At 40.9% G+C, this 72,089-nt stretch overlaps 4 protein-coding genes across 4 annotated transcripts; 1 reads left to right on the top strand and 3 right to left on the bottom strand.

Annotated features, from left to right (window-relative positions):
- Positions 1 to 27,239: 27,239 nt before the first annotated feature.
- ubl3b (ubiquitin-like 3b) lies at positions 27,240 to 39,667 on the bottom strand. Its single transcript, XM_080774752.1, has 6 exons — positions 39,533 to 39,667; positions 38,034 to 38,137; positions 34,269 to 34,377; positions 33,141 to 33,227; positions 31,291 to 31,368; positions 27,240 to 28,996 (listed from the first exon to the last, which is right to left on the bottom strand). Exons 2-6 carry the CDS (start codon positions 38,064 to 38,066, stop codon positions 28,944 to 28,946), a joined length of 360 nt encoding a protein of 119 aa, XP_080630878.1. The 5' UTR covers positions 38,067 to 38,137; positions 39,533 to 39,667; the 3' UTR covers positions 27,240 to 28,943.
- Positions 39,668 to 42,210: 2,543 nt separating this feature from the next.
- On the bottom strand, positions 42,211 to 50,574 carry slc7a3b (solute carrier family 7 member 3b; the record flags this gene model as incomplete). Its single annotated transcript, XM_080773333.1, has 10 exons — positions 42,211 to 42,324; positions 42,665 to 42,831; positions 44,669 to 44,919; positions 45,394 to 45,496; positions 46,281 to 46,420; positions 46,775 to 46,997; positions 47,639 to 47,757; positions 48,759 to 48,930; positions 49,824 to 49,985; positions 50,202 to 50,574. The coding sequence occupies 10 exons, from the start codon at positions 50,572 to 50,574 to the stop codon at positions 42,211 to 42,213; spliced, it is 1,824 nt and encodes a 607-aa protein (XP_080629459.1).
- Positions 50,575 to 55,285: 4,711 nt separating this feature from the next.
- LOC308322740 (sorting nexin-12-like) lies at positions 55,286 to 59,429 on the bottom strand. Its single transcript, XM_080774146.1, has 4 exons — positions 59,226 to 59,429; positions 57,930 to 58,025; positions 57,437 to 57,561; positions 55,286 to 57,169 (listed from the first exon to the last, which is right to left on the bottom strand). The coding sequence occupies exons 1-4, from the start codon at positions 59,388 to 59,390 to the stop codon at positions 57,067 to 57,069; spliced, it is 489 nt and encodes a 162-aa protein (XP_080630272.1). The 5' UTR covers positions 59,391 to 59,429; the 3' UTR covers positions 55,286 to 57,066.
- A 2,906-nt stretch (positions 59,430 to 62,335) lies between these two features.
- foxo4 (forkhead box O4) lies at positions 62,336 to 70,932 on the top strand. The gene is made up of 3 exons (XM_080774177.1): positions 62,336 to 64,535; positions 65,170 to 66,640; positions 67,469 to 70,932. The coding sequence occupies exons 1-2, from the start codon at positions 64,119 to 64,121 to the stop codon at positions 66,616 to 66,618; spliced, it is 1,866 nt and encodes a 621-aa protein (XP_080630303.1). The 5' UTR covers positions 62,336 to 64,118; the 3' UTR covers positions 66,619 to 66,640; positions 67,469 to 70,932.
- The last annotated feature ends 1,157 nt before the right edge of the window (positions 70,933 to 72,089 follow it).

Raw genomic sequence — 72,089 nt, 5'->3', positions numbered from 1 at the left:
TTTGAAAAAAATGTTATCCTCATTTTTCATCATTTTTGAACATGGGCTATAGCCCCTACCGTACGGCATACTATAGCACGCCGTTTTTCATCATTTTTGAGGATTTGAAGAAAATTCAAAAATTCAAAAAACATGGGTTATAGCCCATCGTTTTTTGAATTTTTGAAAAAAATGTTATCCTCATTTTTCATCATTTTTGAACATGGGCTATAGCCCCTACCGTACGGCATACTATAGCACGCCGTTTTTCATCATTTTTGAGGATTTGAAGAAAATTCAAAATTTCAAAAAACATGGGTTATAGCCCATTGTTTTTTGATTTTTTGAAAAAAATGTTATCCTCATTTTTCATCATTTTTGAACATGGGCTATAGCTCCTACCGTACGGCATACTATAGCACGCCGTTTTTCATCATTTTTGAGGATTTGAAGAAAATTCAAAATTTCAAAAAACATGTGTTATAGCCCATCGTTTTTTGAATTTTTGAAAAAAAAATTATCCTCATTTTTCATCATTTTTGCCGTACGGCATACTACGGCATATGCCGTACGGCATACTATAGCACGCAGTTTTTCATCATTTTTGAGGATTTGAAGAAAATTCAAAATTTCAAAAAACATGGGTTATAGCCCATCGTTTTGTGAATTTTTGAAAAAAATGTTATCCTCATTTTTCATCATTTTTGAACATGGGCTATAGCCCCTACCGTACGGCATACTATAGCACGCCGTTTTTCATCATTTTTGAGGATTTGAAGAAAATTCAAAATTTCAAAAAACATGGGTTATAGCCCATCGTTTTTTGAATTTAAAAAAAAAATGTTATCCTCATTTTTCATCATTTTTGAACATGGGCTATAGCCCCTACCGTACGGCATACTATAGAACGCCGTTTTTCATCATTTTTGAGGATTTGAAGAAATTTCAAAATTTCAAAAAACATGGGTTATAGCCCATCGTTTTTTGAATTTTTGAAAAAAATGTTATCCTCATTTTTCATCATTTTTGAACATGGGCTATAGCTCCTACCGTACGGCATACTATAGCACGCCGTTTTTCATCATTTTTGAGGATTTGAAGAAAATTCAAAATTTCAAAAAACATGGGTTATAGCCCATCGTTTTTTTAATTTTTGAAAAAAATGTTATCCTCATTTTTCATCATTTTTGAACATGGGCTATAGCCCCTACCGTACGGCATACTATAGCACGCCGTTTTTCATCATTTTTGAGGATTTGAAGAAAATTCAAAATTTCAAAAAACATGGGTTATAGCCCATCGTTTTTAGAATTTTTGAAAGAAATGTTATCCTCATTTTTCATCATTTTTGAACATGGGCTATAGCCCCTACCGTACGGCATACTATAGCACGCCGTTTTTCATCATTTTTGAGGATTTGAAGAAAATTCAAAATTTCAAAAAACATGGGTTATAGCCCATCGTTTTTTGAATTTTTGAAAAAAATGTTATCCTCATTTTTCATCATTTTTGAACATGGGCTATAGCCCCTACCGTACGGCATACTATAGCACGCCGTTTTTCATCATTTTTGAGGATTTGAAGAAAATTCAAAATTTCAAAAAACATGGGTTATAGCCCATTGTTTTTTGAATTTTTGAAAAAAATGTTATCCTCATTTTTCATCATTTTTGAACATGGGCTATAGCCCCTACCGTACGGCATACTATAGCACGCCGTTTTTCATCATTTTTGAGGATTTGAAGAAAATTCAAAATTTCAAAAAACATGGGTTATAGCCCATTGTTTTTTGAATTTTTGAAAAAAATGTTATCCTCATTTTTCATCATTTTTGAACATGGGCTATAGCCCCTACCGTACGGCATACTATAGCACGCCGTTTTTCATCATTTTTGAGGATTTGAAGAAAATTCAAAAATTCAAAAAACATGGGTTATAGCCCATCGTTTTTTGAATTTTTGAAAAAAATGTTATCCTCATTTTTCATCATTTTTGAACATGGGCTATAGCCCCTACCGTACGGCATACTATAGCACGCCGTTTTTCATCATTTTTGAGGATTTGAAGAAAATTCAAAATTTCAAAAAACATGGGTTATAGCCCATTGTTTTTTGATTTTTTGAAAAAAATGTTATCCTCATTTTTCATCATTTTTGAACATGGGCTATAGCTCCTACCGTACGGCATACTATAGCACGCCGTTTTTCATCATTTTTGAGGATTTGAAGAAAATTCAAAATTTCAAAAAACATGTGTTATAGCCCATCGTTTTTTGAATTTTTGAAAAAAAAATTATCCTCATTTTTCATCATTTTTGCCGTACGGCATACTACGGCATATGCCGTACGGCATACTATAGCACGCAGTTTTTCATCATTTTTGAGGATTTGAAGAAAATTCAAAATTTCAAAAAACATGGGTTATAGCCCATCGTTTTGTGAATTTTTGAAAAAAATGTTATCCTCATTTTTCATCATTTTTGAACATGGGCTATAGCCCCTACCGTACGGCATACTATAGCACGCCGTTTTTCATCATTTTTGAGGATTTGAAGAAAATTCAAAATTTCAAAAAACATGGGTTATAGCCCATCGTTTTTTGAATTTAAAAAAAAAATGTTATCCTCATTTTTCATCATTTTTGAACATGGGCTATAGCCCCTACCGTACGGCATACTATAGAACGCCGTTTTTCATCATTTTTGAGGATTTGAAGAAATTTCAAAATTTCAAAAAACATGGGTTATAGCCCATCGTTTTTTGAATTTTTGAAAAAAATGTTATCCTCATTTTTCATCATTTTTGAACATGGGCTATAGCTCCTACCGTACGGCATACTATAGCACGCCGTTTTTCATCATTTTTGAGGATTTGAAGAAAATTCAAAATTTCAAAAAACATGGGTTATAGCCCATCGTTTTTTTAATTTTTGAAAAAAATGTTATCCTCATTTTTCATCATTTTTGAACATGGGCTATAGCCCCTACCGTACGGCATACTATAGCACGCCGTTTTTCATCATTTTTGAGGATTTGAAGAAAATTCAAAATTTCAAAAAACATGGGTTATAGCCCATCGTTTTTTGAATAAAAAAAAAAATGTTATCCTCATTTTTCATCATTTTTGAACATGGGCTATAGCTCCTACCGTACGGCATACTATAGCACGCCGTTTTTCATCATTTTTGAGGATTTGAAGAAAATTCAAAATTTCAAAAAACATGGGTTATAGCCCATCGTTTTTTGAATTTTTGAAAAAAAAAATATCCTCATTTTGAACATGGGCTATAGCCCCTACCGTACGGCATACTATAGCACGCCGTTTTTCATCATTTTTGAGGATTTGAAGAAAATTCAAAATTTCAAAAACATGGGTTATAGCCCGTCGTTTTTTGAATTTTTGAAAAAAATGTTATCCTCATTTTTCATCATTTTTGAACATGGGCTATAGCCCCTACCGTACGGCATACTATAGCACGCCGTTTTTCATCATTTTGAGGATTTGAAGAAAATTCAAAATTTCAAAAAACATGGGTTATAGCCCATCGTTTTTTGAATTTTTGAAAAAAATGTTATCCTCATTTTTCATCATTTTTGAACATGGGCTATAGCCCCTACCGTACGGCATACTATAGCACGCCGTTTTTCATCATTTTTGAGGATTTGAAGAAAATTCAAAATTTCAAAAAACATGGGTTATAGCCCATCGTTTTTTGAATTTTTGAAAAAAATGTTATCCTCATTTTTCATCATTTTTGAACATGGGCTATAGCCCCTACCGTACGGCATACTATAGCACGCCGTTTTTCATCATTTTTGAGGATTTGAAGAAAATTCAAAATTTCAAAAACATGGGTTATAGCCCGTCGTTTTTTGAATTTTTGAAAAAAATGTTATCCTCATTTTTCATCATTTTTGAACATGGGCTATAGCCCCTACCGTACGGCATACTATAGCACGCCGTTTTTCATCATTTTTGAGGATTTGAAGAAAATTCAAAAATTCAAAAAACATGGGTTATAGCCCATCGTTTTTTGAATTTTTGAAAAAAATGTTATCCTCATTTTTCATCATTTTTGAACATGGGCTATAGCCCCTACCGTACGGCATACTATAGCACGCCGTTTTTCATCATTTTTGAGGATTTGAAGAAAATTCAAAATTTCAAAAAACATGGGTTATAGCCCATTGTTTTTTGATTTTTTGAAAAAAATGTTATCCTCATTTTTCATCATTTTTGAACATGGGCTATAGCTCCTACCGTACGGCATACTATAGCACGCCGTTTTTCATCATTTTTGAGGATTTGAAGAAAATTCAAAATTTCAAAAAACATGTGTTATAGCCCATCGTTTTTTGAATTTTTGAAAAAAAAATTATCCTCATTTTTCATCATTTTTGCCGTACGGCATACTACGGCATATGCCGTACGGCATACTATAGCACGCAGTTTTTCATCATTTTTGAGGATTTGAAGAAAATTCAAAATTTCAAAAAACATGGGTTATAGCCCATCGTTTTGTGAATTTTTGAAAAAAATGTTATCCTCATTTTTCATCATTTTTGAACATGGGCTATAGCCCCTACCGTACGGCATACTATAGCACGCCGTTTTTCATCATTTTTGAGGATTTGAAGAAAATTCAAAATTTCAAAAAACATGGGTTATAGCCCATCGTTTTTTGAATTTAAAAAAAAAATGTTATCCTCATTTTTCATCATTTTTGAACATGGGCTATAGCCCCTACCGTACGGCATACTATAGAACGCCGTTTTTCATCATTTTTGAGGATTTGAAGAAATTTCAAAATTTCAAAAAACATGGGTTATAGCCCATCGTTTTTTGAATTTTTGAAAAAAATGTTATCCTCATTTTTCATCATTTTTGAACATGGGCTATAGCTCCTACCGTACGGCATACTATAGCACGCCGTTTTTCATCATTTTTGAGGATTTGAAGAAAATTCAAAATTTCAAAAAACATGGGTTATAGCCCATCGTTTTTTTAATTTTTGAAAAAAATGTTATCCTCATTTTTCATCATTTTTGAACATGGGCTATAGCCCCTACCGTACGGCATACTATAGCACGCCGTTTTTCATCATTTTTGAGGATTTGAAGAAAATTCAAAATTTCAAAAAACATGGGTTATAGCCCATCGTTTTTTGAATTTAAAAAAAAAATGTTATCCTCATTTTTCATCATTTTTTAACATGGGCTATAGCCCCTACCGTACGGCATACTATAGCACGCCGTTTTTCATCATTTTTGAGGATTTGAAGAAAATTCAAAATTTCAAAAAACATGGGTTATAGCCCATCGTTTTTTGAATTTTTGAAAAAAATGTTATCCTCATTTTTCATCATTTTTGAACATGGGCTATAGCCCCTACCGTACGGCATACTATAGCACGCCGTTTTTCATCATTTTTGAGGATTTGAAGAAAATTCTAAATTTCAAAAAACATGGGTTATAGCCCATCGTTTTTTGAATTTTTGAAAAAAATGTTATCCTCATTTTTCATCATTTTTGAACATGGGCTATAGCCCCTACCGTACGGCATACTATAGCACGCCGTTTTTCATCATTTTTGAGGATTTGAAGAAAATTCAAAATTTCAAAAAACATGGGTTATAGCCCATCGTTTTTTGAATTTTTGAAAAAAATGTTATCCTCATTTTTCATCATTTTTGAACATGGGCTATAGCCCCTACCGTACGGCATACTATAGCACGCCGTTTTTCATCATTTTTGAGGATTTGAAGAAAATTCAAAATTTCAAAAAACATGGGTTATAGCCCATCGTTTTTTGAATTTTTGAAAAAAATGTTATCCTCATTTTTCATCATTTTTGAACATGGGCTATAGCCCCTACCGTACGGCATACTATAGCACGCCGTTTTTCATCATTTTTGAGGATTTGAAGAAAATTCAAAATTTCAAAAAACATGGGTTATAGCCCATCGTTTTTTGAATTTTTGAAAAAAATGTTATCCTCATTTTTCATCATTTTTGAACATGGGCTATAGCCCCTACCGTACGGCATACTATAGCACGCCGTTTTTCATCATTTTTGAGGATTTGAAGAAAATTCAAAATTTCAAAAAACATGGGTTTTCATATTACATAATTTTCACATTTTGTGCCCATATATGGAGCTGAGTGGACCTGGCCCCTTTTGTGGCCATATATGGAGCTGAGTGATTGCTGATGCAACACACTCCATATTTGGATAGCGGGACAGACACACACACAGACAGACAGACAGACATGATCTGCTAGGTCTCATAGTAAGTGCTCACTGGGTTCGCAATCACTGCGTTCGCAATAATGAGAAGAACCCATTGCAGCTAATGCTAACATATGCTGCAATGTCCATGTCTATGCCAAAATGAACCAAAAATGTTCCAAATTAAAGTCGATTCCTTGGTGAGACCTGGTTGACGCCACGGTGCCTTTCACTAATTTCCAAACGCCTTGTACGATTTAATAAAAAAATATGAAATATTCACACATAATAAGAAGAACCCATCATCATCATCATCATCCAGCAGCTAGCTAACATGCTAACAGATACTACATGTCCATAACTAAGCCAAAAATGGACAGAAATGTTCCAAATTAAAATCGTTCCCTTATTGGCCCCTGGAGAAAGCCCTGCCGCCTTTAAATATTTTCCAAACGCCTTGTACGATTTAATAAAAACATATGAAATATTCACACATAATATTAAGAACCCATCATCATCATCATCATCCAGCAGCTAGCTAACATGCTAACAGATACTACATGTCCATAACTAAGCCAAAAATGGACAGAAATGTTCCAAATTAAAATCGTTCCCTTATTGGAGAAAGCCCTGCTGCCTTTAAATATTTTCCAAACACCTTGTACGATTTATTAAAATTATGAATACCTCCATCCACCGCACACTGTAACAAGATGGCCGCCGCCGTGCTGTTTTGGAATTACTGAGAGGTAGGGGCGGGACCATGCCTGCACGATCCGGGCACTGGCCAATCGGTGGCCCGGAAGTTGCAACATTGTTGAAACACTTGGAACAAAAAAAGGACGAAGATGGAACTCCCAGCAGCGCGCTGTCATGACATGGGACTTGAACCGGCCAACTGTCTGTAGCAGAGGCAACGGGTCAAGCGCTCCACACCATTGATCCAAGGCACCTTGGGGCATTCAGCAGATGTCTCCTGGTGCTTTTGAGTTTTAATTTTTTATTCTAGCCTTGAAAAGTTCAAATTACTGGAGCATTGGTTGAGTATTAGTTTTGAACCAGTAACCTTTGGATTATGAACCTCAGATTTATCTTTTGAGCCACACAGGCATGTAAGGTACAATCGGGAACTTATATTTAACCATCCGTTTAGAATTTAGATGGATAGTGAAAATGTTCTTCAGGAGACTAGAACCCTGAATGTTCTGTTTATGAACCCCAGGTTTATCTCCTGTGCCACACTGTTATGTAAGGTTACAATCGGGAACTTATATTTAACCATCCTTTTATAATTTAGATGGACAGTGAAAATGTTCTTCAGGAGACTTGAACCCTGAATGTTCTGTTTATAAATCCCAGGTTTATCTCCTGTGCCACACTGGCATGTAAGGTATGATCGGGAACTTATATTTAACCATCATACACCAGCGGTGTATGAGAATGGGTGTTGCGGAGGATGAGAAACTTAAACGCCCAATGCATTCTCTATCTATGGCAATAGCACAAACTTTGGCATGCTACTAGTCCTACATACTTAAACCTACCAACCCCATTCTAGCCTACTTAGGTTCATCTTACGGTGGACATGTTTGCCTGAAAAGGAATCTTTTAAAGGTGTCATAGTTTTAGAAATATAGTGCTTTCAAATTTGAGACTTTTAACATGGGGCTCAATGGCAGACATTGGCACGTCAAAAAAGCACTTTCACCTAGAAACTCCATTCACACTTTTTATTATTCAGCTTACTGTGGAGACACATGCTGGAACTTTTTACTTTGAAATGTTTTGTAGTTTCTGAGTTATTTAACTTAAACGCCCAATGCATTCTCTATAGTCTTCTCTATGGTCTCGGACCACATGCATACTAGTATAGTGTGACATTTTTCATGATTTTGGAGGATTTGAAAAAAAGTCACGGAAAAGCGACAGGCTATATAGTATATACTGTATAGTCCACGGTCTCGGACAGCATACTATGGTGTGCCATTTTTCATGATTTTTGAGGATTTGAAAAAAAGATGAAAATCACGGAAAGCGACAGGCTATAATCCATGGTCTCGGACCGCATACTACTGTGTGCCATTTTTCATGATTTCGGAGGATTAAAAAAACAGAAAAGCGACAGATTTCGAAGCACATTTTTGTGATTTTCATCTTTTCTCATGTAAATACAACAATTGAACAGGGCACTGCAGGGAGTTGAACCCTGTTCCGGTAAACCAGGAGTACCACACCAGTGCCGTAGTTTTTGTTTTGTTGTAGTTTACAGGTCCAAAAACAAAATCAGAGGATTTCAAAAAATTGCCTCCCCAGTGTCCCCCCAATCAGTGTGTCCCCCATTGCCTCCCCAGTGTCCCCCCCAGTGCCTCCCCAGTGCCTCTACAGTTCCTCCCCAGTGCCTCCCCAGTGTCCCCCCAGTGCCTTCCCAGTGTCCCCCCAGTCAGGCAACAGGACAACATCAACATGTGTTTCTTTTACTTGTTTTCCATATGGGTGAGCCAAAGGCCTGGAATCATAGTCAAGAGGAGACATTGCAAGACTCTTTTACACCAGTGGTTCCTAAACATTTCAGTTTAGGACCCAAAGATAAATTGGGTGTGTCCCTGGGACCCAAACATACAAAGAATACATTGTGACTCACCCCTATTTTGTTGCGTATCTCCATATTCTAACATTGTGTTCTTTTGTGTTTGTGTGTGTGTGTGTGTGTGTGTGTGTGTGTGTGTGTGTGTGTGTGTGTGCGTGTGTGTGTGTGTGTGTGTGTGTGTGTATCAATGCCCTCCTTGATCATACTACACACAAAAGTAACACTTTTGGACATATATGAGGTTTCCACCTAACATACGTAGACGGTATGTGTGATTGTTGTCCGTGACAAAAATGGCCGATCTATACAGCACAAGTTCACAATGGTGTATGCATTGTGATCATGATCGCAATACCACGCTTGTGAGCTTGTAGGTCACCCGACAGAGACGATTGAATGATGAAAATAGCTCACAATGGCATTGTGAAATTTGAACAGTCTGAAAGTGACACTAAACCCAGGCAATGCTAAGACAGAGCAATTGTTATTCAGGGTTTGATTGAAAAAACTTGTATATTTTCAACCCCTTATATACACTACAGGACCTGTGCACTAACCAGCACTAACACAGAGGGGTAAACATTTTGGCTGCCTGCTCCATGAAAAGCACAGTGCTTGTATGATTATTGATCAATCTACTCTTAGAAAATCTGAATTTGGTCATTTAGAAAACAGAAAAGGGACAATAGTATGGAAACATACCTATTTTCCCATGCTTTCCATACTCTCCCTTTCCATAAGCTACTTGTGTAGGAACCATGAACAACCCTAACCTCTACCATAGACCAACACAAACACAAATGTTCACATAATAAAAAAAACGCATGTGTGTGTGTGCGTGCGTGTGTGTGTCAGCCACTGAGGTGGCTCAGAGGATCACTCAGCTGACATGTAGACAGTTCTCCAAGCAAACAGGGATTATTAACAGGATCACAGGGGTTTCCCCTGTACTGTTTAATCCTGTAATTGGCTCCAGATTCAAGCCAGTGATCTGGGCCTCACAACACATAGAACAAATCTTTCATAACAAAAGCAGGGCTCTTGACCCCCTTGCATGTTGTCACTCAGTAACCCCTGGATCCCCTGCAGAATCTGAAGACTCTGAAGTCATTCTTTACAGCGAGGAGCCGAGAACACAAAGAATGTCCCCGTTCCTTCTACTCTCCTGCAAGCACAACACTACTTTATGTCTCCTTTTTTTTATCGGCTAGTTATTTATTACTCCTCTCCATGCCCTCCCTTAATCTGTCTGCTTCTTTCACTCCCTCACTCTCTGTCTCCTCAGATTCTCTCTTCAGGAAGTTCTTCTACGCCGTTTTTAAGTTGTTGAATCCGTATGTTGTGACTTTAGGGTGGATAAATATCAAAGTTTACTACTATACCTCACCTGCTGTGCCTATACACTGTATTGAAAATGTCCAAGCTGTTTCTCTGCAAAGAGAACAAGGAGAGGTGCTCATTGCGAACAGAACAAGGAGAGGTGCTCATTGCGAGGTGAGGTTCGGGTCCAAGAGAAAAAGTCCAAAACACTCAATCTCCAGCGAGTTTTAAAAAGCCAATTGTTTTGGCTGTACCTGATCTTAGGAAAGTTGGCCAAGATAGGTACAGCTAAAAGAATAGAGGCTTTTCAAAACTTGGAACCACTCTTTGTGTTCACCCTGCCATTGAGGGACATCCCCCCCCCCCCCACCCTGCCAACCCTCACCCTTCCTGCCATGGGTCCCTGGATCTCCTGCAAGGCCGTGGGTATACGCACACAGGGCCTACCGCCGCTCTGTATGATGTCATCTCTCTTTGGCAGTGTGAACTGCAGGAAGAAAGGAGGGAGGGGAAAAAAGTGAAAACATAGTTAGCAGAGACGGCAACGAAGAATGCAAACTCGCTGCCTCCGATCTGAGCCATGAAGACATGTAGGAGGGAATGGTTGTCCTGATAAACCCAGCCAGGACCGGCAGCGTTAGGGTGTGTGTGAGGGATTACGCTAGGATGACAGGAACCTGTCCAAAGCTGTCTAAGGATCTGTATAGTCTTCCATGACATATTTGAAATATCCTGCCTTGGGGGCAGTAGCACCAGTAGATGCATGACCTGATATAGTGCATCAACAGAGTAAACAGAGACCTGTGTGTTACGCACGCACGCACGCACACGCACACGCACACACACGCGCACACACACACACACACACACACACACACACACACACACACACACACACACACACACACACACACACACACACACACACACACACACACACACACACACATGTCTCTCTCTTATACACAAATGAGAGCAGAGAATACATTGGAGGTGTGGTCAGTAGTGGTCAAACATGGGTCTCATGTAAGAATATAGGTCCTCTGACAGACAACCAACAGGTGGATATTATTTTCATCTTAAAACTCCTATTACATCTCACAAACTGATGTTTGTGAGATGGAACCTTTCATGCATAGTATCAAGGAATAATACACTCCCTGCATATTCGATGCAAGCATCAGCGCTGCCCAGTGCCCACCGCCGCCACTCACGCCTCCCTATGTACCCACTTGAGGCATCCTGGTGCTGATAACACCAAACCACATGAATTCCTCCCTGTTTTCGCCTTCCTGTCTCCCTTCACTGTGTTTTCTACCCAGCCGGAAGGCTTCAAAATAATCTTTATAAAACAGAAATGAAAAGAAAACTTCCCGTTTGGCCCGGTGGAAACATGAAGATGATTATTGGTCAGCCAAGTCAAGTGGTGGAAGTTTACACATGATGGCAGCATCACTGCAAACACCCTGCAGTCCAGTTTTCCATATTAAGTCACAGAGTTATTATGATGACATTCATGAGCTTATAAATCACGCCGGTACAATGTTACTAACATTTCTATTAGTTCTTCTTTAATGTAACATTTAGTCATTTACAGATATTTTATATTGGTTTTAAATACCATACCCATGCGAAATCAGGAAATAGAAAGGGTCTTTTTCAAGGAAAGTGAAGAGAAATTTGAAGAGGTCAGATGTCATGTCTGCACATATCAAACAATATCTATCTATGGGAGAACTAAATTAAACTAAATTGATCCAGAGTGGTCTTTAAAAAAAAAAAAACAAGTTACGAAATGCCTCACACGGCATAAAGGATTTAAAAGAGTTAACATTGTGCAAGAAACATAATAAAATAGCATAAAAGGATAAATGTGCAGAAACGTAATGAAAGAGCATAAAAAGATAAGAACACAAAAACAGACTATAATGAGGTAGTAAAAGCAAGTCTGTAAAAGTCTGTTTTGAGAAGTGATTTAAAAGAGACCAGCAGCTCTCAGCAGCCAAGAGGACACAGATCGGTTTTCATCTCCCTGCCAGCCAACGTGCGCCATCCCCCTGAGGGACAGAAGGACAAAAGCAATACTGCCTCATCAAAGTTGGTGTTGTGACTTATTGTCAATTACTTCCATGAGGTGGGGAGAGGTGGTGGAGTTAGCTGCTGTAGCAGACAGTTTGAGGGTCCAATGGAGTTAAGAGGTTTTGTCGCAAGCGCTTTTTACCACTTTTCATTGGTTCAATATTTTTTGACGTAAAGGGTGTTCATTTCTCAATTTTTTAGGTTTTAGAAATGGAGTTAGGTGGTTTCCTCCCAACAGCAACGATATTGTACTTGTTACTCAGAGACAAATGTGGTACTTTTTACTCCACTACAATTATTTGACAATTTGAGTTACTGTTGGAAAGAATATACATTCACTAACCAATTAAGCTCAATTATACTTTGGTTCTACAAGCTCACAACGTGTTGCAATGTGAGCTTGTAGATCTGTTGTACATGGTCTGCATTCAGAATTTTACATTTGTGTAGGCCTATTTTGATGCTGATACTTTTGTACTTGACTTTTAAACACTTTAGTAAAATGTTGAGTAGCCTACACTTGCTACTTTTACTTGAGTGAAAAGTCGGAGTACATTTTCCACCACTGTCTATACGGCGTCCATACGGAGAAGTCATCACATGAACTCTGATTGGAATTCAAGGAACAAGCTGTTTTCCATAGGAGAGAGAGAAACATGTCTAATGTTATAGTGCATCACAGTGTAGCGCACCGAAAACAGCAGATCTACAAAAGTGTGTGGCATCGCGACACCAATCACACCGTCTCGGTCAGGTGGAAACCTCATTTTATCCAAAACTATTACTTTTTCATTTTCAAGATTCAAATAAAAGAAATAGCAAAAGTAGAAGATCTACAAGCTCAAAACGTCGAGCTTGTGGATCTGCTATACCTTTGCCGCTTGTGTGACGCTGTAGTGTGATCGTATGGCATTAATCTACGAGAAAACAACACAACAAGTATGGAGACAAGACTACAGGTTTTTCTCCCCGACAGCAACGATATATACGACAAAGGAAAAGTCGAGCTTCAGCGGGGCAGAGGAAGTGCTCTGCTGTAAAAGACCTCAGTAAACAGTCCCCTGATATTTACAGCAGACATTCCTGCGTGGCTCTGACCTCAGCGGAGAGATTTAATAGCGACAGGTGAGTCGTGTTCAGCAGAGTGCTGCTGATGAGAGGTTATATTTAAACTCCCTCCTGTTTGAGAGTATGTGGTGATAACTATGTGAGTCTGAGTCCCGGGCCTGAGTCACGAGGTGTCCAGACTGCACTATATACTGTAGTCTCGCGTAGCCAGACAACTATGCCACAATCTCAGAATGCTATAGAGTCTGTAAAAACTGTTTGAGTCAACAGTCTGAACTGGATGGATGGGTGTGGTTGTTTGATTACTTCTCCTCCCTCAATGACCTTCAGACAGAATTCACCTGTTCTCTAACACACACACACACACACACACACACACACACACACACACACACACACACACACACACGCGCGCGCGCGCGCGAGCGCTTCAAGTCTCTCTGAGAGGCTGAGGGGACACCTGAGTCCAGACTGGAATGCTCTGGAATTTTATCGCCCGCGGTTTCCCAAAGGCACTCCCACGGGAACAATGACGTTGCTAGGCAACCAAGCACCTTGATAACAGTGACGCTAGTCGGGTCAAGTGACCCAACACTGAAATTGAAACAAGTTCCAGTGTGCGTGCATGCGTGCGTGGCTGCGTGTGTGTCCCTTATCGGTTCAAAACACAAATTAAATCAGACATAATTTTGCAGAAAAGGTTACACATCGTCCATACCAAAAACCAATTGACTTGATGAACCTGAAAAACACCATGCAAACGGTATAACTCATGAGTTTTGTACCAGTACCACATATCTGGAACAAACTTCCAGAAAACTGTGGATCTGCTGACTACAACATTAATTTTATTTATTTATTTATAAATATTTATATATTATTATATATTTATTATTATTCCATTTATTGAGGTTTTTGATTCATTCCGTGTGCTGCACTGTATTCTCTAGTTAGCGTATTTATTTTTATTTTACATAATCTCTAATAACTTTTTAATCGTATTCAAGAGTCCTTTTATACTTTGTCTAAATGCTCTTAATGTTTCGTGTGAAGCACGACTTGCCCTATTGTTCAAATGTGCTAAACAAATGAACTTGCCTTGCGAGCTCATTAAGAAGCTCATTGAGAATTTTAGCTTATTTATTTTTAATTTAAATAACTCTAATAACTTTTTAATCGTATTCAAGAGTCCTTTTATAATGTCTCTTTCATACTTTGTCTTAATGCTCTTAATGTTTCGTGTGAAGCACTATGACTTGCACTATTGTTCAAATGTGCTAAACAAATGAACTTGCCTTGCGAGCTCATTAAGAAGCTAGTGGAGCAGCGCCAGGCTCAAGCAGCCTCCACAAGCAGGCCTCCAGATGCCAGAACTCTATGATACGGTATGGTTTGATCTTCACTGTTGCATATTAAGTTAATTAATGGACATCAATCACTGAGTGTCGCTTGTTAACAAGACATTTCCTATGCAACTGCTGCTGGCCCGGGAATAAAGAACGACTTAAGCCTCTCATTTCCCGGTCAATACAGATCTATTGACCCTCGCTTGACACACCCATGCACCAAGAAACCGATAAAACGTCCTAGAGTAACAAGGAATGGAGGAATGCATCTGTTGAGCTATTATTGCATTCTCGTATTGAAAGCGGAGCAGTTTCCAGAGTGGCTCTGCATCTGCCAGATATCCACTATAGGGATTTTATGACTGTGTTCCTGCCAAGGAGGACTGCTCAAACTGAACGACGAGCGGTGGGAGCCAACGGGGTGCAAGATGGGAGGTTTTTAGTGGGTTTGAAAAAGAAAAAGAGAAAACAAGTAGAAAGGAAGGGAACGTGGCTTCTCGCTGCATTCTTTCCTTCAATCAGGAATTCAACTGAGGTTTGGAGCGAGAGGTTTCCAACCGGCCCCTTCTTCTCCTCTTCTCTTGGGAGCTGGACCGGTCGGCCAATTCCCTTGCCCGGCAGGCATCAGAACAGAGGAAATCTAGAGTGTGCTGCGCAGTTCAAAGTGAGACCTCACTCGGTGTCTAATGACAGACACCACGTTATATCAAACACAAACAAATAGTGCCTCGCTCCTGCTGTCAGGAACGGACCGCTTTAATGTCACTTTCCGACAAGTGCTGAAAGCATTGAGCTTTGAGTTTTACTGAGAATAATGCTCTCAATGTCCACAGTCCGGGGTTCAGGGCTTTTCATTTCTCTCTTGTGAAACCCCTGGCAGACATACTGACACAAGGATGAGGCAATGCCACTCACTAATTGGATTCCGACTGGCTGATTCCTGTTTTAAACTAATCTGTGGCTGATGGTTTCCTATAAATCAAAACAACAGGGAGATGTCTGCGAGATTTACAACTCGCAACACATTGTCATACTTCTAATGACAAAACATTCCATGGGGCAACTGTTTAATTGAAAGCTGATCTATAACGGGTGTGCAGCCAGAAACAAACCCAGCTGAATACCAGTGAATAGCACACCAGTGCTATTGTCTGTTCATAATATTCGCCAGTATCCCAAATAGCACATAGACAGCCTAATACTTAATTTAGACGTCATCACATATATAGTATAAATCAGGCTTAATAGAAACGCCAGAGAAAACACCAGCCTCGTCTCTGACGCCAGGAATCCATTTGGAGGAAGCTTAGGAAAACACAGCCAGTCATTATAGAGAGAGTTTGGGGGAGAGAGGTCTCTACCAACAACAGGAGAAAGCTCACAGCTTCCATGTGTCAATGAGCTCCATGCCAAATTGACCCTAATAGGCTAGGTATTTCCAGAGTCAACTGAATACCCGTGGATTTTGCTATGTACCCTATGTGTGTGCTAGTGTACAGATATCCACGCAATTTGGCATAATGCACAACATTATGACAACACAGCACTCCCAAATGTTAATTCTCCATCATATTTCTCCTCTGGTCCCCTTTCTTCCTGACAGAATGTCTTTCAGTTGGAGGAGAAAGCGGGAGGGGCACAGGGGCTTTTTCAGTCAGACAGAATGTCTTGGCACTGCATTTTGGCCATGCACATTCACCTCTGTTTTTCACTCTCTCCGACACCTCCCCTTCTCCCCAGCTCATACATCAGAGCGCCTGACTGCCTTCAGATCTGATTCACCTAATCCTAATGAAAGAATAACAGCCCTCTGCCGCTGTGGCAAAACAACAGGTGTATGTTCAAACTGTCATCGCGTTGGATATCTGTCTTAACTGCGGCTTCAACATGGCAGGGGCAGATGCAATACATTACACAGATGCCTAGTTTCGCTTCCCATTTTGATTTCCGGCCTCGTTTCCCGTCGTGCGGCACGTGCTAAATCTGGTGGGTTCAGTTGACATGTCGGTGACACCACTTTGCGGCTACTATTCCACATGGGCAGGCAAGCCACCGATGGTGGAGGTCCATGCCTGAGCTGAACTGCAGCCCAACCACAGGCTGGGCTGCAGCTGTCTACTCCTATCCGAGCCCTTGGCTGATCCAACAATGCTATTATTCAACAGAGACCTGCCCCAACTGTCTCCTGGAAAGAAATGCACTTGTCTTGGATGTACACAAAATTCCAGTCTCTCTTTGTTCTTCTCTTTAGAAGGAAAGAAGGTGTTTGTGTACTATTACAGTATTGTTATTGTTGTAATAATATAGAAGGGAGAAACTGCATTTATTCTTTGTGGTGTGTGACGTGACATGGTCCTTCCACAAAAGGTCTCCATTATCGCGTTGTGGTTCTGCAGCATAACGTTCTCCTCCACTGTTATTAAAGCTCTTTACTCCCAAAACACTCATTTTCCTTGACCTGCTGAGAACGATCAAATCACAACCAGCTGCCTTCATGCAAAACGTACTGCTTTATGTTTCACAGCAATCAATTTAGTCTCATTCGTCTGTCTTAGCTACCATTTTTATTTTCCTCTCTGGAACGGCATTCTTTCCAGTTCCTTTCCCCTCCATCAGGCGCATCAGCGGACCAGGGGGAGGCAGTATAGAGACGAGGATTGTAATGTTTTTGTGAGGGTACCTAGTACCTACCCTATAGGCAGGGGACACACAGAAAGGCCCTTTCAACAACCCCACCTAGGGTATGGGCGCTGATCATAGGCGGCGGGTGCATAAGGCTAGGGAAGGCTTAGCCTTCCCAAAAATTATGCTGGGTATTTTTTTAAATATATATAATATATGTGCGCAGCATTATAGAAGGCTATTGTGTTTGTGTGTGTGTGTTGTCGCTGCCCCCTGGTGATCGCTGATCGGATATAGGCTATACACTATACAGCAACTGGCCTAATCAGCATATGATTGACTAGCCTACTATTGGTATGTCTGTAAACCTCGTCCTTCCAGTCGCTTTGTAGGCAGCAAAGAGTAGCGCGCGCTGGTTTGTTTTGGGAAACAGCAAAACGCAAAATGTCTTTTTCAAGGCAAAGATAAAGTAGCCTAATTCAGAAGAAGAAGCTGTGAGTCGGCTGTCAGAACTCAGTGCCCGCACGGTTCACAGTTCACACCACTGCAGCAACACTGACACGTTCAGCGGAGTGACTGCTGTCTCTGTGCCGTCTAAGAGCCATGAGCCGCGACTCCCGGAGGGGCAGCAACACCGCCGGGTAATCTACACTGACTGACTCGAGACTTGAGAAAAAGACGTCCAAAAGTCGTTGTCTGTGTATAGGCTAATTCATTGGTAAAAGTATGCTAAATAACTCATTTTTAGACCATCTGGGAAATAAATAAATAAATAAATCCGCGGCGGCGGCCTCGCTCCGCTCGGCCGCGAGAGTCCCCCCCCAACGCAATTCTATAGCCTACCCAAAGGTAAAACGCACCCGCCGCCTATGGCGCTGATGACATGGAGGAGAGAACATGCCGCGCAGTGCCCACAGCGTCCCCGGCAGGATTAGAATCCGGGACCTTCTAGCTGTGAGGCGACAGTGAGAACCGACTGCGCTCTCGAGTGTGATTTTTAATAATAAAAACTTTATTTTATTTTACTTTCAAGCTTTTGGGGCTCTAAGGATAGCAATGTCAGTGGGTTCAAACAAGTTGTGTACCGGTATATCATTATGAGGTCATTTTCATTCTGCCTGGCTTCTGTGCCACGTATGAATGTGTTGCTTTCTTCCCTCTGTGCATTTCTTCATAACACTCTGGGGCAATGGAGCCACGAGGTGCTGCTGAGTTATGATTGTGTGACTTGGCAGGGTGTTGACAGACTGTCGGCTTTAAGCCCTGATTTATACTTAGTTGTACGACAACATCGCACATCGAAAATGGGCCAATCGATAGGGGTTTTGTCCACCGCCATTTACTTGAAGAAATTGCAGAGGTGAAGGTTTGGCTTGAGGAAAGCCAAGCAATGTAGCAAGATATTTTCTGATCCCTGCCTACAGTACATTTAAAGTAAATAGATATGTAGGGCACTGGTAGATAGATAGATAGTCTGCATTTCTATAGCGCCTTGATCTACACTAGAGTATATAGTATATGACGATGGAGGAAGCCATGCAAGCTAGGTTAGAGGTTCAGTGTCTTGCTCAAGGAAACTGCAACGATGGCTACGGAGGCCAGCATTTTCCTAGCATGGTTCACACCAACTTGTCCAGGTGAAGGGATTAGGGAAGGGTCATCAACTCCAATTGAAATGATTCTCAGTGATCGCCTTTATCCAATATGATGAAACATTTCCATTGGCAACATTTGGGACGGGCCACGGCGACTCGCTCGCACCACGTCTGCTGCTGTAGCACCTACTGGCTCGTGAGACATGTGTCCTGTACGTCCCGTCAGGACACAACCGACCTGAGATAACTGAGACCAGACAAAAACAATGAATTATTGGCCTACTGTTTCCTTTTAAAGAATTGTTTGTAGAACAGCCACCTCACATTGTCTGGTTTATCACATGCGACCGTTGTAAAAGTTGTAAATAGAAGATGGGCTAGAAGCAAACATTGAACAACTGCTTTTGATGACAGGGGGACAAAACAAAAACCATAACTTAAGAAGTAAACAGGATGTGAAGGCCTGCAGTGCCTGGTTTCTTTCTGGAGTGTCATTTATTGTTATTGTCACCATGTGACAGGCAGATGGGGCTCTCACACTGAGCCATGGAAAGATACATCTTGATTTATCATGACACACACACACACACACACACACACACACACACACACACACACACTTTTCTATTACTCAAGATTCACGATTTATTTGTCATGCCACATGCGCTCATACAAGTATGTGCGGTGAAATGTTGCTGCGGCGCACTTTGCCAGACTATGCCAATAATGTCAAGCATAATAAAAACATTAATGTATGATATTGCTTGTGTTACATGGTACATATTCTGTCCAAGAGGTTTGTTTATTCCTGATTAATATTCTTTATAGTTTGTATTTGTTACAAAAAAGGTATTGTGAGTAAAAACGTAGCAGCAATAACTAATAGTGTATTCAAGTGTGTGTACAGTGTGTTGAGTGTAGAAAAAGTATCAATAAACACTAACACACAATTTTGAAGTGGAAATTCACATTCTCTTGGTTACAGAGATAGGATCTATAACTACAGTATATGCTGCAGTCAGAGAACAATATACAGGAAAAGATATATTACAGAATATAAATGGAAGAATGGTTTAGCAGTCGATATACAGAATAGAATATACATGCGGCAGAATGATGGCAAAAGTTTCTACATAGTGTAAAAGCCGTAAATATAATGTGCTGAACTATTGCTCTGAGGTAAATTCAGTCCTTACTTAGCATGCTGTGCTGTCCCAACCTAATCCTAACCTTGACCTCAAAATATGTAACCCTTTACCCTACTGTAACTCCTAAATGCCTCATCTCTAAGCCCGGCCTGAATGTTTTAATAACCTTAGCCCCAACACTTTATGCAAGTAAAGTAAAGAATACCTCAAAATTGTACAGTAGGCCTACTTAACCCATTCTGAACGGGAACCCATTTTGGTGTCGGCATCATGTCATGCTTTAGCTATTGAAAAATAGCAGATCTACAAGCTCATAGCGCGCCACCGAGTGGCGCGCTACGAGCTTGTAGGTCTGCTATTTTTGAAAAATCGAAGAACGGCTTACATGTTTATAATCTGATCTCAGGTCAGAATGGGTTAATCAGACCAGTGTGTGTCCGCAGTGGAAACCTCGTATGAATCTGATCTCGGGTCAGAATGGGTTAAGTAGATGTTACTTTACACCACTGCTCTCACCACAGCCCCAAAGACAAGACAAGTGGGTCTTTATTCCATCTCAAATCATTATATTTCCTCCAAGTTAAGTTCTGCTCTCTTTCCTCCACTTTGGTTGCAATGCTGGGAAACCTGGGGCCGGATCCAACAATGCCGTTCAGGATCTCAGTGGAGCGTGGACAATGTCAGGAACATTCACAAGCTCTGGTCCATAGCTCTAATGCCTTTGCATTAGAGCTATGCTACTTTTCTCTTCCTGCGCTCGCATGAAATGCAAACCAGCCTCTCGTCTGTAGCGAAAATAAAAATAATGTTTTCACTATACTCACCAATACAAAGGCGGCTTGTGTTATTAGAAAGAATACTTTCCTTAGTGGACACACTCTGAGCCCCTACCACACAAAAAAAAATATATATATATATTTTTTGTCCAGACAGGGGTTTTATTTTCACCGGAAACCCCATAGACAAGATTTTTACTTCCGGTGAAAATAAATCCCTTTCTGGCCAAAAAGTGCATTTTATACGTGTGGTGGGGGGCTCAGAGTGTGTCCACTAAGGAAAGTAGGCTTTCTAAATCTTCTAGTTCTTTGTATTGTCACTACAGAGGAGAGGCTGGTCTGCATTTCATGTGAGTGCAGGAAGATAAGAGTACCATAGCTCTAATGCAAAGGCATTAGAGCTATGGACCAGAGCTAGGAACATTCAGTATAGTAGTCCCTTTACCGTAAGCTGTATCACATGACCCTCTCACATTGACTAGTAGGGGTGTCATATTCACCGCTATGACCTCTCCTTCTTACACAGTAAGGTCCACTGTGTTCATTTAACTCAGAGTGTACAAATGGAACCAGATGGATTGGACGCGTGAGAAAAAAAAGGTTATAATGGGAAGACCGATCAGTGGAGAGACACAGACATGAGGACAGACAACCCCCACTTCCATCCGCGTATAGACTGTATTTCATGGACCGCCTTCCTTTACACGGCAGCATGGAGATGTACGTACATGGCTCCTTCAACAGGTTCAGCCTTTAGAGTGCGTTTGCTGTTGCCCAGATGGTATACATGGGAGTGGGGCCAGGTACCTAAAGCCTCCATCACCCCTGGGATCTCCCCACCAAGTCATCCCATTAGAGGGGATAAAAGCTGTAACAGAGTCAGAAGGGGCAGAGCATTCTTCTGCCTACACACCCCCAGCTGCCACAAATGACCCCCATCTGATCTCTCACTTACTGGAATTTAAGCCCGGTCTCCAACAGGCGGAGAAAAGAGCACTGGACTGTGAAACGTTTGATGTCTTAATGAACAACATGCACTCAAGCAACAACGAATCCAATAAAGGACAACAATAAATTTAAATGAAGCACCAATATTTTAGGGTAGCGTAGAAACTCTTTCTAAACATGCTATGATATCAATGTTGGATGAACAGCTACAAAACAGTCTGTTATACCGCGAAATTAACTTGAAACAGACAGGGTTAAGCTATTTGGAAAGATGCTGCAAGATTCTATTATGGCACGTTGTGTGAGTGTGTGAGTGTGTGTGTGTGTGTGTGTGTGTGTGTGTGTGTGTGTGTGTGTGTGTGTGTGTGTGTGTGTGTGTGTGTGTGTGTGTGTGTGTGTGTGTGTGTGTGTGTGTGTGTGTGTGTGTGTGTGTGCATTTGCGTGTACTGTGCATGTACGTGTGTTGGGACGGCGTGTTTCACATGCTGTAGTGTGACATAATCATACCTGGAAGTTACGCGGGAAGCCGAGAACGCCTACTGAGTGCCACAAAAACTACTACATTCTGGCCACAGCCCATACATCCAAACAGAGAAGTCCTATATCTGATTATTATATTAAACGTTATACTCACCAACATTGCAGCTGTACGGAAAGCTTGAATTATCCCCTTTGTATCTGCAAAGATTTTATTTCAGACCCCATAGACATGTTATTATGAGCTACTTTCTGTCAAGAAATTCTGTGCAGGTGATTATTTTGTCATTAAAGTGTCAGGTGTCATTTTCAATATCACAACATCCTGCTGCCTCCTGCAATATGTGCAATTTAGAAACGGGTGGTAAGCGGGACCGCTGAGTGATTTCCAACGAGCACTTCCAAACTACGTGCTCTCTATAAAACCTTTTCATGTCAATAAGTAGGTCGGGGGAGGCGTATTGTCGTTATCAACTTGCCCCGCCCTGTTACAATGTGCTCAATCTGATAATAAAGGCGCCCTCTTTTCCTTTGAATTTGATGCGAGTCAACAGTCTGTCTCGAGAGACTAAAAATGCGCTAGACCCTTGGGAGATGGATTACTGAGCGCCACAGGGCGGCCTAGCGGCTATTTTCAAACAGCCAATCTTAAACTGATTTTGTATGCCTTATTAACCAATGTTGCTTGGTATCCCATGGACAAAGATTTGAGATGTATCTTTAGGTCAGTATCCTGTGTCAGTGAGCAATAATCACATGCAGAACATGTGCAATATTTAATGTCTGGATCAGGAAACAAGCCCTAAATAATCGGTGTGATGATGTGGATGAAGACATTAGATCCACAGAAACATACAGTAATTCTTCCTCATGACAGCAAATACAATGAATGAGAAGCACTGGTCGTGTCGCACACATATACACATGGACTGAATGGAGTGGACACTAATAACATGCATGAATCAAGTTGTGCAATGCAAACTTAGCTGTTGTGTTTTAAAACAAAATAGGCCATTTAAAAACAAGAGCTTGTATAATGTTTCTGTTCAAGTCATTACATGCAACTGAATTATTCTCATATACTTTTTTTCTGAATAGTATTTCACCATATTCTGTCAAACCTTCCAGTCTAATTTATTTTATATGGTTTCTGTTTTGTTTCCTTTCAAGACAAACTGAAGGGAAATGTTGGATTCAAACCAGTCCTCTGAATCAAGATTCAAGAGCTTTTCACTCAAACAATGAGGACACAGTTTGCTGAGCCAAAATAATTTTGAAAGGAAAACAAACAAAAAACAATCTCTGGCAATAGGACTATGGAAAACCCTGGACTGGTCATCGATTCACACATCATCTGTGACTTATTTGCATTTAAATTGTCAATCGCATCCAGAGAAATAGAAAAACCTAAGACCAATTACTGTCCTCATGTCAATCAAACGGTTACCAACAGCCTCGCGTCATTTCATCACAAACAGTCCCCAGTCCCCACTCCCCTGTGTGGTTGGGACACTAGAAGATTCATTTATTTTAAGTGTGTGTTGAACTCATAAACTCACATCATGATACCGTTAAAGTTATGATCCGGTATCCATATGAACTTTGTACAGTATGTGTGTTTGTGCGGTTACATGCTCAATGTTAATTTAGCTGCACATTAACTTATTTTAACCACATGTCAACCCTTGTATTCCTACTCCCGGGCTTTATAGGCAAACAGTCGGCACAAATGGAAGACTTACAAGCTCTCAATGAAACGTTGTGTGAGCGTGTAGATGCGGGGATTCCCTCTTGGAGAGTGGTAGAAGTGTAGAAGACACAGCTTCAATCCTGGGTAAGACAAGAAACGTACGGAAGTGTAAAAATTGACCCATTGGGTGTTATTTGTAATAGCCGGGTAATAACCACTTCCTCTTGAAAACATTTCATTGAGGAGTGGTTAACCAGGCTACTGTACACTCTTGAATTAAAATTGCACATTGAGGATTTCACTGTGTGCGTTTTGTGGGTAGACTGGAGTGGAGCCAGTCCCCCCTGAAGCATGCCCACCCTCTTGATCCTGCTGCAACTAACCTTGGAAACCCTGAAGCAATAATGACTCACCCAACACCTCCTCTCAACCTCTTCCTTCACACACGCCTTGGTCAAAAGTCCACCTCTCCAGCCTCCCTTGAACAGAAGCCAGATGAGCCAGTGTCATTTTTCCAATTAAGAGCAGAAAGGCTGAGTGGAGATGAGGAGATGAGGGAAGACAGAAACCGTTTCTAGAGCCTGCATGAAAGTGACTCGCTTGCTGGCGCCCTGCTGGGTTAATTCAACCCCCAATGTGTGTGTATGTGTGTGTGGATGGTTTTCACACTGGCCCACTGGACTCCTTTGGTGGAGAGAAAATACACAATAGGCCTACAACAGCACTGCTGAGACATAATCAAACCCCCACACGCAAACATTCTCTCACACGAGAAGAGGAAGAAGAGTAATAATAACAACAATAATATAGAAGAATCTTGAACAAAAGCTGAGTCTTAAACCCATAATAGTTTTCTTCTATTCACTAAACCATTTAAGTGGTATCTGTACTACTTCCCAAGCTTACCGGGTGTGCCTTTGTAAGTAAAAGAGAGTGAGTGAGTGAATATAGTAACATCTGTCAAAATTGAGTTTATTTGGACAATGTTTTGGTCCCCTGGGCCTAGGCATTTTCATGGCAAAAAAATATTTTAAGAGCCAAAGTTGGTCAAATATTCAGGTTAGGGTCAGTTTGAATTAGGGTTAGAAACGGCACAAAAAAAAGGGGGGAAATGCTGTGAACAAGCATGCCTGCTTGTTCACAGATGGTTTTTATATAACTGTAACTGACAGGTCAAAATAGCCAGAATCGGGAAGGGGGAAATTGCTCTAGCGCGACAAAAACAATAGTGGAAAGAAAATACACGTCACAAGCACTACGGCCCAGTCCACACCAATGCAGCTCCTTGTAACCACTATCTCCACATAATATATGGGTCTTTCCTGCAAGACGAATTTGTGGTGCAAATGCATAGCATAGATTTCTTTCAAATAAGACAACACAGGCTTATAACCTTTACTGTTGCCGTCATGATGTGGTCTGATCATACTTACTGTCATAGTCAGTCACGCCCCCAAAGGCCTATTCTGAGCCAGGAAAAACTCACCTATAGGATGAAATGGTTTATTGACACAAGAGAAAGATACCTACTCCTTCATCATAACAGTAACATATATATTTTTAGTATGCTGAAAGAATGTTGAATTTGCCCAAAATATGTTATTTCAGACAGATCTTGGCTGCTCTACAAGACCTTTTGAAGTGCTTAACAAACCAAAGTGCAGTAAAATAAACCTGAGAAATGAGTTTGAAAGTGTTTAAACTGGTCAGCCAAATGAGCTATCGGCATATAAGTGATATTTTATTCTAATTGTATACTGTATCTGTTCTTGAGGTAACCGTTTATCCCCCCAAAATCACAAAGGCTAATTTGACCTTTGGGATACACAAATAAGTTGGTGTGTCCAAAAACGTAAGTTACTGCACTTTAGCTTTGTAGGACAGTAATAAAATGCTAATTGAAAAGAATGCAACTCCCATTGTTTCTACTGTACATATAGGCTATGTCAGATCAAAGCACCTAGTCAAATTCCTCATATGTCAACATAACTGATAACTAAACAAGAATAGATGTATATTTTGAAATATAAGATGAGACTAGACTAAACCAGACAAGACAAAGACACTATGGGAGTTCCATAGCTGCCAATAGAGTAGCCTAGCCTGGAAAGCTCATACAGCCATGGAATTACAGCTTGTGGTCTGAACCGCACTCCTCACAGGTCCATCCCCTGGTAGAGACCAGCTTAACAGCCTGGGCCTCCGCCCCCCCCCCCCCCCCCCCCCCCCCCCCTGACACACTCAACAAACCGGCCGCACGTGTGCCTCGAAATCATGTTGACCGCAGAGAGGTAATTCATCCAGGAATGACCGAGTCTGGAACAGTGGCGTGTTGCTGGAGTGAGGTAGCAATGATTTCAACAGATGTTTCCCTAGAGCTCTTGTTTAAAACTTGTTGTTCATCTCTTGGGTCAGGTTAAGAGGGCACCGTTTAACCATTCGCCTCATTCACACAGCATGGTCACACTCACAACCCAAGCATGCCATAACAACAACAGGGGAAAGACACGGAGATTAGAGAGACAGGTTCTTTTAACCAACACCAGGCGTTTTCTAAGGACATAAAGGGAAGCTTGACGGATATTTTCCTAGTGCACAAGGCCAGTGTCGAATGGAAACCTGGAACTGAGTGCGTACACGTCAGGACCATATCTCTGAGAAAGTTGGAAGAGAAACGCAGACGAGTTCAACCAAATGTTATGAGAGCATGCTGCACATTTCATCTGATGCTCGAAGGAAAAAACTCACTCACACAGGTTTCGGTCTAGTCGACTTCATCAGGCTCTCTTTGTGAAAGATAGCCTGACAACGTTGCCTTAAACTTCTCAACTGCATTTGAAGAGTTTTTTCCTTTCAATTAGTCAGGCACTTTGTTGTCCTTCTCCTATGCACCTGTCGTCTGTAAGTGGGCAAAAGCCTTGCATTTGATGATGCATAATAGAAAATGTGTAATACTTTAGTTACTAAAGTATTACACATTTTCTATTATGCATCATCAAATGCAAGGCTTTTGATTTAGTATCTGGAAATACTAAATCTGGTACTAAAGTTTAGTACCAGATTTAGTATTTCCAGAACACACACACACACAAGAAAATTAACAATTGAACTTTTTTCAGGGTTTCATGTTCGTTTTGTGTTGCTCCCATTCCTCAGAGGTTTTAAATCTCAAACATTTTGGATGAATTACGTTTTAATTACAGGGGCTAGTTTCACACCCAGGGACAGTTTTAGTTTAGAGCACACCACCACCTAGAGGTGAGCAAGTAGTACTGCAGTGTACCATCCATACAGTAGAGCTGAAAACATACTGTATCTTCATGTTTATTTTAGACCCAAAAACAAACTGAACACAAAGCACAAACCATTTGGCTTATTTAAAGATTTATTAATTTATAATACAAGCTTTTAGGTAGACCACATTGCATTTTAGTTTTACATGTACGGTATTCATATTGAGCTAAAATTCAGAGCAGTGACATTGGTTGACATGAACACAAACCTTAACACACTCAATGGAAGGAATCAAATATTTTCCAACTGTTTCCCAAATAAACCGCAGCCAGTCCACACTCCCAGTGCACTGCCTCTACAAGACCACTCCTTAGTCCCATAAAATGACGTGCACCCACACACACATTAAACACACACCCATCCATACGTGCACTAGAATCAAACAAATATCTATACACAAGATAAAAATTGACATTTTTTTCCCCCCGACATTATTAATGATATTACTGGATTCCACGATAAAAAGGCAAATGAAATAAACGCAGCATCCAAATGATAAGGATATTTTTTCCTCTTGCTCTCTCCATGGGGAGGGGCCAATCCCTGCCTCTCCTCTCAGTGTCCAGTAGGGGGCCCTGTTCCCTCAGCATGCAACCCTGCAATCTAAATCTGCCTTCTTTAGTCTGGTTTTAACTGGCTCATGGTGTCGAGACCCCCCCCCCCCTCCCTCTGCCATCAGAAGAGGAGTGGCAGAGGGGAGGGCGCCCCCCTGTGGACCGGGGGTGGGTATAAAGTCTAATCTGTGGGCATGGTCGGCGGCTCGCGCTGCAGATCCCGATGGCACCGTTAACGTTGCCACGCGGACGTGATCCAACCGGCTCCGTTTTACACTCGATGCTCACAAGAAGAAGATCCCTGTTTCTGTTCCTTTTCGTTTCCTCATCCTTCATCTTGGGAGCTGAACACACCATAGGACAATGCCACACACACACACACACACATGCGTGCAAAAAGCAGGTGTACTATATTACACAGCTGCATTCCTAAAATCTTTGCAGTCTTTCTCCATTGGTCAGGCGGCACGACCACTCGCCCCTAACCGCTGGACAACCATGAATGTTTCAGTTGGTCTGAGGCGTGACAGGATGGAACCGGTTCTAGAAAGTCCCCCTCAATAAAACGGCAAAACCAAAAAACGGCACCGGGTCAGGCGACAGGAGGAGCAACACATACACACAAAAAGACGCCTCCTAAATAAAGAATCCACGTTAATTGCAGCAAAAATCACTATATCACTATCCTGTAAGACCCATGGAGACATTGATATGACTAGTAGCCATTGTTAGCCCATCCGTCCTTGACAGAAATGGTATGTCCATGAAAAGGGGGGGGGGGGGTTGGGGTGGGAGAGCAGTTCCAGGTATGTGTTTTTACCTCGGTGTCAAATGGAGCTTTAAAACCTGTCCATTCAGTAATCCATGTTTGCTGGGGAGCGAAGGTAGGGATTCACAATCTCCAAGCAAAACAAAACGATAAAAACAAGAAGGCAGAATTTGTAAAATGAAAACAAAAAGGAGGAAAAAAACATAAAAACAACATAAAAGGCCAGTCGGGGAGGGGGTGTGTGTGTGGTTGATTAGAATAAATTGGCACAAAGAAATTCAAATAACGAAAGCCTCAGATTGAACGAAAGTGCAAACCAACATGGCTGGCAACCTCCGAGAGCCCTCCGTTAGACTTACTGGGATTCCCTCCAAAAATCACAGCTGACAGGCAGGAGGAGGAAGGGGAGAATGTGGTGAACATGATGATATGGGGTAGGAGGGAGGCCAGCCTTCTCAGTTGTTTTACAGCAGCAGGCAACAGTTGCTCTCTGTGGTTTTCTCTCTGTTCCTCTGTCCTGTAAACAGAAACAAAAAAAAAAAAAAATCACACCACACTCTGCTGCGGACAATTAAGTCCTAGTCACAGATGACTAGATGCCAGATCCGGCCCCAAATTTATTCTGCCATTGACTCGCGACCTCAATCTACCCTGGCGGTCATTTTATGCACATAAACGTGCACGTTTAGTGCACATGTATCCGCACATAATGTAACGTATTAAAGGACCACTTTTCAACCTATCTTCATATAATATGTCCTCAAAATCATGATGAAATGGCACGATTTTTTCCTACTCAGTCTGTGTCTCATAGGAGGGCTGTGGACAGTTCAGAAACCGTCTTCCAGTGACATCATCATTAGGCAGATTTTTTTTAAACACAATTTTTTTACAAAAATGTTTAGATTTTCATTATCGTGAGAACGATTGCAACTTTTCAGGACTAGAAAGCCTGCAGTTTTTATTAGCTTGTATTCCCCATCGATGATGTCACTGGAAGACGGTTTTCTCATTGCCCACAGCCCTCCTATGATACACAGAGTAGGAAAGAATTGCGCCATTTTTTCATGATTATTAGTGAGGACCTATTATATGAAGATAGGTTGAAAAGTGGTGAAGTGGTCCTTTAAAGGAGAATTCCATGCTAGAATGCTTTCTTATCTTTCTTACCTTTCTTTGTAGTTGTTACGTCCCCACCAAAGAGGTCCAGGTGTTTTTTTGTGCAAAAACTCCTTATTGGCCATTTTCCCTACCATAAGCCCTCAATGAATTGCATTGCATTGAATGGGGCGTTATGCTAGTTCGCTTATTTCCATCAAAATAAGTAGTAAAGTGTGCCGCTTGGGATATTATTTACATTATGAAGAGAGGATATATACAAAGAAATTATAATTTTGAGCGATGAAAATAAGCGAATTAGCACAACACCCCATAGCCCCATTCAATTCAATGCAATTCATTTAGGGCTTATGGTAGGGGAAACAGCCAATAAGGAGCTTTTGCACAAAATAACACATGGACCTCTTTGGTGGGGACGTAACAATTAACTACAAAGAAAGGTAAGAAAGCCTTTTAGTATGGAATTCTCCTTTAAGCCTAGGGCTATGTAAGCCGTTTGTAAACAATTATGGTTAAAATGTATATGATTCTGTTGAATTATATTCAGGTGTGTAATAATAATAATAATAATAATTATTATTATTCTTTATATACAGGGCATGGCATTAAGGCTTGTCCTGTTGTCTGGGACAAGTGATAAATCTTTCCGGACAAGTGATTTAAAATTTTACTTGTCCGTTCACTCCGTTGTACAAGTTACAAACAAGTGCTAAACAAGCAATCAATCTTATGGCTCGATGATTACATAAAACATGTTTTAACGTCAAATCAATAATATGAATAAAAAACCATACTCTATTGAGAAAGTATGCATGCCGATCGATGGACTTCTGTTAACTTGTTACCTCTAGAATGTCTGTGATCTTACATACATTTTATTTATTCCAAATACAGATCGTTCTATCCGTGCACCGTTAGCAGACTGAGCACGTCGGCATTTGAACTTGTAGCACTGCTACCTAATAATTTAGTCTTACACTTTGGAGACTAGTTTCATATCCATTTGAAAGAAAACGTGTATTTAGTCAAATGTTACCATGAGCTGTGCATGGACGACATTCTCTCCAGTGAGGGGCCCGGAATGAGTGCAGCTGTGCAGGACTGAACATATCAAAGCCTTTGACTCCAATTGCAACGCACCTGTCAATTGTGTGCCCCATATGTTTGTGCATCTTCCCAAACATGGACTGTTCCCAAAGGAAGTTTTCATATTTTCAGTCCAGCAGTCATTTCAGGTCCGGCCTTTATCCCATTTTGGGCGGGAACCCCTTTTGGTGTTAGCATTATGTTATGCTTTAGCTATTGGAAAATAGCAGATCTACAAGCTCATAGCACGCCACCGAGTGGCACTCTACGAGATTGTAGGTCTGCTATTTTTGAAAAATCGAAGAACGACTGACATAGAAACATAGCTTTTTCGGAAAACTGTCAGGATGTAGAAGACATTTTTAGAATCTGATCTCAGGTCAAAATGGGTTATATATATTTATATACTGTATATCTCATTCTCCCCAGGGTCATGAAAGTGGTTCAAATTGGTACATAGTCGCAATCCGACACTAATGTCGTCAAAAAGTCAAATAATGGCCAATACATGGGTTGGTCTGAAATGGTGACAGCAATGACAACATTTCCAAACACGTGAGAGTCCAGAGTAAAAGGGAACAGAACAGAAGGAGGAAAGGTTCTCACCATGGGAGTTGGGCTCAGGAAGAGTCTCTCTGGCCACCAAGTGCATGACAGTGGTCCGGCCTGGAGGCAGCTTTAGAGCTTTAAAAAATAAATAAACATAATCATTCATACATTACATCCATCGATCATATAAGGTGAATTGTACAAAGTTAGATTTAAACATTGCAACAGAGCTGGGCAAAGTAGTTGTTATGGGTTTCAATAACGTTAAATTAAAATTGTTAACCAAAACATTCCGTGCTCTATGGCGTTGGATGGTATTAATCTGTGTTTAAATTTAAGTGGTGCATTGCAAATCCAGATTTAACCCATTTAACCCATTTTGGGCGGGAACCCCTTTTGGTGTTTTAAAGCATTATGTTATACTTTAGCTATTGAAAAATAGCAGATCTACAAGCTCTACAAACTTGTAGGTCTGCTATTTTTGAAAAATCGTGAAAATGCGCCTCAAATCTTTGAATATATATTATTACAACATTTTAACTCAAATCTTTGCTTCTGGGGAGGTCCCTGGAACAACATATTTTCAGATGGGGGAGGCATATTGCATAAATTATGTTTGGGGTCCTTGACATGAAATATTGAGCACTACAGATACAGAAACATAAGGTTTTTCAGAAAACGGTCAGAATTTTGAAGATATTATAACTTTGTGTAAAGATAACCACACACCCTAAATTATACAGCACGTTTAAAAAATGTAATGCATTAATCCAAAACAGAATCACAGCAGTGAAATGAAGTCCTATCCATGGAGTACGCATGGGTGGGTGAACTTAAATGATCTCTTCCCAAATCCAATGTCTGCCCAGAGTCGGTCTCTCTCAATATCTCTGGGCAGCATGCTCTATATTTTAGGAGCATACAATGCGAAGGCACTCATGAATTCTTTGATGAATAATTCACATTGCTGGGCGTAGGCCAAGATTTCAGATGAAATGCCATAATTAAATTTGGGTGGGCTTCACATTATGGCATGTGAGTGAGACACAGAAGTAGTTGTACTGCATTATCCTGTTTGTTCATTTTAAAGCTTTGAACACAAGGTCACAACCCCTTGGGGTTTGTTTCAGGTACACAACCTCTGTCTAGACTACATCATGTCCTTAAAGAATGTCCATCTAATTTCCAAGATGTATGTTTGATTATAAATTGTCTTGGATAGATGTATGCTTAGATGCAAGTATGCTTATTGCTATAACTAGGATGTCTACCTGACATCCTAGTTACTTTGTAAAACTTGACTACCGGTATCCTGATTCCTGTTGTTAGTTGACTAGCCCATTTAAGCCTGACGTCGAAATTTAAAAAATGCATTTTTTAGTGGTTCTCAATATTTCATGTCAAGGACCCCAATAATTATATATGTACTATGCCGCCGACCCCCCATCTGAAATATATGTTGTTCCAGGGACCCTCCAGAAGCAAAGATTTTAGTTAAAAACTGAAACACAGAAAGAATATATATTCAAAGATTTAAGGCACATTTTCACGATTTTTCAAAAATAGCAGACCTACAAGCTCGTAGCTTGTAGATCTGCTATTTTTCAATAGCTAAATTATAAGTGTTAAGAACACCAAAAGGGGTTCCCGCCAAAAATGGGCTAAATGCCAAGCCATTTACTCTGATCTTGCACTCTGTAAATCATTCTCGATAAGAGTCTGCTAAATATAGAAATTGCAGTTGTAAACAAATATCCTGCACAGTTTCCTTGCGATTTCACCATGCGGCATAGATCGTACTAGTTGGGGTTATAATGTCATAGTCCTGAGCTGCTAAATAGGAAGCGTCGTTGGAAATGTGACAAGAGTCAGAGTTAGGAAAACAGTTTTGTGTTTTGTCTTCTTACCACCCAGGGTGACGTTGCCGTGAAGGAAGCGTCCCTGAAAGATGAGGCGCAGGATGCTGGGTGAGCTCACCTGCTCCTCTTCCCACCCTGGGAGAAACACGAGACAGTGTGAGTGACAACTTACCCTAATAGATACACACACACACACACACACACACACACACACACACACAAGTCTGCACACAACTACACATTAAATGTGAACATTGAGTGTTCCAGGGTTGAACTGTAGTTATATTGGGTCACACTGAGTGATTAGTCTGTGTGTGATTCATGTGCGTGTGTATTCTGTTGTGACTACAGAGCGTCCCACCCCCTTTCATGACGACGCCAGGCCCAGGAAATGAATCCCAATGTATTTTTCCCATTTCAAAACGTATTTATTTTAAAGACCTTTTAGGCTTTTACGAAGCCAACTTGAGTCATGACAACAAACAATATTTTGGACCAAACAAATAATTACTAAGAAGAAAAACAACAAAAAAAGTGTTGTAACCTGCCGGTTTTTTTCTACTTTCTAATTCTTTGTTTGAAAAAAACATTGTGTTTATTGTCATGATTTGTCACAACAAAAATTGGCTTTGTCCGCGGCGTAAACGTCTTTAAATAAAAACTTTCTGAAAAGTCTATGAGGAAAATGAACGGGGATTTATTTTCCGGGTCTCTCGAGGGGGCGGGACTGCGACACTCTATAGGGTCACACACCGAGTGATTAGTCTGTGTGTGATTCATGTGAGTGTGTATTCTGTTGTGACTATTGTCTCCAAAGTATGTGTTTCAAGGTGTTGTTGGTGCGCATTGCCTAATTGAGTTTCGCTCTCTGGGGATTCATCAAGTTAACAAATCAATAAAATCAATCAATTTTTGTTCTGACTTAATTAAGGTATAGTCCATCCTGTTTTCAGTTGTAGTGGGCAACATGAAAAACACTGGTATAAAATTGCAAAACAATACATTTGAACCGAATTTCCCCCACTAAAGAACAATATGACGCAAATGTTTAATATTCGAACTGTTACAGAAGTTTCACCCTAACTGAATGATCCTCCACGGTTACTTTAAAGCAGGTGGTCATGAAATAATTAAAAAGCTGGAACAACATTTTATAGAAGCCGTTACTAGACTCACCCGTGGGCCAGTTGTCAAAAACATGTTTGGCAATGTCAGTGGCCGAGTCATTTGGGGAGAATATGAAGTCTTGTGTTTTCCCACTGACCAGGATAAGACGGAGGTTCACCTAAAATAGAACAAGAAAACCAAACACGCATGAACTACAGAGAGCAAAGAAATATCACAGGGGGAAAAAAAACACTACAGAAAAACAGCATTAAGTTTCATTCACATTCTGGTCAATTAGTGGAGATCAAACCCTTCCATTTCCACCCTAACCTCAGCAGACATGAGATGACCTTCAGATGGTTGTGGAGAGATGGGCATTCCAGTCTAATTAGATTTAATCCACATCTTTAATCCAGATCTCGGCCCTTTGACTGGTGCTGCTTCATTCACTGAAGGTTTCCTACACTGAAGTGAGCCCCTGTAGCAGAGAGCAGCAGATAAGGGTGGGGCCGGGAGAGGGAACACTAGCCCTTCAGTTCCAGAGGTCTGGGGAGCTCCTCTCCAGGCTGTTGGTCTAATGCGATAACCCCAGGTGTCCCAGACACCATGCTATTAAAATTACATGGCCAATCATGTGTGTGAGTGAGAGACATGCTCTTTAATGGAAGGGGCTTCCTTCCTATTCCCCAAAGCGGCTTTAAAAATCTCTTTAAAAAAGGGACACATCACAATATTTTGTTTACATTATCGCTATATATTTGCTGTAGAGCTAATGATTTATTAGCAGCAAGAACAAAATAGCTTTATTGGCTGTGACAATATCCTGGTTTCCTGCGTTTACAGAATAGCACAGAAATTATTTATCAGATTGATGTTATGGATGGTGACCATGGCCCTTATGGACATGCCAAGATGCATCATGGGAATTGTAGGAACAAAGAGAAGGGATGAAACAGACAGCTGCAAGACTTTTTTCTGTCAATATGGATGGTATTGTAAATATTGTTCATTCTAAAGACTTTGATAACCACTGAAAATGTATTGAAATGCAGAACATAAACATCCCTTTAAGGCTCATACATACTCCAGTTTCACCGGTGTAGTTTTTAAAGGGTTGGAAAACTACACCATTACGTCAGACAGACCTCTCTGTTTTTACTATCAGACAACTCTCATCACCGTTTTAGGTGATAAGCTATCACCTAAAACGGTGATAGCCTATCTCCACAAACTGGGGTATGTATGAGCCTTGAGATATAAGATGTAAATTGCTAAACACATCTTATACACCATGTATGCTTGCATAATGTTTTTAAGCAACACCTGAAAATCTCATTAGGGTTACTGCTCACTTGTTCTCTCCTCAAAATCAAACATTGAGGACTTAACAACCTAATCCAAATTAACTTTTCCCGGATTTCAGTTGTTTCTTGATTCAGAGATGACATTTGACCCATTTGCAGTGTGCAGGATTTGGCCGCAAATAAATGCATTCATTGAAAACAAAATGGAGGGAAGAGAAAGAAAAAGTACAGTAGGTCCAGGGACAATGCATGGAAATAACACACAATCATAGACAATGCACTTATAGTGTTTTAAAAATAAATAAACGTTACCACCCACAAAATGAGGTAGTGAAAGTAATAGCTCAGCAACAAACTGCTTTGCAGGCTGAGCTAAATTTGATCAGAATCTGACAGGAAGCCATCTTGCTCCAGAACTAGTCTCGCGTTACCAGACAACTATTCCACAATCTCCGAATGCTATATAGTCTGGGACTATAGCCCCCATGAGCTGAGAAACGGAAGCTGCCATCAGACAGTCCCAAACGTGAACCATTGCTATAGTTGGACTATTGTCAGTTATTTTCATTCATGCGTTAGCTAATTTATAGTGGAACTGCTCCTTATTAAGCCATCATCTCTAATAAATCAATATTGATATCTCAAACAGGCCCACTACCCAATACCAGCCCTACTAAGTAGACAGATAAATCTGACTAACTGTTGGTTGGGACCATTTCTTTTTAATGAGCCAGAAGTATGGGCTTGAATTATCTATTTCAGAGGTGGAACGTGGACTTTGCGGTTGATAAGGAGAACAAAAGGTCTGATGAGCGATGATGCTACGTCACATCAGGAAACTCTCTGTCTGATCTGTTTACAAACACACGCGTAGCGCGCCCGCGCCCGCACCCCCACCCCCGACACCCCCGACTCCCCTCCCCCAAACTGAACTGAATAACCTCCATGGGGGGTTACATACCCATGTCCTCATTCACACACACACACACACACACACACACACACACACACCTCTCTCATCCGATTCCTCACCAAAACAAAGTCAGATTTGCCCTGCAGCCTTGGAAACATCCTGCATCAGAGCATCCTCTTCTCCAATGAGAAGAAAGGCAACAAACCAATCCAACTCTCTGCTGTGAATTATTGGCTTTGTTTTCATACAAGTGCCAAAAAGACCAAACGGGGGCTTATTTATTATTCAAAACATTGATGAAAATGTACTCAAGCTGAATTGTCTCTCTATCTAGCTGACAGCTGAACAAAGAACTGTTTTACTCTTATGTACCTGTACGCAAGATGCAACAATAAAGACAACCTGCTTGAACCTAGCTGACAGTGGTAACAATCTGAATCTGTTCACACAAATTCTGATTCTAGATATTAGATTTTCACTTTACAGCAGTATAGGACATAATAATTCAACAAAATGATCTCCTCTTTACATCTTTGTTGCTTCTCCCTTCATTATCCAGAAGTCACAAATGGCAAACATGGAGCTACATTGTGGTATAAAAGGACATTAGAGCAATGTGCGAATATATCGAGACATAAACATACAGTATCAGATAAGCCAAGAATCCCTAGCCGTGATAATATTGCAGAGGAAGAGTGAATGCCAGTGAATGTGTGCATTGTACCTCATAACATCATCTTAGTTTCCGAACAGGGCAGGCCTTGGCACTATGTTAAGGTGATAATGCTATATACAGATTGTATATGTTCTGTGCCACAACAAAAGGTTCTAAGAACTACATATTCATATTTAACGGTCGTTCTACAAAGATTGAAATTGTAATATTCATCAGTAGTTGATCAAAACAACAACACCCATCATTAATGAGAGCATATCTTAATGGCCCCTCCCACTGGTCCTGTAGAAATGGTAGATGGGATGTAATAAGCAATAGGGTGCAAATCAATTTGTATGGAAAGTAGGGCAATGTTTTAAACTCAGATTAGACAGATGGCGTTCAAGTGTGTATGTATGTTAGCTAATCCACCCCAACACCCCCCCCCCCCCCCATACACACACACCCCCACCCTGCCCCAAATTCAATCTGACAAGGAAAACGTCACATCCCCATGTAATGATATCACATTGGGTTGTGACATTAAATGTTGGCACCATAATGAAGCCTCCCGCTGTGACAGAGAAGCCATGCCAGGTCAGCCCAGAACTCTCTGTAGTCACACAGGAAACACACAAATCAACCGCTTTATAGCTCCATTACAGTTGAGACTTAATGACATTTAATGACCAAACGTCAATACGTCTTAATGTTATCACAACCCATTTGTCACGTTTTCTCTAACCATGTTCATGTCTTTACATGCATTTGATTAGCCCATTGAAATAACAGGTTAATGAATCATGTTGAAAGATACAACGAAAGCAATGAATACTTTGGAAATGTTCATGTTGACATGAAACACGTCTACCTTATTGACTGCCCAGCCACACATTGCACTGTGCTATCAAATCAGAAGGATCACGGGACCTAGAGTGGACAGATCTGCGGTCAGAACTCACCACATCTTGATCCCTTTGGGTGGTCATGGTCATGGACGAGTAGCTGGTCAACGCTGAGCAGACGACAGTGGTGAATTTCAGCAAATAGAGATTGGGCCAGAGCCCTGAGGACGACACAACAACAACAACATACTGACTGTGAGACGGTTGCCACAGATTGCCATGCTGTAAACTGCAGGACAATGATGACGTTGGAGGCGGGGAAACCCTATAGTAGAATATTGGGCATTAATATACAATTTAGGGTCTCTTTATGCTGATAAAGGAGGCCGAAAAAACTGTCATGACACACATCAAAAATCAACTAGGCTGTTATAAGATGTATTATAAGAATTAAAAAAGGAGAGAAAAAAATACCCAAATGTATTGTTAATTTAATCTGTGAACTTTGTGAAGTACTTATTTATTATTCCATAAGAAAAATAATTCATGTTTTCCTTAACACAGAGTTGTCCCTTAATGACCATATTAATATGTACTATAGTTAATAGCGTTTTCAGACAAAGGAACTTTTTTCCTTTAGCACGTTCCAAATATCTCTTGGGTACATTACATTTACATTATCATCAGCCTGGCCAGCTACGTTATTTTTTAAATATTAATTATAACGTAGTTCAACAATTAGCAGATGGCTAGCCAGGTTATTGTTGGATTCTTGGGAGAGAATCAATTCAATCAAAGGAAAACAATAAAAACTTGAAACTGATTACAGATTCTTGTGTGTGTGTGTTTGTTGTTAAGACTAGTCCCAAAACCAGACGTGAAAATGCAATCAGACAGAGAATATTCCATTACCATCCGGTCCAACTGCTAAATATCTCGCAGGTCACCGGAGGATTCAGACAGCAAGTCTCTGGGGTTTAATAACTGCATCAATGCATTGATGATGCATCAGTGCATTATCAACAGGAATGCATGATATAGTAGTAATGCATTTATAACGCGTGCCTATAATCCCAATATTAAACAACAAAAAAGCTATTACTAAAAAATAAAACAATGTTTCTATGACCCGCGTTTCCTGATTGTTTTCTTCCCATTTCTCCTCCGTTGTCGTCTTTTTAGGGCGAAGAAATCAAAACAAGGGAAGGTGTTTTTGATGGAGCTTTAATTAAAATCACAACACCCAGAATAAACAACAGTATTAAGAGTCCCACAGTGAGCGTCTACCATTCATACCAGTCCAGTTTGATCGGATGGTAAACATTAATGGAATATTTCACACGTCGTTAAATGGACATCTGGTATCAATGCCACTCACAATATATCATAATATCACACCGGCCAACTGGATAATTTACTCGAACTGTAACGAAATATACCGATAGAAACAAACCGTGTGTTTTTCAGGTCATTATCTGACAACATTGATAATTTGGAAACCGAGACTTGTGAAAGAAGAGAAGGCTCTGTGTAACGTTAGCACGATGCTAATGACGAACAAGCTAACGTTACATCTGCAAATGTAATTGTTTGGTTTATAAATATGTGGATCTTACCGGTGTCTGATACATATGAATGAATGTAGCATTCAGTTCTGGCGGCTGATCGGGGAACGGGTGGTTCCTTCGTTGAGAAAAGATCGAGTCTTTTAGGTGCATAAATCTGACTGAACGGTGGGCTAATGGACGAGAAGACGCCGGAAGTCAGCTGGCTGTAAACACGGAAAATGACTACAGCGAGCTTGTGGGAGTTGTAGTCCACAACAAGTAATACAAACGTAACAAAAAGTAAGTCACCTTTCGTGGGAAATAAATAAAGCCTCGTTTAATGTAATGCCGAGGAAAACAAAGGGGTAGCAATGCCTCCCTTTATACAACCAGGAACTTCTCAAACGAAAAACGTTTCCTACTACAATTCTGATTATTGTCTCCACCAGGCCGAAGGCATGAGGAGAGAGTATGTTTTGCACTCCGTGTGTGTGTGTGTGTGTGTGTGTGTGTACGTACGTCCGTCCGTCCGTCTGTTAAAGTAAGGTAATCTCCGGCACCGTTAACCCGGTGTCGGATTTTGCACACACACTCCCTGGTTGCCAACATGAACCTCTGCCCCACATTTTCCAGAACGGACTGTTTTAGTGCCACCAGGAGGCCGACTTTTGAAAAACAATCTTTTTTATATTACTCCTTCAGATTCTGTCCAAAAATCCCGCAAATCGTTACACATCTCTATAGTCATGTGTTCAAGCCGGATCTGCAGTCCGATATTTCATATTCCATCCTAATTGGCTAAGGCTTTAAATCGGCCCTGGCATTTGTGGTCTTCACCGACCCAAAGACGCTCAAACTACTATGTCTTTAATACTTGTTCTTTTGGCTCAGCCCCGGCCCGATGACTGCCCAGCCCTTCTGGCATCTGCCATCTAATTGCCAGACTGTGACCCAATCTTTCACAGACTTTCCTACTAGGCTGAGGAATATATCCCACCCTTTTTATATTGACCTGTTATAGCGCCACCAACATGGGGTGGATTTTAGCAAAACACATTTTTGGAACAAAATGCGCCTCAAATCATCCAAATGCCATCCAAGGCGTAAGAAGAAATGGCACCCTTTTCACATTGGCCTATTGGGCTATTATAGCGCCACCAGGAGGCCACAACCTGCCCTGCCCTGGTGGAGATAAAGTACATGCCCTGAGGGGCACGTACTTTATCTAGTTTCTGATTATGATTCTGACAACAAATGTAGAAATATTGAGATTCATATAAAACAAACAAACAAACAGCAACAAGAATACGATCTAAATTATTTACATTATCATGAGATAGCCTATATACAAGTTAAAAATGTGTGACTTCCTCCTGGGGGATCCCGAGACGTTGCAAGGCCAGTGAGTCGATGTGTTTCCTCTAACTGCGCCTTGGTCTGCCCCAGGGTCTCCTCCCAGTGGGACGTGCCTCAAGGACCTCCCTAGGGAGACGCCCGAGAGGCATCCTAACCAAATACCCGAACCACCTGAGCTGGCTCCTTTCCAGGCGAAGAAGCAGCGACTCTACTCCGAGACTCTCTCGCGTGACTGAACTTCTCACCCTATCTCTAAGGGAGATAGCCAGCCACCCCAGTCGAAGAAAACTAATTTCAACCTTATTCTTTCGGTCATGAACCACACTTCATGACCATTGGTAAGAGGAGGAATGAAGATTGCCCGGTAGACAGAGAGCTTTGCCTTCTGGCTCAACTCTCTTTGTCACAACAGTGTGGTACAGCGACTGCAATACCACCCATGCCCCTCCGATTCTCCGGCTGATCTCCTTCTCCGTCCTCCCCTCACTCGTGAACAAGACCCCGAGATCAATCCACAGTATATACAATACAATGTATTATGGATCACAACATATTTAGGCTACACATTTTGGAACAAGACATGACCAAACACATTAAGAGTAGTCCTGAAAGCATAAGATTTGTGAATGAGCAGCTCTTTAGGTAGTCATCATCTCTTCTTTGGGGTCTCCAGTTGAAAGGGATGTGAGGTTATGTGACTGAGGGATGGACCCAGCTGTTCTGAAATGAATGGCACTGTTCCTGATTCCATAGCTGAAGTAGATAATAAAACCTTGCAGACACCAAGGAATTCAAGAATAAGAAGAGAAGAAAAATATAAATGTAAACACTTGTTAAACTGTCATTGATATATTGTAGATTAATATAGAAAAACACAAGATAACTTTATTCATAACCCTCAGGACTTTACTGCGTTATTGTGTATTTTTCTTTGTATTGATGGCACATCCTGCTCTACTCTACTCTCTACTACTTATTTTATTTTATTTTTTAAATTGGGGGAGCTGTTATGCCCTTATTGATAGGACAGTTGACCTATCAATATGGGAAATGGGGTCATCGGGATTGGGATTTAAACCCGCAACACACTTCCAGGCTAGCATTGCAGCCTAGCGTGCCCAGACCACCATGTCAGCGGCCCGGGCCATCCTTCTCTACTTCTGTTGCAGTCGTTTTTTTTCTCTCAATCTTATATAAATTCTTTCCCCCTTTTTAGGGGGGGGGGGTCATTATGACAATTCCCAGTTTTCCACCCTACACCTAACACTCCTAACGTTGGTCGGTGGCAAGGTGTAAACGAGTACATCTCCTCTCTCACTCCCTCTCTACCAACCTGTAGAAGTCATTAGTGACATTTTCAATCAAAAACTATATCTAATATCATTATCTTACTAACCTATCATCATCCATACAGCCAGGTGAATCCACGTGGTTCCACGGAGCTGCATCATGAGGCATATGTTAATGAAGATACTGACCAATGGCAGCACAGGGAGCATGGGTACCTGTAAATATATCCAAAGAGAATTTCACATTTAGAGAACTTTCAACCATTTCCAGAAACGCACAGTTCACGCGTCACGCATCAACATTCTAAAATGACTGACAGACTGGATTAACCAATCAGGACGAGACTGGTGCATCCTATTCACTAGTACTGCATGGGCATGGTGATGTTTTTGAAAAGTGGGCTGAGGGCACTGGAGCAGTCACAGAGAAGAGAATGGATATTTATTTTTAGGCATTTAATTCATTGTTAACGTCAGAGAAATAATGAAGAATCTAATAGTTGTAACACAATACAAATGGCATAGTGCAACATTAAGGAAGTAGAAGTAGTCCCACCTTAAATGTGAGCGTGTCTGTGCTCTGAGGCTGTCGCCATATGATGACTGTACACAGGAAGCACAGCAGGGTCAGAGTAGCACAGTTAACAACTACTGAAGTCTTTGCCAGGACCAGCTCATCCCAGTACTGGGTCAGAACCAGGCACAGCACAGTGACCACTCCCACTATACAGAGAGGGAGAACATGGATGGAGGGTCTTACAGTACAGTAATACAGGTTGAGCAATGAGTATATATCTCCCCATTCAGGAAAAACAATATCTGTCATTTGTTCCTTCCCTCAATACCATTACTTTCAGTTGCATTAGGATTATATCGCCAGCGAAAACAAACGTATTCCAGTTTACATTCTATTCTATAATTATTTAAATACCTTTTATCATCATCAAATATCCCACAATTATATTAGTGTATATTCCTCCATTATTTTGAAGTATTCTAGCATACAACTGTCTGTTTCTTTTATAGTATCAATGTATGTTCTGTGTCAATGGTTCTCAAATCAGGGTCCTGGGACCCCCAGGTATCAATGTGGGAGTTCCAGGGGGTCCCTGTTACAACTCAATGACTGATTATGAGGAACCAAATAACTCTGAAAGTGTAGCCTACACATACAACCAAATTAACCCTTCAGGTTAATTATTAGCCAACCAAACTAGAAATCCTTGTGTGGGGTCTCGAGAGCGACACCCCGCGATGGTAAGTGCGTTGCCAGGGCAACCAGACACGCTGTCAGACAGAAGAAGCCTCGGGCCGTTAGGAACGCCCTCGGCCGTGTGATAGGGAATATATACGTCCCGAATCTCCTCCTCCGCCAGCTGGAGCTGATGGATCGACCGCACCCAAATCAGCAAGCGGCCACACCCGTCATATAAAAAGGAAGACTCAGTCTACGTCTGACAGCGGCTGGTTCACACACACATGCTCACGGAGGCACGCACGGCACACCGTCGGGGGGTAAGACGACACACACACCTCCACCGAACACACATTCATGTGAATAGCTCTGCATGTCTTAACGGTCATTCTCCTCTCATCACAGGCTTTTAGGAACGGTCCAGGGAATGTCCGAGGGACAGAGACACTCGGACTGTATGAGTAAAATATAGAGACGGGAGTTCCAAGTCCGCATATCGCGCGGCGGGAGGGTGGCAGCCCCGCCACAGTGACAGCGACAAGGACACTACCCAAAATAAGGTCGGAAAGAAACCTATAATTCTTGAGTCTACTATTGAGGCCTGTCTAGCGAACAGGCGCTCATTATATACGCCAGGGTGGCAAAACGGCTAGTGCTCTCTTGGAGCTGGAACCCGCTAGGGGAGAAGACCCGCTACAGTTAAAGATAAAGACCGATGACGTCACGAAGCAAGGCAGCGCCGTCACCTCTTATCGTTATTAAAACCACAGCCCTCCAGTGAGGAGCGAGCTATCAGAGACTGTACAAACCTGAGTTGAAATCTAATCTTCTGTTCTCATCCTCTCCAGGCTGGCGACGACGCCTGTGAAACTTAAATTGTATGGAATATAATTTATGCTGAACCTACGTGGGGTTTCTCCTGCATGCATTCTGTATACTTTGCTGCTAAACAAATAAAGAGCCGTTTGAAACTGCTGCAATTCCCTGTTCCGCCTGCTCCTTGACCACTGAGACTCCACACTTGAAATAAAAAAATATCTATGTAATGTGACCCTTGAAATGTCTTAAAGGTATATTCAGTGATTTCACTTAATTCAAATATCACTTATTTTTTTGTTTTGTTGTGATAATCCTCTCTAGAGTGTGCTGACCATATAAGGAGTTCCTCCCTGTCCCCAGTTAACCCCTGGGGGTCAAAAAAACCTTAGGTTTCGTTTTTGGTTCTCTATCCTGATTGGATGAAAGCTTGGGTCCCAAGGCAAAAACGAAACCTAAGGTTTTTTGAGTTAAATCACTGAATATACCTTTAATCTACAGCATGTCATTACTCATACAATAGGGCATGTACACAATTGAGGAACTCACAGAAGACAGCAGTGGTGCTGAGGATGATTGTCTCCGAGTTGTTGGTAGGAACGTCACAGCTAGGTAGAAGCAAAAGTTTGGGCATAAATTCCTCTGCGCATTTGCCGTCATTTCGCCCACTAGGGCCCCCCTCCTTTTGGCTCTCATTATGACTACTAGCTTCCTGCTTGTCCTGGTTGTCAGAATGACCACTGAACACCTCCGTCGTCCTTGCTTTTGGTAGACAGTCATTCGGATGAGCCGGCTGATATCTACAGTAAGTGACACGTGCAAAGAAACACAGAATTTAAAAAAATGGTATAAGCAGAATATGGCACTATAAATAAATTCACACACACACACAATCAATCAATCAATCTATATATATATATATTATACAGTACATAATGATTTTTTCTTTATTCTATCTTATCTACTGTACAGTATATACTGTAGTATGTGTGGTATGGTATCAGTCAGTGTGTGTCTGCATATCTGTGAACAAAAACAGAACCGAACAGAATTTCTGGAAATATGGTACAGTAGGATTGATTTTACTTCTGAATTTTTACTTCGTCTGAATTGAAAGAAATGTGAGAATGTGAACTGATTTTGAAAACCCACTGGCCTGCCCTAAAAATAAACATGTTACAAATAGTGAAACAGAAATACTGCAGGGCACAATAATAACATTGATTGTTTATGATAGATCTTACATATTGCTCTGTTGTAAGCCATGGACTGACCTGAGGATAAGCACACAAACTGACACAAGTGTATAGGCCAGAAGTGTCCCTATTGACATCTGATCTACCAAGAAATCCAGATCAAACAGCAATGCCATTGGAGCTGCAGGAACATTGACATAAGTTATTGTTATTAAAGTTAATTTGATTAGCGTGGAATTCTGTTTCTGTTTGACATTTCAGCACAATCACAGATTGTCAACTGCTGTCAAGTCATGGAATCATCTCATGGAGTCATCTTGGCAGACACATCTCTCAACATTTAAGAGTAGGCTTAAAACCTTTGTTTTTGTTAATATAGATAGAGCTGGCTCAGACTTCTCTCCTCCTCTCCATCTCTAAACATCATGTCCAATCAATGAATGTTACTGACTTCTTCCTTAGAGTTTTTGTGCTTTCTCGTCTCAGAGGCTTCAATGGATCGTGATGGGGGGGTGGTGGGGCAATAATAACTATTCGCGCCTGGTTGATGATGACGTAATTAAGATAGGTCTCAGATTACATACAAGCATACATACGTTACCTGTTACCCAAACAATATTGAAACATATCTTAATTACGTCACCGTAACCCATAACCGTCAGCAGTACTTGCGCTACTTGTGTGCAACGCGCAAGTTGGCACTCGACAGAGTGCAGTTCTAGTTATTGTTATGGTTGCTGCTCTCTCAAACAAGGCAGATGGTTGCCTAACTAACTATAGCCAGGTTATGTTCAAGGTTTGTGCTAATAGGGAAGGCCCCAGTGCTTGCTCATGGGGGGATTGTTGGATCTCTGTAAACGAAAGAGTGTGGCTTTGACCTGCTCTTTGTGTAACGTGTCATCATGAGACGTTTGCTGTGATTTAGCGCCATACTGTAAAACTGACTTGACTTGACTATATCTCACCTGCCATAGCACCAGATACAACTGTGGCCCGCAGAGGGATCTTTGTTCTGTCATTTATCTGTGATAGGAAGCTGAAAATCAGACCATCCTCTGCCATGGCGTGGATCAACCGAGGCAAGGGGAACATGCTGCCAAGTAAACTACAGAAAGGCATCAAAGCAAGAGAGCGTGTCATTGTGAACGTTATTGTTGAGTTCCAGAGTGGAAAGGATAGGAATGGTACAGGGGACAATGGGAAAATGAAAAACAGCATAATAAATATCATCACATTTCCAGTGGATAATCTTAATCTGATAAAAAACATATATTCGTAAAAAAATTCTGTACGGTATATAGGCGCACACACACACACACACACACACACACACACACACACACGGAGTGGTGCGTCTGACAATGCTCTGTGAGGTCTGATTGGACAGTGAGGCATTCAGGAGCTCAACTATTTAGACCTGTATAAGGTGTGTTCACCCACTACATTCGAGCCCTCATACCTGGTGGAAAGTGCACAGAGAGAACCCAGCGTCACAACATGGCGGCCATAACCCCAACCAACAAATTGGAAGGCTTCAGGCAGCGGGGTCTCTGCGTTCAGCAGGAAGTAGGGCATCATCACCGTCAGTGCCGTCGAGACTCCAAAGTAGGCGACAAAACAGCAGAGCAGAGAGACTACTATACTGACTGGAATGGACTGCATGGGGTTCACTGCCTCCTCACCTATGTGAATACAATACACCCACAATTGGATTTGCAAAAAATATAATAGAGGGGTGGGCATTGTCTAAAATACTCTTAAGCTCTGTAAATGTCTTCGTACCACAAATAGTAAAAAAAAAAGTTTGTAGATCTAATACAAACAACATTTTTTTAATAAAAGCATGACAAATTCATGACAAGTTTGTAGATCTACTACAACCAACATATTTTTTTTATAAAAGCATGACAAATTCATGATAAATTCTGACTAATTTGCCCTGAATAGAAAGCCACAGTTAATGTAAGCCATTGAGATCTGAGGCTGAATTTACAAATGCACAAGACACTATAACTATAACTTTATAATAATGTACTGTTCAACTGAGCTTGTATGACCAGCACTTATGTTATAAATGTTATAAGTTGTCATACACGATTATAAACATTTATAATGAGTGTATAATGCATTATAAACACAATTAGAACGCATTATAGACCCGATCTTTAAGTAAAGTGTTACCAATGTTTATTATGGCCACATATCCAAACTTAAATATATTAACCAATACGTTAAAGTTAGCTATACAGTAAATGTTCCCAATAAACAACATAAAAAAACAATATAAATATAACATAAAGATATATATGAATCCTGCACAGGCCTGTAGCTGCAATGCAGTCGAAGCCCACAAAAGCGTAGAAACATGTTGCTGCTCCTGAAAGTATTCCTCTGATTCCAAACGGAGCAAACCCTCCAAAGCCAAACCTTCTCTTGATGAGCCTGGACACATGTGGAGTATGATACAAATGAAATAAATATGGTATAAACGTTAGAGAACACAGTGGAGCAGCTCAGACACATGTTTTGCTGAGGCACTGGCAGTACTCCCTCCTTCCCTCCCATATGGACTGTCCTCCATTGCAGAACTATACATTAACACACAAACATACTGTACATGAACCGATAGAACAGTTCTCTCTGTGAAGATAAATGGAGGTGCTCATTACATACACGAAGGCAATTCAAATTACTTCACATAAGGCATAAAAAGTCATTAAAAGGAAAAAAAATAGGCATTTAAAAGCATAATCTAGTAAATAAATTAAGAAAAAAAACAAACAAACACGTAAGATAGGCATAAAAACTGAACATTAAGGTCAGGGTGTCATTACGGTTTGCCTTTTTCACACGCTATGAGATTCTTGTATTGTGCAACCGTGTTTTATACTCAGATAACACGTGGGACTTTAACTCATGCACAAAAAGGGACTCTAACCCACACATAAATCAATCTATGCTGCTGTCCTGAGACTCCCAACTGATTTACAAACCTCTGTCGCTCAGTATACAGGTACTAAGTAACCAGTCATGCTAAATCATGTTCTTATGTTGGGTGTCCTTTCTGCCTAACGGCCAAGCTACACCAGGCAATTTTGCGCGCGTGTGTATGCGCGCGTACGTACAGTGCTTTTGGATAGGACCAATATATGTCAATGATACCAGCTACACCAGACGCACGGATACCGTGGGCCATCCTACGCGTGCTCTAAAAATAGGATCGGTTCAAAAAAAGTTACGTGCGTATGCCCCCATGCGCGCGTATCTGTATATCCTCCCGGAAGGTCCCGCACAAATCTGCCGCGCACCACAGATCTGGTGTAGCCGGGGGTATTTCGCACGCATACGGTACTCTGTGTGTGCACACATGCCCGGTGTAGCTTGGCCGTAAAACTCTGCGCTGTCCTGAATTGTGTTGTGCATTTGTGGAACTGGTGACTCACTCTGGGTCTGTGATGTTGGTGGTGTTGATGAATTGGTCAACATTGAGGCTCCAGTTTGCCCAGTCACTCTTCACCATGCCGGAGACGAAGATGAAACCCAACACGGACACGTTGGTCACGGTAAAGATCTTACCCACCAACACCGACTCGCTCACGCCAACGGACAGCAGGGCTGTGTGTGTTAAAAGTTATATAGACTGACAGACACACAGAATAAGTCATTCAGACACTTCACCAGAACCCATGCCCAAATAACTGGAATAAAGCTAGCGGAGTAATGATGACAATGTTGATTCTTCTATCTGTCCATCCAACACTTTGGTCCCAAACATGATAGGACTGGTTGAATTGCCATGGGATCTGCTGTGAACCCCACTGATGTTTTGGTTACCACATGGCCTTTCCTCTAGCACCACTGTTACGCCAATTTACACTTTTTTAATTTTTGTCTCCCAAAAAGGTATGGGCCATCATAGACTCAAGAAGGAAGGACATGGTTTCTCTATTGTCCGTCTTGGCGTCTTCTGCACCACAGTTGATGTGTACTATCTCCTTCTGTGTGCATTGGTGTCTAAAGCCCAAACGACACCCAAACTCATTGAGTTGCATTGGTGTGGTTTACCTTAAAAAACGTTTTGGCCCTTTGGTGTGGTTTGGGCTATAGGATGATAATATGGGCCAGTCAGTTCAAACCCCTTTAGTTAGGGGTTTGAACTATACCGGTATATTTCTAGATTGGGTTAGAACATTCTAAATGTGATATTTTCCTGTTAAACTTGAAATAATAGCCGGCAGAGACTCTTATATGGTGACTGCAAGATTGGGGAAGTAAGGGGTAGTTAGCAAGAGACTGTTAGCAAGAGCTTGTCACTCTAATAAAATGTCTGACACTCAGTCATGCGTTTGGTCAGTTGAACTAATTCTGGTTGGAGTAAAGTCTAATTTATACTTTGTTGAGTGACAAAGCATACATTTACAGTAGGAGCAACATGGCGTCTAGGACCAGGCTAGTGGAGCCTTCATGTTTTGAACATAATACCAAGATCAGTAGTATCTCAATCTCACCTGTGAGAAGGACAACCAGAAGAACAGCAAATAGGTCGGGGTATTCAGACAGCATATTCCCAGGGACTTTGAAGGACACAGAGCTTTTGATGAACTGTGATATTGCCTGCCCAACCAGGTTATCAAATGTCAAACTCCAGGCTCGAGCAACGCTGGCTGTGGCTGTGAGGTTAGTGACAGAAGAAAGGAGGGAATTAGATGGTGAGAGGCAGGAGGGATACTGGAGCTCTCTGTCTCTCCCCATGCATCACTTTTCTGTTAGAGAAGGTCTAGCAATTGACTGAAATAGACACGCTCATGGCTCCTAAGCTGTGGAATGATACCAGTATAACATCTAAGTCACAACATCCAAAGCTAACAAATTATATTTTGTCTCACCGATTATATAAGACAAGATGAGATTCCAGCCAGTGATGAAAGCCCATATCTCTCCTACAGTGGTGTAGCAGTACACATAGGCTGTCCCTGCCTTAGCAACTCTGGCTCCAAACTCAGCATAGCACAGGCCGGCCAAGATGGAAGAGACTGCAGCAATGAGGAAGCACAGCACAATGGCAGGTCCAGCTTTCTCCCTGGCCACCTCTCCAGACAGCACATAGACCCCAGCTCCTAAGGTGGAACCCACCCCCAGGAAAACAAGGTCCAGTGTGGTCAGGCACCTGGCGAACTGGGTCAGCGACGCCTGGTTCTGCTCTATCGGAAGCCGCCGGAACATCCTTTTACGCAAGGAAGCCAGCCTCCACTCTGCCATGACTGGGCTGATTTAGACCAGAAGGAGAATCCAGTACGAATGGTATGTTCTGGGTTAGAAGGATTACATCACAGGGAGAGGAGAGATTACACAATAAGAATCAATACACACAAGGTATTGAATGTTGAGATTTTGAGAGACATATTCAGCCGTCAGACTATTGGCAAAGAAAAGGTTATTCATTTGACACTCTGGTGCATGAGTCTGGTGCATGAGTTATACTTAGTTGCGAACTTGCGAACCAGTGTCTCGCATTGAAAATAGCAGATCTTCAAGCTCACATCATACTGCGGCAAGTTGTGAACTTGTAGATCTGTGTAGATCTTCTATTTTTGGTACAAGATCCCATGCGCAATTTAGCATAAACCAGGCTGATTTACACTGATCTTAATGATAGCCAGCACACCAAAGGTGGCATTGGCTCAGAATGTAGAGAGCCTGATGACAGCTTGTACCGACCAGCCAGAAAGCCAGCAGTGGTAAAGTGCCTGTTGGTTCTAATCCACTGTGGTGCATCTGGCTTTGTAGAGCGTCTATACACAAACTGCATGTACTCCTGTGGGGTGGGGTGTCAGCAGGCAGTTTTGGGGCGGGAGGAGTAGAAAGATGCCTCTTCACTGGCAGGTGAAGAGACAGTCGGTTGGGTATAACAGCAGTGATAGCACACACACACACACACACACAGAATTCTAATTTGTGTGGGGAGGAATAAAGACATAAAGACTAAATAAAGGGGTAAATAAAAAGAAAGAATGCCAGACAGTGGAATAATGTTTCACACACTAATGCCGTTTCGTTTACTGCCGACAGTCTTTATTCAAAATCAGGTTTTCCTGGAGAATTTGTGCACATTTTTCCACACACACACACGACTAAATTATTTATAATTTAAAATTTAAATTAATAAGTTACCCATATCAACCAGTGACACCGTCATGCGACAGCAGCCTATAAACGGATCTTAAGTGGGGCTGTGTGATGTGTGGTAAAGTTTAATTACACTGTTCTCTTTATTACAGTGCGTGATTCATCTCATCAGCCACATGGAGGCTAAATCATATAGCCTACATAAGCCCCATAAAATGAAATGTGACTCAAATCATTGACACTTAACTCACTCGGTGCATCTAGTACCTGGTGGAATGAATGTCAACGAAGAAACAACCTTTGCCGAGGAAGAGGGTGAGCTCAATTTTGAGGCTTTGTAATGGAGTAGTGGTGTCTCCATGGTTACCTCACATCAGCATCTGAAATGCTGTCATTTGATGTACATTCTCTATTCATCACGTTCCTGGCACCAAGGGCCAGGATGATTATGGACTGCCTGCCCTGGGCTACAGCAGACCCAAAGACCATCTTATTCCTATCAAACTTGTAATTCTGTAAAAACAGTGTCATGTATGAATGAATAGTATTAATGGATAAATTAGTTTCAGCCATTTATTCACTTAACATAAAATATAAATGCAGTAGGCTACCCTAAAGCCCAAACCACACCAAAGGCTCGGGTTGGGACAACAGATTTTAAGGTAAACCACACCAATGCAACTCATTGGTTTACCCTAATATCCCAACCCGACCCTTTGGTGTGGTTTGGGCTTTCAACTGTCATTTGTTCCGTTGCATTTCCATCTATACAAGGATTGAATTGAGGGGCGCTCTTATCAGCATACATCACATTCCATGCTCAGCCAATCAAATCATTTCTGTGGTACACACACACACACAGCTGAACATAGGAGGGGCTAGCGCCCCTCAAAAATGATAATGTTTACACTCACACACACACACACACACAACTGAAAATTAGAATGCAGTTCACTAGCATAATGGCTGATTTAGTGTGTGTGTATGTGTATGAGCCAGGTCATAACAATGTGTGTGTGTGTGTGTGTGTGTGTGTGTGTGTGTGTGTATATATATATATATATATATAATATATATATATATATATATATATATAGAGAGAGAGAGAGAGAGAGAGAGAGAGAGAGAGAGAAGTTGATGTAAATGACTGAGCTGATTGCCTTGCATGCGACAGCATTTTGCTGTACTGTAGTAGTCTTTCTCCCCCCAAAAAACATGTGCAGTATTCTACAATGTACAGGGTACGGCATATGAACGCACAGAGGCTAATTCTGAGGGGTCAACTGTTATATTTCAATTTTATATACACCCAGGCATGAAAGAAAGCAACACACATTTACATTCCATTATGAGCAAAATAACATTGAAATGATGACTCACGTACACTGACTGTCGGATGTATGTTGTCCTTGCAGGAAAGGTGCAGAATGGTGTTTCGACAGAAGATCTACTGGGGTTCTGGCAGACGTTGTTGTCAAGCATCACAGAGACATGACTACGTGAAGGCACTCCCCTTTTACAAGAGGTATGTTTACAGACAGCAGAGGAAACATGGTTGTAGTGACATTCATTATAGCATAAATGTGAACCCCAATAACATGTTCATAAGAACACATCAAAAGTTATTGTAGGAGCTGGCAGAATAACTATGTCTTACGAAGACAACTGAGAATGAGTGAAATAATGTTGTGATTAAACAGCATATTTTGTCTTAGTGGTTGTCTCATTCTCTGTGAGTGTTGGTATTATGCCATATACCCATGAAGTAAGTACTTTGTTCCAGGTTCCCATAACACTACAGTCCTCAGTGTTAATTCATTCATTACAGCCAGGTTCAGTTGGTTCTATTTGTACACTCTACGGAGTAAAATTAAATACTAAGTAGTAGGGCTGTTGAGGGCTCTCTCTGTTGAAAAATAACAGTAGACATAGATAACTGGATTTGTGTTTTAATAAAGTACAATGACTTATGAATCATTTTATATGAAATGTGCATGAAATGTTTAGAATGTTAAATTCTGAGTAGCATATGTGATCATATATAGCGTATAGCTGTAAAAAGAAAAAAAAAGAAATGAATACAATTAAAAATCATTAAAAAAGCAGCAATACATTTGAAAATTATAAAAACGAAAAGATGTAGGCCTACTGTAAATAAATGACAAAGCTGAGGTGATCAACAGCAAAGTCAGCGAGACAAAAGATTGAACTCTTTGGTCGAGTATGAAGCTGATGATCAACATCTCCAATAATATCATATCAAACCGTAAGATTATAGAAAATGTTATCATCCGACTGCCATTTGTAAGACTATTAAACTAAGTAATAAGCAAACATAAAAAAGTAAAAAATTAAAATAAAGACTGGCCATGTTCCAACTTTTCATGTTAGTACTAATAGTTGTCTCACTGATCAAGATGTTTGAACATAAAACAATTATTGATGGTTCAATTATCGATGGTTCAATTATAGGTCAACAGTTAAGCCTGTTGGTATGTTGGTACATTGGTAAAAAGCTATTCTACACTTACTTACCAGCTTCTATTACTGTGCTATCTGAGCAAAAAGAAGACATTTCTCGCGACAACATCTTCTGATCACTCCATTTCCATTAGCATTGGAAAAGTAATACGGTATATACTTACGTGTGTGTGTGTGTGTGTGTGTGTGTGTGTGTGTGTTTAGAAATACAGCATGTGTTCTGTATAGCCTCGGAAACCCAGACGTTTTATTTAACATTCTGTACTGTTATTGACATTTCTTTCTCAGAAACAAATTTGTTCTGAATGTCTGACCAAAGTTAAAAAAAGCCAAATAAGTGGTAATGTTTGCTAGTTACACTGCACGTTATCTGGCGATGAAATGCAATTAATTATGATACTGCAAGGTCTACTCTACTGTATAAAAACAATGGACGTTTAATAATCCTCACAGAGATCAGACATGCAGTTGTGTTCTAACTGACAGCTGTAGGTGGGTAGAGATAAATGTTGTCATAAGATGAAATAGGGTTACATAGAAATACACCCATTACTAGTCTTTAAATACCTATTAACTGCTTAAACTATACTTAGTTGACTGCAGTCCCCCAGACGTCTATACCAGTGGTTCAAACCTTTCAGGCCGAGACCCAAAAGACAGATTAGACATTTGCCCCCGGACCCAAACTAGTGAAAAATAGCAGATCTACAAGCACACGTGTCGCTTCACACTCCGTTGCAAACTTGTAGACCGGCAATTTTGTAAATTATTTGTATTATTCATGGAATTTCTTAGATTTGTTCGTTGTATAAAATTATTATTATTATTTTGAAATGGATTCTTTTTTTATGTATGAAAGGAAAATGGGATTTTTACTCTAGCCGTGAGCCATAAAACTTGGCCTGTGACCCACAAATGGGTTTGGGAACCACTGGTCTATACTGCTGTTATCTTGTACACCAATTATCTTTGGTGAAACTATCCAATCTACAAGCTCACATATTGCACATGTTCTGAGCTTGTACATCAGCTAGCGTAGGCGAATGTTTGCCCCAGAATAAGGACGCTAGGGTTCATGCATGTCACTGTCTGGACACACCCCTTGAATGTCACTCTAGACACATGTGAACCCTTGCATGTCACTCTAATGTTTAATTTATACTTCATGTGTGGTCGACACATACCTCTGGCTACCGAATAACTGTTTAGGCATCTACTTGTGCATAGGTGACATTTAGAGCCCGACTGATGGCAGATTTTTGGCTTGGATGCCCATGTTCCAAGTTCTAGACCTAGACCAACAATTACTGATGTTTTGACCAATATTTTGTTAAAAAGTGAAAACACTTAACTTACAAGCATATTAACAGAACTTTCTTTTATTTAACCACTTATGCCCAATTCAAACATGTAAAAAAAATGCCCATCCAAGTAACAAGCTTGTAGATCTGCAATTTTTGAAAGATTTACTTTTGAAATGTTCGCCTATACCGAGCTTCCCTGGTTAAAAATCATTAATCAGCTGCATAATTGCCGATACCGATGTCGTCAGAAAAGTCAAATAATGGCTCTAGTCTAGTCAGTCACATCATCATTGTCTGTTTGACAGATATATGTAAGGAATGTGTACAGTACAGAAACAGTACAGGTTATGCAAAACATGTGTCATAGAAAGTAACACAATTTGGACAGTCAAATTCAAGAGTCACAAACATGCTTACATTTCCTACCAACCACCTAAACCCTATGACACAAAGTGACAACAAAATGGAAAATCAATACCTGACAGACTGTTTAGAACTTTACCTATCAGGGATGAACAATGGAATTATAACATTAAACATGTAGTCCTAACTCCTTGACATTGACGTGTTCTGTAACACACTGGTTCCCAAAGTGGGATTCTGGGACCCCCAGTGTCCTTGGGACGGATTCCAGAGGGTCCCCAGCAAAATGAGGAACAGTTTAAACAATTGTTCCCCATTTTTATTTTTTAGCTATTCAAAAATAGACAATCTACAAGCTCACAACGCATCCCTGGCATAATATTTGTCAAATAGTGGTCCAGTGCCAAATACATCAATTTGGGGGTCCTTGACATGAACAATGGTTGAGAACCAGTGCTGTAACGTATGTTCTGCAAATCAGGTTTTGCAATATACCGTTGCACTACACTACAGCATGCAGCATATTCAAGTCCTGTGTATCCATATATGCTGTGGACAGTCCTGTGTTAAGGGATGGATTGATGGTACACAGTAAAAAGCCTCAGAGTTAAGTTAAAGAAAAACGTTGCTGATTTTCAACCTAAATACCATTGTTCTGACGTGAGGAAATCAATATGAATAAATCAAGTGGCAAAGAAAAATAGCCTATGGGTTCTTCAACGGGGGGGTGGTCCGAGATTCCTAGCCTAGGGGGTCTTCAGATACTACAGGGGCCAGGGGGGGTGTTGGCCAAACTTCTGAGCAATAAGGATTTTGGTATCACCACAAAATGTGTCTGAAAATATGTCATGAATTATGACTTTATCTGCTTGACACAGTGGTGAAACAGTCATCTACATAAGCATATTGATATCCATGAGATAATGGTCATCAACTAATTTATCAGAGAGACTGACGTCTGTGCACAATGATACGAGATGCATGTTCTGTTCCCGTTCATTCTGTTCTTATCCTTGTTTTCATATCTGCTAGGTGCGTTGTGTGTCCAGTCAGTGTCCATGTCCAAAACTGTATATATATTTCTGTGTGTTAGATGGAGACTAACAACAATATACATCAACCACCATAGCAAAGATTATGTATAAAGAAATATGCGTAGTTTCACATCACTTTTTGCATTTTGTTGCCATGTCAGCATTTTGCAGAGAAATACAGAAGACATGGGGTTGTTGATCTCCTCACCTCAGAACAATGGGGAAATCATGGAAACATTCCATTTGTAAAACCTCTGAGTTAACTTAACATTAAGGATTTTACTGCGTGCCAAGTACCAAAGGAAATCCCATCTCATCTCTGAACCTCCTACTTGACAATAAGGGTGTTCGTGAATCCTGAGCTTTATGAGCTGGAGTTACAATATAGCCAAGGAAATGAGAACGGCAACTCCTACACCATTCAACCACCACCCTTGTTCCTCCTACTGACTTTGTTTCCCTGGGATGTAGTTCCGGTCCACGTTCTCCTCCAAGAGGAACATGTGTAGGCAACGTTCATTCTGAGCCAGGGGATGACCTGCAATTCTGGTAAAGAACATGACAATGCAGAGGTTTATTTAGTCCCCTATTTTAAATACAGGAAGAAGAGTGGTTGACTTATCAGGGTGTATGTCTGTAGGTATCAGGAAGTACATAAATGATCCTCATAAGTTCACAAGCCTTCTGAGGAATACATGCTCTCAGATTTTCCTAATACTGTACAGTATATATACTTAACCGCAGCATTGTAAATGAAAATCAGTATTTAAAATAAAGACAAAATCTATAATAATGAAAATAAACGGTGTGCACCTGTTGATAAACTGCTCAAGACCTGCCCTTCGCTCTTCAATGAAGGCCTCTTCAAATATCCCTTCATCTCCACGGAAAGGTAGCTGTCTCGACAGAGCTTTACCAGGGAGGGATGGGACCACAATCTGTAGAAAACAATGTAACAGTTACATTTAAGACATTTTCTCTGCAACAGTATCTATCAAACAATTACATGTAAAATATGTTTTAACCAATTTGTGACTATGAAATATTTTATAAATCTATCATCTATCAATGTATCGCTTATTGCATGATGTTTTATTTTTACATTTCTAATACAATTATCATTTTTATATAATTATATCCTGTGCTTTTAATGTATTACTAAATCTGTTTTTTTCTTTTATACTTTTGTTTGGAAATAATTTATGTTAGGGTCATACAATGGTTGCTGAAGGTGAAATACATTTTGATGATGACTAATCAATAAAACTGTATTACTATTTGTATAAGCTACTGCATAATGTCATACCTTGCTATCTCTTTCCAGCTCATTCTTCAGCCACTCAAAGTCACTGTACCTTCTGTGCACAGTGGACTCTTTCAGTTTGAAAACGGGTAGGTTTGTCTAAAACATGGAAAGGGAAACGCATGTTAGTGCATACCAAGACCACTGTCTTACCAAAATACCAAAACTACACTGCCAAATTTGCCTAGACATTCATGGCTTGTGCTACTGCAGTTAACTAGTAGCACAAGCAAATCTCCCTGGTGAATGTCTAGGCAAATTTGGTTCCCTTTATAGAAACATGGCATGTATCTCTCTCTCGAACAGAAAAAACATTGTTCAAGCCAATCTGCAAATTAATCTTAAAGATGGAGTGCCGTGACCCCCCGTAAAACATGATCATCAGGTAGGCTATTATGATTATACAAAAACGTGTACAGAAAGTGTTACAATTATGTTTTTATGTGGCCACACCCACCACCTCATTAAGTATACCTGGTTTTCACCTAAGCACCACACATCTGAACTTAAGCCTCGCCCACAGCTGTTGCTGTATGATAATGGGGGAGGGGTTATCATTATGAATCTATGATGTCACAAAAAGTGGTGTGTTTCAATTGGGCATTTTGACTCAAAGGCTTTCAGATTTCAGGAAGAAACCAAAACTACACAGCTGGGTAGACATATTTGAATATTATATTTATAACCACACCTGGGGGTCTATTAGAATAATGTTAACTCCATAGGCTTATTATACAAACAGAAAACGTACAAAAATCACGGCACTCCATCTTTAACTTCTAGTAAAAAACCAAACTCGGAAACACTTGGATGCATAGTTGATCAATGTGAATACAGTGAAACATAACAGTTTACAATGCAAATGTGTACTGATCCATTCCCCTGTAAACAGGACAGGATGCCTTGCCTTATCCTGAAGATCATTCTCTAGAATAGACTACTGCCAGCTTGATTATAGCTAAACTGGGTCATTGGGATTCACACGCCTTGGAGCCAAAACATACAGTAAACATATATACGGCTCTATCCCCATGGCTAGAATCCAAACATGAGACATTTCAATTCTCAGACAAGTTGGGGCAGACATTTGCTGCACGTTCTTAATCCGTTCTTGTTTCAAAGTAGGCTTAATGTTTCAGTGGAAAAAGTCAATTTACCTGACATTAACAAATAAACCGTCGAGAATCTAAATATAATTCCGGTATTACTTAACAGAAGGATCTTGTCCTTGAAATACCCCTCAACTTTAGATAACCGCAATAACTTGTACCGACAAGCGGACTGGACAACAGAACTCACCCGCATTCTCACGTCATACGTGGTGTATCTGGTACGACCCACGCCCACAGTCTGTGGATTAGAAACATCAATTTCAAGAAAATTGCTCGGAGCTCCATATGCGTCTGTGAGATCCTGGGGTTTGGAGTTTAATCGTCGAGTATCTACAAACGTAGGATCAGACATGATGTTTTCTTTCTGGTCTCAAGCATAGGTCTCAAGTCAGCTGCCGTTCTCTGTGAGAAAGAGTTCCTGCTTTGCAGCCAATGGAAATTCAGCAAAGGCGGTGCGAATTGAACAGAATGCGATGAATTCCTTTCTGTTCTGAATTCAGTGTTCTACGCCAATGCATGTGCCTTATGATTATGTATTGTGTAGGTATACGCTATCTGTGCAGTAGCTAGGTATAATTTGTCAAATAACTATTATTCTCATTCGCACATTTTGTGGTGCATAGTCAAATGTATTTAATTATTTTGTTCAATAGACATATAGGCTATTGGTTGCATACCATTATGCAAAACTATTGGAAAAACTACTATGGGCCAAGAAACTTCAGAATACATAATTAAAATATAACTTCAATATTATTAAGCTGTTTTCTTTTATTGATTGATTGAAATATTTATTAACAGTTTGCAGAATTACAGTACATTTCAAGCACAAACTCAATACAAAGACTGTTAACTGTGAGTGGGCGACCCAATTAAGCATTACACTTGTTTACAACAGGGTCCACCATGTTCAATTCATCAAAACATTTAGAGACGTACAAATAGACACTTCGATATAGTCAAAGAACAACAGGAATGCATCATAATGGAGGTAAAAAGGGAAAATAAACATACAGTGAGGGAAAGGGGGGGATTCAGATTTTACGGGTGCCAGTTTCGAATTGCAGCCGTCCGTAGGTGCCCTTTGAGAGCGGTTTTGAAGGAGTCAAGGGATTCACAAGTCTTAATCACTGATGGTAGGGCGTTCCACATTTTGGTGGCATGAGAGTGAAAATAATTGTTAAACGCACATCATAACGTGGCATAGGCCTACTTTGAACAAAAACGAAAGAAAGAAAGAAAGAATTCATAAAAAAATTTAAGTAGGGTCCGTCTCTCGTGCCAACGGTGCCATTTCACAGCAGAAATGTAGTAGGCCTAGCCGCCTAGGCCTACATTGGCACAAGATAGAGCAAGATGTTCCTCAATAATGGATGTCATTGGACAGTAAAATAAGCAATAGCCTACATTACAATGTAAACATTCAAATATATAATATTGATAAGGGCCACAGATCATCCTTAATTGTTACAGCTTACCATTTTTTGGGGGGGAAAGGGGCACTCTGAGGCAAAAGGGCAGGCCCATGAAGCCCCAAGGCCCCCTGCCTGCACGTATGAGGCCTAGCTTGTATGGCACATTTTTCTTTTCTTTCCTGTGCCATGAAATGTGATGATTTGATTGGCTGAGCACGGAATGTGATGATGTATAAGATGATAACTTATAAGAGACACTTCACAAGTGTAATTTTTTTTGTATTTTTCCTATATTTACATACCATGGGAATAGTCACACCAAGGCCCAGGGGCCACATTTCCCTGGTGGAACTATTATTTTAAACTTGTAAGGAACATCTCATTCAGCGCAGGCACACGTGAGATTCCATGTGCTCTAAACTGACTGGGCCACGGCCCGCGTGGCCCAGTGGACCCTACACCGGTGATCTGCCGCCGTCTCTTCCTGGTTCTTAGCAAGGACTGTCTAAAAAGGACGAGACGCGAAGACAACATGGCGTCGTACGGGCGACGCAATGTTGCTCCATGGTGCAAGCATTTCCGGGAATCTGGCCGTCGCGGCATTCAGCCACGTGGGTGGAGAAGAGATGCCGGCAGACAGCGGCTTTTGGCCACACATAGAATCCTGGTGTGCTTACACCCATAGCGGATGAGCTTAGGGAGAGATAAGGGTGATTTCACGTGCAAAAAAGCATTCGTTTTGCAAGAAAAACACTCCTTGGGCTAAATTCGGCCATAGCAACTTTCCCAAATGTGATGACCTCATCACATTTGTGATGCCGTTTTTAGCCCAAGGAGTGTTTTTTGTGTAAAACGAATGCTTGGAATGGATTCGTAGGTGTGCTTACACTGATAGGGTATTAAGCACACCTAGGATTCCATGCGTGGACAAAAGCCGCTCGTAGCCGGCGTCCACCAGCTGTCTAAAAACCAGGAAGAGACGCCGGCCATGAGTGGCTTTTCGCCGCCCATAGAAGCTCGGGTGTGCCTGCGCTGATATGGGGCCCTATACATACAGTAGGCTAGAGTTACAGCAGAGTTTTACACTTCTACATAACTCGTGACCATTGCTCTGATCAGCGCAACACATAGGCAGTGGTGGAAAGTAACTAAGGCCTACTTTTATTTGAGTACTGTAGTAGGCCTATTAAGTACAATTTTCAGTAGGCTACTTTTACTTCTACTCTACAAATGTTGTACTTAACTTGTCTTTTACTCCACTACAATTATTTGACAACTTTAGTTACTAGTTACTTTGTAGATTTTGATTAGGTCTATAACAAAACTTAACCACTTCAGCCCTATACACATTTCGGCCATTTGAAAATAGCAGATCTACAAGCTCACAATGTAGATCTGCTATTTCAAAAAAATATTATACATTTTACATTTTGAAATGAGACGGTCTACATAATGAGTACTTTTACTTTGGTTTAATACCAATACTTTTGTACTTTTACTCAAGTTAAGTAGGCCTACATTTTGGATTCCAGACTTCTACTTGCAACAAAGTATTTCTATATTGCAGTATTTATACTTTTACTCTAAGTAAAAAATGTGAGTACTTTTTTCCTAGATTTGAAGGCAACGTCAGCCTATTTTTGTATTGCCTTTTTTCCCACCGTTCGCATTCGGCTAGCCATATGGGTCATTGGTCATTATTAGCTTTGTATATTAACAGGTGTACACGTTACATAACGTCTTATCGCTCAGGTAAACTGGGGTTGGTTCCCTCCTTGTTTACGTCCCAACTGCTGTCACATGACTGACTCCAATTCCCGGCATACCCCCTATGCGCGCATGCGCAGAATGCGTCGTCTGACAGTGGTAAACAGACGTCAGAAGGGAGTCTTCGCCTCGAGTCAAAACACACACATACACACACTCACGGAGGGGAAAAAAACCCAAACAAAAACAAAACAAAAAAAGATACAACACAAGTGGATATTCGGACGTGTTTAACGGACAGAAGTCGAACAAAACTCTCCGGTAAACTGAAACGGAATCACAAAGTACCCGAGCGGAGTTCTGCTTTTGTGGACTTTTTTTTTTTCTTCCCGAGGATTTCAAACTGTGAAGTAGCCGTGGGGAGCTGCTAGCTAGGCGGCTACTATCGTGGCGGCGGTGGTGAGTTGTTGCATCGGGTGCCGACGGACGGAGACGCTCTCTGGAGTCTGGACGGTTTAAACTTTGAGAAGTTCGTCTCGAACGCCCTGTGCGTGACGGTGAGACCGGGGCCTGGCCCGCCCGACCTCCCCGGTCAGGTTGAGGGCTTTCTCGTGTCCGTCCGTCCGTCCCGAGCAGCATCGTGTTGAACAGAGGAGAGAGAGAAACATGGCAGTCCTCCTCGGTGACACGCGCCTGCCCACAATGTGGCTGAACGTCCAGACCTGAACGACACAAAAAACAACCCGCTTTTACTTTGGTTTTGTTTTTTTCCATCCCCACACACACACGTAGCTTGACATTTGTCTTTATCCCCTTATTGTCTTTATTATTATTTATTATGGTTATTATTTAACGTTAACTTAACAACCAGAAGGCTCCTTATAGATTCGTTTGTTTAACTTTTATTGCGTGTATTAAGAGCCACCAGACAGTTGGCTAATAAGTCCTCATTGGTTTGTGTTTGACTGAGACTTTTACGCTCACAAAGTAATTTCGTGTACAATTAGGCGAAAACACGGACAGTTTTATATATATTTTTCTCCCGGTGTTAAAAATTTGCTAAAATTTGCTCAGATAATCAAGTGTCTGATTGGTTTTGGGTGTTTGTTTTAGGTTGATTGTCAGATTGGTATGATTTAAAGCAGAGGTTTACTGTAGTTTCTGCACCATGTGGAGGAACTAAACAGACATCACGTTGTTTACAAGTGGAGACTGAGCGGCTCCGTTAAGAAGCTCTTTTGTAACAGTGACCCACTGTGGCGGCTGGATTTAATCCTTATTTGCCCTCACAGGTTTAGACAAAAAATAAAAAAGCACGTACGCTTGTAAATGACAAAGTGGCACGAGCTAATATATTTGACGAGAATGGTACAAAGAATAGATTTTTAACTGATTTAAAATAGACTATTTTCGACTACCCCAGTCAACAGATTTGTTAAATAATTGAAGCGCATGCCATTAGTTAAAATTTATGTAATTTTACAGTACATTTCTGTCATTTCTTATTACTATATATATATATATATATATATTTTATACCCAAGTGTATTACGATTAATTCCCACCACGTTCCTTTTGTTATTATTCAAACAAAGGAATTCCCTTCCACGCCCTCCTTTATCTAAATCGGAAGGTTTATGATAGTTACTATTAAGGAGATTATTTAGGTTCCCCTAATCTCCAATCTCAGGATTAACTGAAGCTGTTGGTGTATTCAGATTATTGTCTTTTTCTAGACCTATTATTCACCCCCTAGTGGAGAAAACATATTGTGTCAGAAAATATAAACTCTCAATATTTTCTTTTTATACTACATTGACTAGAATCAAACTTATTTATTTGTTCAGCTTTTAATGTTTTGATCAATACCTCTCTGGTCAGTGTTGTGGACTTGGGGTGCGTTGGTAGCACAACTACGCCATCTCAGTGGGTTATAGTGACCCAACAAACCTTTCACTATGGCGGACTCATCGATGCCCCCAATAGACCCAGATTTTGAGCCTCAGAGCCGACCCAGGTCATGCACGTGGCCACTGCCGAGACCTGACATCTCAGCTGTCAAACCGGAGGGCCCAGAGTCTGCAGCTGGGACCCCACCTGCCGACGAAGACAAGCAGGATATCCAGCCAATCACGTCTGAGCCTGAGAAAGTTACTGTGTCCGAGGGAGGAGGCGTTGCCGGAGCCGCAGCGCCTCGGAAGGGCTCTTCCAGACGCAACGCTTGGGGCAATCAGTCGTACGCTGACCTCATCAGCCAGGCCATTGATGGCTCCCCCGAGAAGCGGCTCACCCTGGCACAGATATACGACTGGATGGTGAAAACTGTGCCTTACTTCAAAGACAAAGGGGACAGCAACAGCTCGGCAGGGTGGAAGGTAATATAAAATAATGAATCAATAAATAATAAAGTTTTACTGATTGAGGTCTTGACAAAATCCTTTTTTCCAGACTGTAGTAGTCTCAAGACAGAAAAATGGAAAATGTATGTCATCAAACATATTTATTTCAATTCAAAGGAGCTTTTTAAGCATGAGAAATCATAAATGTACATTACCAAAGCAAGTGTCAAAAGCACAACACCGGGCGCCGATGGCCTAGTAGCGATAGCGGCTAAGACTCAACCATATAATAGGCTATAAAGCAGCCTGACAGTGTGTCGCAGGTTCGATTCCCGAGCCCGGCAACCATTGCTGCGTGTCATGTCACTACCTGTTTCCTGTCACTCTCCACTACTACTATCCAAATAAAGGCAGAAAAGCCCCAAAACAAATCTTAAAAACAAAAGCACAACACCAGACCAGCACACTAAGCACAGTATATAGACATAATACTTTGTATAACGGCTGCAGCATTCTTTGAGTTTCAGGTTTTGAATTGTTAATTCATTTGTAAAATAAACAAGCTGCTAAGTAAAATAACAAAACTGATTAGTATACATTTAGCTGCACATGCATGCATGGCTTCCTTTGTAATGACCCCCCCCCCCTTCTCTTTCTTTCTCCTTCTCAGAATTCAATCCGCCACAATTTATCACTCCACAATAAGTTCTTGAGGGTTCATAATGAGTCAACAGGGAAGAGCTCCTGGTGGATGCTGAACCCTGAAGGGGGAAAGACGGGGAAGGCCCCCCGTCGCCGCGCAGCCTCCATGGACAACAGCAGCAAGCTCCTGAAGAGCCGCATGAGAGCCAAACAGACCAAAAAACAGGCTGTAGCCGCAGGCCTGGCAGGGGCCAGTGGATCGCAGCAGGGGGACGGTGGTACCGGCTCAGGTGGAGCGGACAGCCCCAACTCCTCCCAGCAATTCCCCAAATGGGGAGTCAACAGCAGTAGTCCTTCGTCTCGTGGCAGCCTCGATGACCCCGACATGTGGACTAGCTTCCGGTCACGCACCGGCTCCAACGCTAGCACGCTGAGCGGCCGCCTGTCGCCCATCGGTCCCGGGCAGGAAGAGGAGGACGATCTGCCCGAGGAAGGCCTGCTGGGGAGCTACTCCGCCGGCAACCTGCCTCCCACCTTCGCAGAGACCCTCATGGAGGAACTCGACCTGATTGATAACCTGACGCTGATGCAGGGTGGGGCTAGCCCCAGCACTGCTCCCCCAGCCCCACCTACTCCATTGCCCTCTGCCTCCACCCTGCTGCCTCGAGGCTCTAGTTTCCCCACTTTCCGTCCACTGCAACCATCCAACCTCCCGCAGACCTCCACACAGACCGGGGGACAATTGTCCACCTCGCCATGTGGAGCCAATAGCTCCAAGCCATTAAACTTTGGCAACTCCCTGTTCAACCCCCTGCCTAGCCCTGGCTCTCGTGGGAGTGGCCACTATGGCGGCCATGTTCCCTCCAGCCTGGAGGCTCTGCTGACCTCAGACTCTCCTCCACCCACTGATGTCTTGATGACCCAGGTGGACCCTCTTATGATGGGACTTGGCGGTGCCATGGTGGGTGGAAGGTCCAAACCCAATCAGCTGCTGTTGGGTAAAGGACTGGAGCCCAACACAGTGGCACCCCTGGTGCTCCAGTCTCAGCTGCAGTCCCAACAACACCATCTACACCACCATCAACACCCCCACCAGCACCCTTCTCAGATGGGGCTGGGGATGATCCTACCCGGTATGGCCCAGGACCCCTCCCAACTCTCCGCTCTCAAAGCCCAGCATGCCCAGTTGCCAGTTATGGGTCCCCATCATGGAGGGGCCATCAGTGGGAATCTGCAAGGCATGGGCCAGTTTGGAACGCCAGCCTGCTTCCTGCCCAGTCAGGACCGACTGCCCACAGACTTGGACATAGAGATGTTCACAGAGAACTTGGATTGTGACGTGGACTACATCATCAACAGTGACCTCATGGATGGAGATGGCATTGATTTCAACTTTGACCCCATACTTCCTGGAGGTCAGGGGTACGCGGGGCCAGCCACCACGCAGAGCTCCACCCACAACTGGGTTCCCAGCTAAATTCTCAATGAACGCTAGCCAGGTAAATTCACAATGGACCACACAATGCTAGCCATGTAAATTCTCAATGAACCACACAATGCTAGCCAGGTAATGAACCAGAAAAGAATCACACGCTGTTAACCCGGAAAGTTGATAATCTTCAAAATGGACAGAGCACTATATCAAACAACACTGCCCAGCACAAGTTCCGAGCAGTGAACATAGCACCCTGGACTCATAATATGGAGACTTGTTCTACCCACTTGCCTAATGGAAATACATCTTCCATACCGAAGTTCAAGACTAATATCTATGCAGTGATTAGTAAAATAACAGCAGTTGAGACGAGTAACGGTAATAAGTCCACACTAATTTTTCCATAATGTATAAATATGGGGTCAAAACAGATAGGCCTTTTCGGGGAGGGGTCAGAATTAATTATGGACTTAGACTGTTATTCGCCTCAACTGCTCAAAATTTCAGCTGTGCAAATCAATTTTCTTCGCAATCCTCTTTAAAAATGTAAACTAAATAAGGACTGCCTTTTACATTAAAATGTATGAGAAATTACTTAAAGGCCACCATTAAAAGGCACTGGTCTGGACTGGAGCTTAAAAATATATATATTACAAAAGTTTTAAAAAGTTCAGAATAGTTTTAACTTCTTTGAGAAATGCAAATATAACATTAGCTGAAGTAAGCTTTAGACAGCACCATTTCTTCATAACAGGCAGACAGTGTGACACACCCTAAGCTACCTCCTAGTTCAAAATTGGTTAAAACATTTCCAAATACACCATGTTGACCGTGAACCTCCAGCTATTAATTACTATGAATTATAACAATGCTTTATCATGTTGTCTTGCAGGTGGTGATCCCCCGATCAAGCTAACCTCATGAAAATATACAACAAAGAATATAACACTCTGTTTAGGACTCAAAGACAAAACCGGACCTCATGTGTCAAGATGTGCCGAGGACAGGAAGAGGGTTTTGGTTACTATGCAAAACTTTTTCCTCCCATTTTAACACTTAATGTAGTTTGGCTGCTAGGCTTCTTTTTTTTTTCCTTCTTCAATCCTAACCGATATTTTTGAGAGATGTGTGACACAAAAGGTTTCAGAGTGAAAAGACAAATCACAACTAACAGCTCCCACCTGCTCAGAATTTAAATCCCATTTATACGACACCTAAAATAGCTTTAGGGTGGATGTGGTACCCATAACCTCCATGGCTTGGTATTGATGACTTGGTGCGGGTCGGAAGAACAGTGTGTGAGTTTTTGGTGAAATGGCCAGTTTTCCATAGAACTGTAGCTTCGTGAACTCTTTGCTAGCATGAAATGCCAGACCTTCAGTATGCTGTGTGGACATCCACGTCGAGAATGCAACGCTCCGCTCTACTGTGCTTTCCTCAGTAGGAATGTAGGAGTCAAATCTGTCAAATCTGAGGTGTCCGCTTGTGGCCCTGTGGCGCCGGTTGGAAGATTTCATGGATGAAACTGGGGATTCAGATGCACAATGAGACTGGCTACACAGTTTGACCATGTGTACTGCTAAATGGTCACATGGTGGTACGATAATGTATGCTTCTGCTTCTTTCTCATTTAAGAGAGAGAGATGAGAAAAAAGCTGATTGTTGTTTTCAATGAAATTTGGTGAGTTAACAGTAAGAGGTTATGTATTTGCAGTTTGGCATTGGTGACTTCAACCCAGTGTTCTTACATGATAGCTAGAAAGAATATCACTTGGAGGGAGATTTTAATCCCTGGTGTGCAGTTAAAACTAACAAAATGAAGAAATGTGATTTGTGAATTCATACAAGGGGGCATTCAAGTTGGTCAAGTGTTATATTGTCTTAGACAGCAGAATGTCTCCTCTGCTGAATGGACTACCTGATTCATATTTCTTTTGTCCCCCTCCTGCGGAGCCTGTACATTTTCAAAGCACTTAGCTTTTCCTGTCATGTGATACACATGGTCACCGAAATTAGGAGACCACAGGCCTCCATGTTAGGTTGTATCATTTCAGCAGATAATTTAAATAACGTTATGTACACATTTTACATAAACGCGCTATGCAGATGTTATCGGGAGAACTAAATGAAATCTTTGAAGGACATTTTAGAGATCACTTCTTGAAGGGTTTTGCTATGTAATGTTTTCCTGGTAATATTGTCGTATATCCCTTTGAATCAGGGACACTGGGGCTTCATGTGAGATTAAACTCACACATTACACTTTGTTATACAAATACTAACAGACCTTTTCAAGAAATTATTACAATGTGCGAGTTTAAAAAAGAATATATTTGACTATAGTTTTAATATACAGTTTAGATGGAGGTAATAAATGAAATAATACATATGAGTATATTACTAATCAAGAAGCAAAATGTTTTTTTTTCTTTTTTTACATTGGAGAAAACAATTTCAGATAATTTTTAACGGTAATTTTCTATACTTTTATTTTTGTAAAGGATGTGATGCATGTAGATTTTTTTTATATAACCAAAGGAACACTACAGATTGCATGGCAGTTAGGTTTAGGGCGCTTTGTATTTAAGTGTAGATACGCTTGCGACATCTGCCTATTGTCACAAAACCTGCCGCTAAAAGACAATGGCGTATGAGGCGACCACGTCAGCTTCACTTCCCAACAATTTGTCACTTATAGCTTCTGGTCGTCGATTGTGAATCTGAAATTGAAAAGATATGTGCTTGAAAGTGTGGTGAGACTAATAACATAATGGCAATGCCCATTGTCATTAAAGTTGAATCCTCATCTCAAAAAATGTATATGATCATGCAACAATTAGCTCTCAGGGCAAATTATCAACTCTGTACAAGAGGAATCAAATGATCGGAATTACAGCCCTTTTGTATTCTTTATTCCAGAGGATATATTTTACACTTAGTTAATTGAACTCTATACTGTATATCAGAACTACCCGTAGGTAATTTCGACTGCCAATATTGAACACACTTGGTAGCATCACATGGACTTTGATCTTTGTTTTTCCCCTTTTTACTTAGACTTTGTTTTGTGTTAGCCTAAGTTTGTATTTCATTACTTGTTCATAACTGGAGAAGTTGGTTTGATGTATTTTCTTTTTTTATCAGAACATTTCCTCCAGGAATGCATCCCTGCTGTTAAGCCTCTGTTAACCCATTTCACTGTAGCCATGTGGATGTCAGCATTTAACCGTGTATAATTTAAAACACACTTGACTGGTGCTAGATGTCATTTATGGCATATCTTGTGTAGCCTATGCCATGATGCGACAGGTGCATTTCTATGTAGATTTCAGGGCCTTTAAATGACCTGTATACCACACAGATGTTGCAATGGTATTAAGCCAGTATATTAGTAGTATACACAGTCTATAACCCCACCCCATGTCCCATTCTCTCTTTTTTTTTAAACATCCCAAAACCCATGTCAATGAACCACTTAAGCCCTATTTTCTTTATTCATAGAATATCTGCTGATCTGCTATTTTTTAAAGCAGCGGCTTTAAAGTGGTTAAAAAAAATATAGATTCAGGTGGAATGATAATTGTATGTGTAAAATGAACCAAATGGGACATTTGATTTTTCATATCTTGTGAAATCACAATGGATGTGATGCTGCATGCATTGTGACATTGTAGATCAGCTGTTCTCAGCGTAAAACAGGATAAATTAAAGGAGGACTTCAACCATTTTCAACTGTCTCTTCAGATAATTGGTCCTCAATGCTCATAAGATGGCACCATTTCGGTCTATTGGTTATTTGTTTCAGATGTGGGCTGTGGACAGTTCTGAAACCCTACTTCAATGATGTTGGGGATACAATCTATTGGAAACTATAGGGCCTAACTCTTCCTGGAAGGTTAGCACACTGAAATTGTACTTGCATCAATAATGTTTGAAATAACCACTGATGCCATAGGAGGAAAGTGATAGTCATAGATTAGGGTAAGGATTCTGAACTGTCCAGCCTACCTCAGACACAAAGCAAGTAGACAGAAATGGTACAATCTTATAATGAACATTAGTGAGGGTGTCCAATTATAGGAAGATATGGTTGAAAGTGCTCCTTTGACATCTCTGCAGAGCTGAATGTATGGCTGAAGTCTCCCCTCTATGTACTTACAGCTGTCTTCATTATTATTTTCTTAATTTTGATAAAAGTAGTACTAGTTACGGTTTTCTTTTGAAGTTTAAATTGCCCCATTTGATACAATATTTGAAAAGGGTTTTTCTATGATTTTCAATTGGGGGGGGGGGGGGGGTGGTATGTTGTGCATAAGCCAATATTTGTATTACTTTGAATTACATTGATAGCTTTTCCTTTTTCTTCTCCCCAATGTTTTCTTTACAAATTGTAAAGTCAGTCAGAGATGACAGTAAACAATTCTGAACAGTGGAAATAAAGTTAATCTGTTTAACCCATTTGGCCAAAGCCATTGATTTGAGCTCGTGTGAATATTACCACAGCTTGGACAGTTACCCTAGAGAGCCACTAGAGGGCAGTGTTATTTTAAAGAACAGACATACTATGTTGACCTACTTATACTCTTACCAGTGCTTAGTCAAAGTAATGACAGAAAACCGTCATGTAAAAGTCTGTCATAGACTTGTGGAAACCTATCCTCATTTCAATCACTAGATCGTCAACGATGATCAAATTAAATAAATTACAGTGGAAAGTGGACAGTTTCCTCATGCTGAAAAGATAAGTGAACTTCAAGGTTCAACAGCTGGTGTTGCCCATTTTGGCAGATGCCATGTTCTTGTAATGTTTTCTTGTATCAGTCTCCTACTTTGACTAGGAGGAATTTCTGTCCTCTGCAGAACTGTTAGTGGGCTCTCTTGTGGTGCCTGATTTAAGTCCACCCATACTCCCATAGCATTTATTTTGGATAACACTTATGGCCCCCTAAGTCAGGGATACTCAAATAGATTTACCTGTGGGCCACATTACAAAAATGGCAAGGGGCCAGGGGCCAGTAGATAAAATTACGACATTAATGATACTTGATAACTTCTCTCTTTCAATTGCTTTATTTTCGCAAAATGTATCAAATTACCATTTCCGCAATTTCCATTTCCGCAATTTCCGCAATTAACATTTCCGCAATTTCTATTTCCGCAATTTCCATTTCCACCATTTCCGCAATTACAATTTCCGCAATTTCCATTTCCGCAATTTCCGCAATTTCCATTTCCAACTATTAATGGCAGCTGGGTTTCATCATTCAAATAAAATAGAATTCTGTCCGTTTAGCTATAAAATTATGTCGGGGAATAGGGATACACAGTATATGTCTTTCATTTGCATTGCATCCCCCCCCCCCCCCAAGCTTTTATTTTCGTTCGAGTAATAGTACAACTCTAATAGTATTACTTATAATAATGTAATTAAAGATAACTTCATTCAGACTTATTTATTTTTATTTCATTTTCCAGATTTTTTTTTCTTCTTTTTTTTAGATTTTCATTGGTGG

Source organism: Protomyctophum bolini (assembly GCF_963924005.1).
Source record: "Protomyctophum bolini genome assembly, chromosome: 10".
Classification (NCBI taxonomy): Eukaryota; Metazoa; Chordata; class Actinopteri; order Myctophiformes; family Myctophidae; genus Protomyctophum; species Protomyctophum bolini.
Note: the sequence above shows the minus strand (reverse complement) of the source record. Positions and strands in the feature narration are given on the sequence as shown.

Bases quoted from the DNA above. Each gene is read 5' to 3' on its own strand.
- ubl3b (XM_080774752.1), bottom strand. From the start codon at position 38,066: ATGACCATGACCACCCAAAGGGATCAAGATGTG. The intron at 34,378-38,033 runs GTGAGTTCTGAC...GTTCTATTTTAG, and splicing joins CCCAAAGGGATCAAGATGTG to GTGAACCTCCGTCTTATCCT. The intron at 28,997-31,290 runs GTGAGAACCTTT...TTCTGTTTACAG, and splicing joins TCCTGAGCCCAACTCCCATG to GACAGAGGAACAGAGAGAAA.
- LOC308322740 (XM_080774146.1), bottom strand. From the start codon at position 59,390: ATGTCTGATCCTACGTTTGTAGATACTCGACGATTAAACTCCAAACCC. The intron at 57,562-57,929 runs GTATGACATTAT...TGTTTTCTACAG, and splicing joins AGCTGGAAAGAGATAGCAAG to ATTGTGGTCCCATCCCTCCC. The intron at 57,170-57,436 runs GTGCACACCGTT...GTTCTTTACCAG, and splicing joins CTTGAGCAGTTTATCAACAG to AATTGCAGGTCATCCCCTGG.
- foxo4 (XM_080774177.1), top strand. From the start codon at position 64,119: ATGGCGGACTCATCGATGCCCCCAATAGACCCAGATTTTGAGCCTCAG. The intron at 64,536-65,169 runs GTAATATAAAAT...TCTCCTTCTCAG, and splicing joins ACAGCTCGGCAGGGTGGAAG to AATTCAATCCGCCACAATTT.